Genomic DNA, 68125 nt, shown 5'->3' on the forward strand with positions numbered 1-68125 from the left:
AAAAGTAGACATGACTCTGCTATCACAGCGCTTTCATTCTTTGGAAGACCAAAGTTTAAGCAATTCACATATTTTCTTATAAATGTTATGGTAAGGCAGTTGGTGGCTGCAAATTAGAAACATCTAGAAGGTTGATCAAAACCTCCATGCCCAGACTATACCCAGAGAGCCGTGATAGGAAGAGGTCTGCAATGATATTTAGGATTCAGAACATTTGTAAATGTTCTCAAATGATTGCACGCTGAGGCCAAGTTTGAGAACCATTTAGTGTGGAGTGAAAGCAGCCATTACTATAACCCACAGGTTCAGGGGAAGCTTCCAAAGGAAAGTTACATTTAAGCTGAGACTTGAATGGTAAAGGTCAGAGAATGCAGAAAAGGGAAGCCGGAGAGGAAGATCCAGGGGCCTGATATAATGAAACTTTCAGGTCACGTTAAGGAGTTTTGATCAGGTTCCTCTTAGGAGTTACAGGCTAGCGTGAAGCTCTACTATGCTGGATTTTATTTCTTCCAGTGGGACCTGGTATGTGGATCTCTGTCACTGAATTCTGTGGCTAGATTCCTAGTCATGGCTGGAATGGTTGTGGGAAGCATCACACATGGCCATTTATCAGACAGGTGAGTGTCTCTGTTTCACAGTTCTCTTTAGAAGCAGGTATTTCTTTCAGCTTATGGATCTTTTATTCATTAAAGAAATATTTATTATAACTCACACTGTCCTGGAGCTACCTTGGGCCTCAGGAATATCTAGAAACACAAACAGAAAATGACAGTCTGTGTGGCAAGGGTTAGTTTGTCGGCACTGAGTGCTGTGTACAAGACACAGAAATGATGTCTCCATTAGACCTGGGGGCAATTCAGGCCAGGGTTTGAAAATGTGGTGCCATAACATGTGTTTTAGAAATATGAAAATAGTTACTGTCTCCTTTTTCTGCTGCTATAACAAAATGTCACAGACTGGGTAATTTTCTAGGAAAAGAGGTCTTCACAATTACAAAGATGTGGAAACAACTCAATTCAGTCTGTTCACACTGTTTGTGTGAAGACACCTAACACTTGAATGTCTATTGCAGCACAAGTCACAATTGCAAAGATGTGGAATCAACCCAAGTGCCCATCAATTCATGAGTGGTTTAACAAAATATGGTATATGCATATCCTGGAGTACTACTCGGCTATGAAAAAGGATGAATTAATGTCTTTTGCAGCAATTTGGAAGGAAATGGAGACCATTATCATAAGCCAAGTATCTCAAGAATGGAAAAACAAATACCACATGTACTCTCTAATAAATTTAAACTAACCACTGGGCACACATGTGCACAGAGGGAAGTAAAAGTCTTTGGAGGAGCTCTAAAAATGGCTGATTAGTGGTGACCTCCTGGCTCTCTGCTCCCAGAGTAGGAGGTGAAGAGCTCGGACAGCTACACATGAGTGTATTGCTCCCCCACAAGAACAGCATTGTGACTCTGCAGAGAAGCAGCATGGGACAAGCAGCACAGAAAAAAAAAAAAAGAGGCGAATGGGAGATACAATCACAAAGACTGGAGAGTGAGAGATACACAATAGGGAATAGAGCATGGGACGGCTGTGCCTGCCCAGCCATCCAGGGCAGTGTGATCTGGCCCATAGGAGGACCTTGGCTGACCAGCAGCTCTGGCCTGCCTATGTGGAACCTGGGCTGCAACTGGGCATCAGCAGTCTCCATACTGGTGGAACAGCCCCCATACAGGTGGCTCTGCCCCCAAAATCCCCAGAGCAAGCTCTGAAGCTCTTGCTGTGCCCTAGTTTGAAGCTCTACCCCTGTAGCTAAAGGGCCCCTTCCATGCCTGTGACTCCACCCTTGAGACACCAGAGTTGTGCCCGGACCACAATACCCCACTACTGAATCCCCACCACTATCACGGTGGTGCCAGAACCTCCCTGAGGCCCAACACTTCACTCAGGACCAGCCAGCCCTGAGCAACTGTCACTCATGGACTTGGTTCAAGAGAGTCCCCAACGAAGGAGAACAGGTGCTCTGCATTCCTATTAACCCAGAGCCAAGAGAAGAGGAGCCAGATGAGAAGAAACCAGCAAAAGAACCCTGGCAACATGAGAAAACAAATTAGTTTGACACCTGCAAGTGAACACAATGGAGATACAATAGTGGGCACCACCCACAAAGAAATTGCTGAAATGACAGAAATAGAATTCCGAATATGGATGGCAAATAAGATGCCTGGAATTGAAGATAATGTTGAAAACCAACAAAAACAAGCTAAAAATTTTTTCAGGAAATCAATGAAAAAAGTCACTAGAGAGCTAGACCACATAAGAAAAGATATAATAGAACGCAAAGAAATGAAAGAATCATTCAGGGAATTTCAAAATGCAGTTGAAAACTGTAACAACAGGCTAAGTCAAGGAGAAGAAAGAACCTCAGAGCATGAAACCAAGGCTCTCAAGATAACCCAGTCATTCAAAGAGGCAGAGAAGAGTATAAAAAGGTCCGAGCAAGCACTGAGAGAGATATGGGACTATGTGAAGCAAACTAACATTTGAATTATAGGTATCCCTGAGGGTGAAGAAGAAAAGAGCTAAAAGCCTAAAAAAAACCTATCTGAGGAAATTATTAAGAAAAACTTCCCACGCATTGCCAGAAATTCAGACATACAGATACAAGAAGGACATCGAACACCAGGAAGACTCAGCAAATAGGTCATCTCCAAGACACATAGTAATCAACCTGGCCAAAGTCAAAATGAAGGAGAAAATTCTGCAAACAGCAAGACAGAAGCATCAAATAACCTACAAAGGAGAATATATCAGGCTAACTGCAGACTTCTCAGTGGAAACCTTACAAGCCAGAGGGATTAGGGACCCATCATCAACCGATTTAAACTGAACAACTGCCAGTCTAAAATTTTGTATCCTGCAAAACTAAGTCTCACAATAGACAGAGAAAATAAATCCTTTCCAGTCAAGCAAACACTGAGGGAATTTGCCATGACCAGACCTGCTCTGCATGAAATACTCAGAACAATGCTATACACAGATCAGCACAACAGATACCCACCAGAATAAATTCACCTTAAAAAAAACCCCAAAATTCACAACTCCTGTAAAACAACACAATAAGAGGTAAAACAAAACAATAAGGCACTACCCAACAGGATAAATAGATCAACATCGCACATATCAATGCTATCAAACAGTGTGAACAGACTGAATGCTCCTCTGAAAAGACATAAGATGGCTAAATAGATGAAAAAACACAACCCAAGTATCTGCTGTCTCCAGGAAACACATCTAAATCATAAGGACACACACAGACTCAATGTGAAAGTTAGAATGACATTTATTTAAAAGTCCAAAAACAATAGATGCTAGGGCATGGATGTGAAAGAAAAAGGAATGCTTATGACTGTTGGTGGGACTGCAAACTAGTACAACCTCTATGGAAAACAATGTGAAGCGTAAACCAGAGTTGCCAACAGACAAGAAGTCACTCGGAATCAAGATTCTTATCAAGCTACCAAAAAAGCCCCTTCCCCCTCAAAATGTTTTTTCCCAAGGAGAGGAGAATAAAGTGTATAGCCACAGAACAAAAAAAAAAAAAAGAAAAAAGAAAACAGTATGGAGACTCCTCAAAGAACTAAAAGTAGAACTACCATTCAATCCAGCAATTTCACTACTGGGCATCTACCCAAAGGAAAAGAAGACTTCATCAAAAAGACACTAGCACTCAAATGTTTATTGCAGCACAATTCACAATTGCAAAAATGTGGAATCAACCCATGTGCCCATCAATTCATGAATGGATTAATAAAATGTGATATATGTATAACATGGAGTACCACTCAGCCATAAAAAAGATGAATTAGTACCATTTGCAACAATCTAGATGGAACTAGAGACCATTCTTCTAAGTGAAGTATCTCAAGAATGGAAAAACAAACACCACATGCACTCACTGTTAAATTGGAACTAACTTATGAGCGCACATGTTCACAGAGGGAAGTAAAACTCAGTAGAAAGCAACCAGGGGGTAGGAGAGAGGAAGGGAGGGGAGTAAACCAACCTATTGGGTACTATGAACACTATTTGGATGATGGGCACACAGATAGCCAGGACTAAAGCATTACAAAAATGATCCATGTAACCTAAAATATTTGTACTCCCTTAATATTTTGAAAAAAAAAAAAAAGGCGGGATAACAGATGCTGGCAAGGATGTGGAGAAAGGGGAACCCTCATACACTGTTGGTGGGAATGCAAATTATTACAGCCACTATGGAAAACTATATAGATGTCCCTCAAAAAACTAAAAATAGAACTACCACATGATCCAGCAATGCTGGGTACTTATCCAAAAGAAATAAAATCAGTATATGAAAGAAATATCTACACTTCCATGTTTTTTGCAGCACTATTCACAATATCAAAGATAGGGAATCTACCCAAGTGTCCATCAATGGATTACTGGATAAGGAAAAGGTAGCACATATGCCCAATGGAATATTATTCAGCCATAAAAAATAAAATCCTATCATTTGCAATAACATGTATGGAAATGGGGAACATTACGTTACATGAAATAAGCCAGATACAGAAAGACAGATATCACATGTTCTCACTCATATATGGGAGGTAAAAAAGATTTGAATTCATGGATATAGAGAGTAGAATGATGGTCACCAGAGTCTGATAAGGGTAGTGGAGATAGGGGGGGAAAAAGGGGATGTTTAATGGGTACAGAAATAGTTAGAATGAATAAGATCTAGTATTTGGTCGCATAATAGAGTGACTGTAGTTAGCAGTAACTTATTGCATTAATACCTTTTAAAATAACTAAAGCAGTGGAATTGGAGTGTTCCTAATACAAAGAAATTATAAATGCTTAAAGTGATGGATACCCCAATTACCCTAATTTGATCATTGCACATTGCATGCCTGTATCAAAACATCAATGTACTCCCATAAATACCTACTCTATGTACCCATAATAATTAAAATAAAATTTAAAAAAAATTTTTAAAAAGGAATCATAATTTTTTATTGGGACATCTTCCTTGGCTTCTTTTGATTGTATATATGCCTGGTACTCTTGTTGGTGGCCTATCTATTTTGCCTAAAGTACTGCTGTGTTTTATTAGCTATTGCCATAGGTTTCTTTGGGTCAGTCTCAGAACCATCATTTGTAAGCATATAAGAGACACCGGACTGGACAGAGGTAGAAGTCAAACAGTGATGCAGTTTGTGGTTTTGAAAAGAAGTATATCTTCCCATAGTTTGACAATCCTCCCTTTAAAAATTATAGCATGATTTTCCTCCACTTGAGTGTGGGCTAGACTTAGAAACTCGCTTCTGTGTAACTGCACAAACTAGAAATGAGGGTGTGTGGATTTGGAGACTAAGTCATAAGAAGGTATTGTGGCTCTGTCTCTTGGCTCATTTACTCCTGAGCAAGTAAGATGCCATGTCATGAGAACATTCCCTGAGGAGAGGACCCTTGTGGCAAGGAACAGAAGCCTCGTTCCAACAACAGCCAGAGAGTGAGCCAACGTGAATTAGATCCTCCAGCACCAGTAAATTCTTTAGGTAACTTCAACCCCTGCTAACACCTTCACCGCAACATTGCAAAAGACCTTGAGCTAGAGGTATCCAGCTAAGTTGCTTCAGGATTTTTGACCCTCAGAAACTGTGTGAGGTAAACATTTATTGTATAAGCTTCTAGGTTTGGGGGTGATTTATTTTGCAGCAACAGATAATTCATATATATTTTGATACTGGGAGCAGAGTGCTGTCCTAAGAAATATCTGCACATGTGAAAGTGGTTTTTGAAGTAGGCAGTGGTCTGAAACTAAAAACATTTTGATGAGAAAGTTATATAAAGCTTGAACGGTCTTGAAGAAACTATTTTTAGAAGCATTATGTGATTTTTAGGCAGCTGCGGGTGAAGCTTAAAGTGATGTGAAAAACATGCTGCGGGGAACAGGAAGAAAAGGCTTCTTGTTTAGTGACACTCTTCCATACAGTATGTGGAAACCAGAAAATATGCCTAACAAACTGGATGTTGCTGATAAAGAGATTTCTGGGTAAAATGCTGAAAATGCAGCCTGGTTTCATTTTGCTGCTTAGAGTAAAATGTAAGAATAGAGAGATGAACTAAAAAAAGAAGTGTTAAACATGAAGAATCTGGAAGTTGCATGTTAAAAAAAATTCTTTGTTAAAATGTAATAGCAGAACAGTGATGCCCAGATTATTACTCAGTCCAACAAAAGGCTCTCTAAATATTTTAATGGTATGATTCTCAGATCTTTTCAATTAAAAAAAAATAGTACTTTTAAGAAGCTTAAGGGAATTGTTTCTTGACAGAAGCATAATGAAGAGATGGGCTTATTTGAGAAGATTTTAAAATATTTTTTAAATATCTTTTGTTTAATGAGCGGACCTCCAATAAGATTCCCAGGAGACCCAGAAAATTTTTAATAGAATTGTATAAGGAGAAACCCTGTCACTTTAGACAGAAACTGACAGCGACATGAAAATGGACCATTCACAGGAAACAAAAATAGACCATTGGACCCCCAAATATTACTAACAAGAATCAGGCCAAGAAAACTATCTTTAGTCATATGTTCATTTTCATGAAAAATGGAAGAATAACTTATAAGGCAGAATGAAGAGCCTAAAGGATGCAGCCAGGAGCTATATAGAACAACTTCTAGGGAAGATATGGATGAGTCTTAATCATAGAACCTGCAACATTTGCCCAGCTTGATTTTAGAAGTGCTATGGATCAGAGTCTTCTCTGTGCTTTGCATTTCCTCTCTTTGAATGGAGATGTCTATGCCCATCACTTCACTGAATAATGTGTAGAGGATAGAAAGCTAATTTGTTTAGGTTGCAGGTCTACAGATAGAAAGGAACTGTGCTTGAGAGCTATGTTTAAGCAAGTGCATGAGAGCAGTCTCATCCCCACCTGGACCTGCTATTTGCTAAACAAATACCAACACCAAATCCCACCGTGCATCACTTCCAGCAGGAATTTTGTCAGTTGACAGCCCTTCAGCTTAGATGCTCCCCTGCACAAAAGTGAGGCAGCAGCCAAGTAAAGATGGCTGGAAAAGGCATGACTACAGACCCAAGCTTCTAAGGGCTCACATAGGCCAAGAGAACCACAAAAGCTAAGAACTAATGACTTGAGTTTCAAGATCTCGAGGAGGGTGCACCCTAGTGGAACATGGTATGAACTGCATCTTTGGGAAAAGCCCAAAACCACAGGTACCTCAGCAAGATGGCAGACAGACCAACAGTCACAGACCGTGAGAGGACATTGCGACAGATGCAAGCATAGGATAGAGGGTAGTGTTAGGCTGGACTCTACCTCCCTCCTGTGTCACTTAGATACCATCCTTGGAGGAAAAAAAGAGAAGACAATACTTTGAAATGGCTAAATTTAAACCTGAAATGACTGAGTTTACCAATGCCATCTGCCATCACAATTGGGACTTGAAATAGAGGTGATGTTATATTTTTCTAAGTTATATTTTTGCACAGCCTAGTTACTTGGCATTCTGTCTGCTACATTTACATTGGTGAGTAAAATCCAAAACCCCCAAAAGGGAAATTGTTTTCATATTTGCCTATAGGATTGCATTGATAATATAAGTGAAGGACAGTCAATATTGTGGTTTTCTCTTGTGTGTGTGTCTCCTCCAGACTCTAAATTTCTCAAGGAGTCTCTTTTTTTATCGTTAAATCCCCAGATCTAACACAGTGCTCAGAAAATGGTAGGGGTAGTGGATACTGTTGTATGCTGCCCACAGATGTGGCAAGCTGCCTGCTCCCCACTGCCTTCAGTACTGAAGGATGAGTTCTTCCAGCTGCCAGAAGAGTTGATGGCTGACAGCTCTCAACTGAGGACCTCTCTAGGAGGCTCAGCTCCTCCGTCCTTGGCAGCCTGCATCCACAGACTAGTAAATGGAGAGGTGTGAAAGACTGGCCCTCTTGCCTCAGTTTAGGACAACTCTGTAAGGCCATCTTGGCTCCAGAGCTCTCCAGGGGCCTTTGCTGTGACTGCATCACAGTTCAGCTTCTTCCTCTGCCCAATCCTGTTCCTTCACTTCCCCTGGTAAACTTCGTGCCCACAAACCTCAGCCTCAGAGTTTGTTTCCCAGGGATTCTGATATGCGATGGTTGATTCTCTATAATGCTGGACTGAAGTGAAACCACAGAAACTGCAAACCCCAAGCACGTATTTCCTATGGAGTGAGGGAAAAATCTGTTAACATGTACTACGCATATGTCTTACTAACTATGAAGCTTCTCTAAGGAATCCCAGCCATGAGTCTGGACAGAAGGACCAGCTTTTGTGTATCAGAGCACATTCCAGGTCCTGCTGCAAGAAGACCAAGGAACTAAGATCCTGAGGTGTACTGTGGGCATGTGCTGTTTCCATCCTCACAACTCCTTCACCTCCTTCTCCACAATAATCACACGCTCCTGGAGAACCGGCCCATCACATTGTTTTGAAGCTGATGCCATGAATCCCTGAATCAGCTGTACTGTTTTCTAGGATTTGACAGTCACTTAAACCAGGAAGTTCCTCACTTTGATTAAGCTATTGTCTTGAGTTTTCTGTCCCTTGCAACTAAAAGAGTCCTAACACAGGTCTACTTGTGGCTCTGGGAATGCCTAAAGAACTGAGACTAATGAAGTCCCTAACAGATTTTTTTTCTCATATTTGGATATTGACAGATCAATAATGCTATAAACTCCTTTTCTTTCTACACTTTTAATACCATATATCTGCCAGGCTGCTCATGTTTGCAGTCTGGGTATATGTTCCTGATGGACAAGCTTCAGTGAGCCTCCCCCATCTCCCTTCCTGAGCCCAGCCTTACAGAGTATTAGTCATGAGTGTGAGCTCCAAAAGGGCTGTTTCATCAATGATCAAGAAGCAGTTATTAAAGCACTGTTTTTCTATTCCCTTGTGTGTTAGGTCCGGAGCCGAGAGACACACAAGCTTTATGTGTAGCAAAATGATATTTATTTTGAGCATCTGGGCGCAGATGGGTGGAAGCCAAAAAAGGCATCCATGTGAGAAAAGGGGAGAGCTTTGGGTTCTGTAGAGGGTTTTTCTGGGGGAAGTAAATAAATTCTTTTTAAACAACCAGGAGGGATAAGGAAAATAAGTTTCCCTCTTGCATTCCATTCCTTTATCTCCCTAGGGAGGGATAAGTGTAGTCCTTATCAGGAGGGATAAGGAAAGTAAGTTCTCCTCTTGCATTCCATTGCTTTACCTCCCTAGGGAGGGATAAGTCCTTATCAGGAGGGATAAGGAAAGTAAGTTCTCCTCTTGCATTCCATTGCTTTGTCTCCCTAGGGAACAACCTGGAGGGATAAGCATCCTCCTTATCAGGAGGGATAAGGAAAGTAAGTTCCCATTCTGCATTTCATTGCCTTATCTCCCTAGGGGTCTGGCAAAGGCTACCTGCCTAATACACCCCTAGGAAGGGGAGAGTGGTGGGTTTTATAGGAGGTTTGGATGGAAGATTGGGGAAGGTGAATACTTTAAACCTAACACTGTGAAATCCCAGGGCTTTGGAGGAGCTGCTCAGGGCTGCCCTGGGTACCCACCCACAGGGTGTAGAGGTATGGAAAACAGAACCCTCAGCATCTGCATTTGAGCAAGACCTCAATGGAAAGTCCTTGCTATATTCCCCTGAGCTGAGATGGTGGTGAAGCCTGCTCCTGCTACAGTTATGCCAGACTGGTCTCCTTGAAGCACCAAAGCTGCCCTCCTGATAGATTTCACCATCCAGGCAAGCTCTGCCATAGCCACGAGGTTGTTGGTCTCTGTGATGCATCAATCCCGAAAGACTGATTAGAACTGAAGAGGTACTGATGTTCCATGGCTCCAGAGTTTCTCCCTGGACTGAGTTCTCACCCCACCCCCCATAAAGAGGACACAGCTCTTGTGAGCAGATGCTGGATGTGGGGAATCCCAAACTTGGTGTCTGTACCCTTCAGAGACCTTGCATCCCAGAGATGCCAAAGATCAGTTTTGAAAGTTTATACTACTCACTAATGTATACTCACCTAAGAGCCAAGGCCTCATAGTGGGATTATATGCAGTTGGCTCTACCCCTGCTGGTGAGCCCCGTGCATGGCACAGCCCTTTGCCTCTACCCAAATTGTCTCTATTGTGATGCATCTTGGCCTTAACAACCCTCTTCCCCTATTTATCTCTTGTCTCCTTGTAAATCAACTCTTTGTTTTGATTTTCTTATTTTGCCAAGTGGAGATATTACTGCTATAAACGTTTACTCAGTTAAAGCACCAGACAAAGCTGGCCAAGTGGGGCTGTCTGTTCAGGAGCTACAAAGTCTGTAATGGAAATAACGGAGATGAACACATAGCGACGGGTTAAAGGAAGGTCCTTATAGAGATGTTTCTAAAGTGTGCAAAACAGTGCCCAGAACAGTGTGAGCACTCAATGAATGTCACTGTTGTTGCTGTCATTATTACCTTAGTCCCATTAACAGTTGGCAGACCATGTCAACGAGGGCTTGCAGTCTCACAGATGCCGCTCTGGCTTTCTGCGTGAAGCTGTGTGTCCTGTTTTGGCCAGGGCTGCTCCATTTTTTTTTAACATTGGGCAGCTCCGTGATATTATGCCTGAAGAGAGGGTTCTGCTGAAAAGTGTGGAAGCCACTGCTCTGGAAAATCTACCAAGGCCATGGGTTCCTCATCTTTCAGACTCAGAACTCACAGCCAACCCTGACCACTGCTCATGGGTTCAGGCAAAGGTGGGGGTAGCCACGTTTCATAAAGACAAAAAGACAACAAACCTGTGGCCTCCACTGATTCTTTTCAAAAGCCCTTTTCCGAAGAGCAACTGGAAGTACCAAAAATTAATCATTTATAAAGCATCTCCACATTGTTATAAACTCATTTCACCCAGCAAACTAAATAATATGAGTCACCAAGAGTTTTTTCAAACAAAATAAATGCCACCATAACCCAGCAAAAAAAAAAAAAAAAAAAAACACTGGCCAAGCACCAACATGGGGTTCATAAATAGCTGGCTTCCCATTAAAGATGCTCTCCAGCTGAAAGTTGGCTTCAAAAGCAGTAGGAACAGAAACTTTGCAAGAAAAGAACTTTTAGTGGCTCAAATAGCCTTCTTAGAGTTTGTATAACCATTAATTGTTCTGCTAAGGTGATAAAAAAGTATTTCAATAAGAAGTGTGGGGATCAAAATGGTCTATGATCACCAGAATGCTGTGTATCCAACTTCTACTGCCCTGGTGCTGTGCATGTCCACCGGTGATATAAGCACCCAAATCCTACAGATTCAGGAATCATCCTCATTAAAGTCTTACTTTTTTGACCAACCTCCCCTCCTGCAGGACTGCAGGAAATCCGGTTCTCTGCCAAAGTATTCCAGAGAACACCAAAAAATGCTTCCATTTTAAACTAGCATGGAACCTCTCTGGTCTGCTTGTTTCCTGTGGGCCACGTCTGGTGGCCCCTCACCTCTTCTCTCCAAGCTGCAGCATTCCTGGGCGCAAGGAACCATGGACACTGACTCCTCCCTTGATTCCCCAAGCACAGCTGACAACAAAGCTTGACGATAACAAAAGGTGATTCTAAGACAAAGACTTAAAACTAGGAACTGGAGAGCAGCTTATCTCTACTCCTGCTGTCCCAGGAGGCTCCTCTGTGGCCCTTTCTCCAGCAGCCTCTGGCCTGCCACCCCAGCAGTGGGGACCATTCCCTTTTTGTCAGTTGGCACCCCTGACTGACATGTTCCCCACTCTTTATGCCCCAGTCCTAGCCAGCAAAACCAGATCCCTTTATGGCCATATGATGATTTCTGCAGAGGTGTTTGTTTCTCAAAGTCAGCCTTTCCGTCATTAGCAAAACATCTGGACTGCTAGCTCCTATGTCACTGACACCGGACCTCCTTACCATGCAGAACACAGCACTTTCAAGTTCTCTGACTCGCCGTGTGACATGGCAGTGAACCAATCCCACACTGCCTCACTCACAGGGGAAAAATAAGCACACAAAGAAGTGACCAATGCTTATCCAATCTCAGAAACATTTGCATTCAGATTACTTTCCCTTAGGATTTCCTCCTCCTCACCCCCCTCCAACGGTGGGCATGTGCCTTCTATCTACAAGACTAAAAAGGCTCACCCAAGTGGTCCCACTCAAAGTAGAGATTTTAATTTCTACCTTAAAATGAAGAAACTGTCACAGGTTTGTTTTGTTGTTTGTTTGTTTTGCTTTAAAAAAAATAAACACTTTAAGAAACCCTCCCCTCTCATCTTCAAAGTGTAGGGTGTGCATTCCAGAGCTCTCATCCTGACCGACAGCTTGGAAGTGGAAGGGATGGATGTCCAGCAGGTGGTCTTTGCCCCATGTCCCATTGTGCCTTTAGTCCTCCCATCCAACTCAGAACTTCTCATGGCCAACCCTGACCACTGCCCATAGGCTCAGGCAAATGTGAGGGTAGGCAGAGCTTGGCACTTGCGAGACACTCAAAAATGGTTTTTGAATGAGTGAACCTGATATGCTCCAGAGAGTCTCTGTCCCACTGGGTTCAAACAGGAAAGAAGCCAGAGAAGTGTCTTTCTGTCCCGAATATATGCAAGAGATGGATGAGTCCTTTGCTTAGAAGTTACTAAATACTCTTTGGTAAGGGGGAGATGGTTGTTAATCAAACATCCAGTTTGTTTGATTAAACATTAATATTAATATGGCCCGTGTGAATTCAAAAGTCAGCTTCACATTAAAAGTTTCACTGAAACATGGCTGAGTTAGTTTATAGCTAAAACGAATATACTTTTATACAATATAAATTTCTGGTACTTGGGTTCTGCTTCAAAGGAAGTCTAAACCTAGACCATATGATGGGTAGAGATTGAAAGGAGAGGTACAGGGAACCCAACTAATTTTCAGGGCTTAGGGGAAGGATGAGGTTTCGGGAAGAGGAACTGGAGGCACTGGCTTCATCCTAGTCATGACTCACAGAAGTGAGGGCAGAGGGAGACAAAGGCATGCACCCAGACTCCAGCATCTAGGAAATAGGATGAGGCAGTGAGTTCGGATTGCCAAAGAAAGGATGGAGGGCAAAAAGTTGAACAGTTTCATTAGAGTCTATTTTCTCCTAACAAGAGAAAGGCTTGTGGGAGAACCCAACACATCTTAGCTGAAACACCTTGAGGGTTCAATCTTGCCCCCTTCCACATTCTTCATATTTTCTAGGCATCCCCAGAGCCATAAGAGAACCCTTCTCTAGCTTTCCTGGGTGGCCTCAGCTCTCAACTGCCACTACAATCCTAACCATAATTTCAGAACTGTCACCATGTCAACATTCTTCAAAACATAAAAACCACTCCTTGCTCTCATTCGTATGGAAAAGGCCAATTGATTAAATTAGTTTAAATATGCATCTAAAATCAGTGAGAATAGAAACCTTAAATATTTTGGTAATTATAAGGTAGGAAAGCAAGATGAATAGTTTTATTAATGATACTTTCAATCAAGGACTTTTAAACAATAAAGAATAAATTTGATGTATAATTTTAAAAAGAAAATATTTCTTGGTAAATGTGTTTCTATATTAAGGTATTGTGGGCCCCTGAATTGTGACTCAACAGTTTTTCTTAAAGTCCTCCCCCCAAACCCAAACCACACTGTGGGTCGAAAAGGGCAGAATTAAGATAAATGGAAAGAAACTAGAGGTATTTTAGTTCAATGAAAAGAATTCTGGAAAGAGTTCTTCATTACTGGAAATGTTTGAGCAGAGGTTTCCAGGGTGTTTCTGATGGCATTCAAGCATCAAAGACCAAGGTCAGCCTAAGAAACAAGCAAGGCTCCTTCCTACAAAGAGAGTAAAATTAGATAAGTATATGAAATGCCTAGCACAGTGCCTGGCACATAATAGATACACAATAGATATTAATTCTCCCCATCATCAGAGTCCTTGAGTCTATGGCCACATACAGTGGATGTATTTCTGGAGGGGTAATTGGATACATTCTAGATTCTTCCAGAAGCTCACAATTTTTTTAACCAGGGCCACTGACAGAAGAAAGCAAGGGGAGGGAAGGAGGCACATTCTCTTTGTGGTGTCAGTAGCTCTTCCTCTACTTGGAGTTGTCAGCCCCTTCAAGCAGTTAGTGCTTTGGGCGTTATGCTATCCACGACAGCTGAAATAACCACTCCTGCAGCCTTCGCTCCTTCCATCAGGGCATGTTCTACCTGCAAAGCACAGGAGTTCCAGGACAGTCAGTACCAGTCCCCGGCTTGCACCCTCCGTACCTCCACTCCACCATTGCCATTCAGGAACTAGCCTGTTTGGAGTCTTTTCCTAAAAGAAGAAGCAGCCTGAGGTATCCTATGTTTCCAAAAATCCCAGAGCTGCAAGAGACCACGGGAAGCCAGGACTATATCCTCTTCCCCCCTCAGAGCCATTTGGCCCAGGGTCTGCCTGAAGCGTGGGGCTCAGAGGCAAAGGATCTCACAGTGACACAGCCACTGAGGTTCTCATTCTACAGAAGGGGAATCTGAGAGCCAGCAAGGGTGACTCGCTCGGACAGAGCCATACAGTGAATTGGTGTCCAAGCTCAGCTCTGGGCTTGGGTCTCATGACTCCTGGGCCCAGGCTTCTTCAGAGGGCTTCCTGTAATGCCCGCGATCCTTGGGCCATTACATGCACGGATGTTCGTGGGATGGGAGATTCCTCACACCAGAGCCCACCAAGGCCCTGGCCCTGGAGCAAGGCCTCACAAGAATGGAATACAGGCTAGGAGAGGAAGCAGAAAGTAAAGCGGTGGGGGTTGAGGGGTGGGCAGAGGGCACCAGTGCCCGCAGAGAGATGGGATAGCAAGAGTAGAGAGACTAACTTTGGGATTTGAACACAGACTGTTCAGAGAATATAAGAAACATAGAAAAAACATAGAACAATTATGTTCTTCCTTGATTTTTTTTCCATCTATTCAAAAGGGGACAATAAACACTTCCAGTGGTCATCTCATGGGGTTTTAGTAAGGATCGCTTACTAACAAGAGCAGCCCAAACTGTTGCAGATACTTAGGCTTTCAAAGCTCTTTCACGTGTACTGTGCCACATTTAATTTACCACTGCCCTGTGTGGTGGGGGGTCGCAGAGCCACAGTGCGGCCCCACAGAGTGTCGGAGAACAGGAACGACAGCCCAGGGGCCTCATCAATCGGCTTTTCGAGAAAAGCTGAGAATCCATGAGAATCCAGATCTTTTATGTAAAATTTCTCTATTTTTAAATGTTGACAAGTAATTCAAATAAAAAATGATATAAATCCAAGATATGGCCCATAGGCTAGTAGTTTGCAATCTTAGTATCCACCTCTGCCTATCCCTGTAAAGGAAGAAACTTTAAAGGAAGAAACAGTCTCAGAAATTAAGTGACTTGACCAAGGAGACCCCCCCTACTTAATAGCTGAGCTAGGGCTCCAACCAGGTGTTCTTACTATCAGCCCAATTCCTTTTCTGCTCCTCCATGGATTAATAGAGGTGAAAATACCTCCTGAACCCTAAAGTCCTGTAGAAATAGAAGGCCCTACCAGTACAGCAAATAATATGACAACACCACTGATTGCCATTCTGGTCACTGAGATGACAAACTCCAAGAAAGCTCCAGGGGAAGCTGCCATCAGAGCAAATGGGGCCACACCTGCTGGCTCCTGGGCACACCATATCTGAGGCCGTTGACAAAGTGCTCACAGTTCCCTTCGATCAGGCTGTACTGCACGATCTTGTTGACCATGTTTTTCGTACGTTGCATGATCTTGTCCACGGGCAGGGGCAGGTACGTCCCATCGAGCTTGTTGTTGATCTTCCAGGAGCAGCTGTGCAGCACGTCCTCCAGGCGACTGTATTTCACAACAGCACGGTTGCTAAAAGTAGAAGTGATGCTGCCAACCCCAAATGCCTCACCTAGAGACCAAAGAAAAAAGTTGGAAAGTGCAAGGAGTAGCACCAGCTCAAAGACTTTGGGTAAGCCCCTTCCACTTCTGTTGGGGCCTTGTTCTAAGCACCAATAATAAAAGGTTTGGCTGGGGGTGGGGTGGGGAGGAGGGTGCAGGGAGTTGAGTTAAATGAACTAATGAACTGCAGAGAACCAACTTTCCCAAGAAGCCATTTGCCCTTCACTGCACTCCCCACTCTCAACCCTCTAAGGAGTCTCTTTCTTAATAAACTCTAGAAGCACTTTACTGTGTGGCCCCGGGCTGTGTTGGACTGATCTGCCCGATCGCTAGGATTTGAGTCTTGTTTCCTAAGCAGACTTCAGTGCTCTTCACAAGTGTGCAATGATCACCCTCTATGTAAGTGTCAGTTCCGGGGTAAGGGGCTATCACGTACATGATCAGGGTGGTTCCGTGACATGCTCCCTCTGTGGCCACCGCAGGGGCACAGGGGAAGCCAGGCAGACAGGGCTCTGCATGGTACCCGGTACCACCAGCTTCCATCTACAGCCACTTGGTGGTTATCTCTACTCAAAGATAGGGATTCTCGGCCGGGTGCAGTGGCTCACGCCTGTAATCCTAGCACTCTGGGAGGCCGAGGAGGGTGGATCGCTCAAGGTCAGGAGTTCGAGACCAGCCTGAACAAGAGCGAGACCCCCATCTCTACTAAAAAAATAGAAGAAATTATCTGGACAACTAAAATATATATAGCAAAAATTAGCTAGGCATGGTGGCGCATGCCTGTAGTCCCAGCTACCTGGGAGGCTGAGGCAGTAGGATCACTGAAGCCCAGGAGTTTGAGGTTGCTGTGAGCTAGGCTGACGCCATGGCACTCACTCTAGCCCGGGCAACAAAGCGAGACTCTGTCTCAAAAAAAAAAAAAAAAAAAAAAAAGATAGTGATTCTCATCAAGGGTTTCTTTGAAAATAGAGTTCCCCAGATTTCAAATGTTTGAAGGCTGCTATATTATCACCTTTAATCCTTAGAGGATCCCAAGTCACTGTGGTGTCTAAAAGGGGAAAAAAGAAAATAAAAAAAACAAGAAAAAGAAAATAAAAAAGATAGAAAAAAAAATAATCCTTAATCCTTAGAGGAGACACAGACTCTGAGAGGGTCAGGAACCTGCCCAAGGCCACAGGGGTGGTCATTTAAAACCAGGATTCTCTGATTTGGAGGCGGGGGGGGGGGGGGGAGGGGAAGGGGGCAAGGCTCAAGGGCAATATACGTAACCTAAACTTTTGTACCCCCATAATATGCCGAAATAAAAAAAAAAAAGGCTGGGCATGGTGGCTCACGCCTGTAATCCCAGCACTCTGGGAGGCCGAGGCAGGTGGATTGTTTGAGCTCAGGAGTTCGAGACCAGCCTGAGCAAGAGCGAGACCCCGTCTCTACTAAAAGTAGAAAGAAATTATATGGACAACTAAAAAATATATATATATATATATATATAAAAAATTGGCCGGACCTGGTGGCGCATGCCTGTAGTCCCACCTACTCGGGAGGCTCAGGCACAAGGATTGCTTGAGCCCAGGAGTTTGAGGTTGCTGTGAGCTAGGCTGATGCCACGGCACTCTAGCCTGGGCAACAGAGTGAGACTCAAGTCTCAAAAAAAAACCAGGACCGTTTTTTTTCTGCTACTGCTATATGGATATGCAAATGTGTGTACCAAGCCCCCTTGTGAGTTGTCTAAGAACAGGAAATATTCGTTGTTCTTTTCCTATGTATTTGAAGAAAATCTGCTGATTTTATAAAAGCTGGGGGTAGACAATTCATCATTCAGGAGCACAGAGGGCAGAATTCATTCTTAAAGAAAGATCTTTCTCTCTGCATCCATGTCAGCATCTATGGAAAACAGTATGGAGACTCCTCAAAGAACTAAAAGTAGACCTATCATTCAATCCAGCAATCCCATTACTGAGTATCTATCCAAAGGAAAAGAAGACTTTTCATCAAAAAGACACCTGCACTCGAATGTTTATTGCAGCACAATTCACAATTGCAAAGATGTGGAATCAACCCAAGTGCCCATCAATACGCGAGTAGATTAATAAAATGTGGTATATGTATACCACGAAGTACTACTCAGCCATAAAAAAACGATGAATACCTTCTGCAACAATCTAGATGGAACTGGAGACCATTCTTTTAAGTGAAGTATCTCAAGAATGGAAAAACAAACACCACGTGTACTCACTATTAATTTGGAACTAACCAGTGAGCACACATGTGCACAGAGGAAAGTAAAAGTCATTGGATGGCCGGGTGAGGTGGCCCACACCTGTAATCCTAGCACTCTGGGAGGCCAAGGCCAGAGGATCGCTCGAGGTCAGGAGTTCGAGACCAGCCTGATCAAGAGCGAGACACCGTCTCTACTGAAAAATAGAAAGAAATGATCTGGACATCTAAAAAATATATATATAGAAAAAAATTAGCCAGGCATGGTGGCGCATGCCTGTAGTCCCAGGTACTTGGGAGGCTGAGGCAGAAGGATCGCTTGAGCCCAGGAGTTTGAGGTTGCTGTGAGCTAGGCTGATGCCACAGCACTCTAGCCTGGGCAACAGAGCGAGACTCTGTTTCAAAAAAAAAAAAAGAAGTTATTGGAAATCAAGCCGGGGAGGGGGGGGCGGAGGCAAAAGCCTACCTAATGGGTACAATGGACACTATTTGGGTGATGCACACTCCTACAACTGGGACCCAACCATTACAAAAGCAATCCACATAACCTAAAACATTTGTACCCCCTTAATATTTTGAAATTAAAAAAAAAAAATCTGATCTGATGGTGAGGGAAAGATACAACTGTTAATAGTCTCTTTGGTTATACAAGAAGAAAGCTCCTGGACTTCATCGAGAAAGGAGAGGTGAAGATGAATTTTTACATTCTTTGAGTAGACTCCAAGACAGGAAGTGGGAGGGGTGTGAGTGGATGGGACAGAAGAGAGAGGCGGTGAGAAAGGGACTTTTCTCTGTGCGACGGTCCCGGCAAGGTAAGAGACTGGGCCAGAGGAGGACAGGACACAGGGATGACAGCTGTAAACAAGTTGTGACCAAAGGCTTTCGGTACAGTGCCCTTCTTTAATTTAATTTTGAATGGGCAATGCTTGCACAGGACACAGATTCTAAAGGCATCATAGAGTATGCGATGGAGTCTCACTCCCTCCTCATCTCCCAACTGCTCCCCTAGTAGGTCCCATCTCCTGGGGCAACCACTGTGACCAGCGGTTCTGGACATTCAATTGAAAGTTGCTTCCCATGCTATTGTAATCATCCTGTATTATCACCACCTCCTCCCCATCAAATCTCCACCAAAGTTTAATTAACCACGAGTTTAATCTCAGCCTTGTGTTAATGCTGTCTTGAGAAATGAAAGGAGGACTGTCTCCACATTTAGAGTGAAGCAGCCTGGAGGACATTGGAACAGCAGGGAAACAAGGTGAAGATGAAGGTACTGAAGATGATCAGGAAGCTGGAAGCAGCATTTGGGGACAATAGGAAACAACTGACAATCGGAATGTGTAAGCATCTGCACCCTTCCCAGGGAATCCTTGGAAATATGAGGGAGACATACTGAACAGTTGTTAATACAAAATGGAGGCTCAAGTTCTAAAATTTGCATTTTCAAAGAAAGGGTGCTCTAGGAGGTCCGGGAACTTGGGGGACACTGTTTATACTTGTATCACTCTCACGGCTGGACACTCAGTGGATATTGGTGAACAGAGACCAAGATCCATCACACACTAAATAAAGGTCCAGTAATGCTTCAGAGTGTTTCACTGCTAAGGGCACCGGCTGGGGAACACAGTAGTTAACTGTGCTTCTGTTTCCTTTGCTAACTTCAATATCAACAATTCAATCGAGTATCCACTCTTACTTGGGGGAGCCAGATGGACCACGCAGTCATCTTCCACGTAGATGGCCCAGTGCTCATAGCCAATGCGAAAAATCTCAATCAGGTCTCCAGGTCTGGGTCTTGGTTTGCTCTATAATGGAAAAAAAAAATATATATATATATATATACACACACACACACACACACATATACATCATTGATTTTTGTACATTAATCTTGTATCCTGCATCCTGGCTGAACATATTTACGAATTCTAATAATTCTGAAGTATAGGCATACCTTATTTTATTGCACTTTACTTTATTGCACTTCACTTTATTGCACTTCACAGATAATTGCTTTTTTTCTTTTTTTGAGACAGAGTCTTGCTCTGTTGCCCAGGCTAGAGTGCCGTGGCGTCAGCCTAGCTCACAGCAACCTCAAACTCCTGGGCTCAAGCAATCCTCCTGCCTCAGCCTCCCGAGTAGCTGGGACTACAGGCATGCGTCACCATGCCCGGCTAATTTTTTTTTCTATATATTTTTAGCTGTCCAGCTAATTTCTTTCTATTTTCAGTAGAGACGGGGTCTCGCTCTTGCTCAGGCTGGTCTCGAACTCCTGACCTCGAGCGATCCTCCCGCCTCGGCCTCCCAGAGTGCTAGGATTACAGGCGTGAACCACTGCACCCAGCTTTAAGGATATATTTTAAAAAGACAAGTTAAAGACTAAAAGAAAATATTACAAAGTATGTATCTGACGAAGTACTTGCATACAGTACCAAACATACAAACCAATAAAAACAAACTGGGCAAAACATTTGAACACTTCACCAAAGATGATAAATATGGACGGCAAATAAACACATTAAAAGCTATTCGACATCATTAGTCATTAGGGAAATGAAAATACAAACCACGAGATACCCACACACTTACTAAAATAGCTAAAGTTTAGAAGACTGACCATGCCAAATGCCGAGGAGGATGTGGAGGAACCACAACTCTCATATACTACTGGTGAGAATGTAAAACGATATGACCACTTTGGAAAACACTAAGTTAAACATACACCTACCACATGACCTAGCCATTTCACTCCTAGGTATTCACTCAAGAGAGAAAAAACAAACAAACAAACATGTGTGTACAGAGACTTGTACACAAATATTGAAGCATCTTTATTTGTAATAGTCAAAAACTAGAAACAACCCAAATGCTCATCAACAAGTAATTGGATAAACAAATAGTGGTATATCCATGCAACGGAATAGTGCTCAGTAATGAAAAGGAGACAGAGGAAAAACAGCACATACGATTTGATTTCATTTATGTAAATCTCTAGAAAACATAAACTAATCCACAATGACAAAAAGCAGATCAACTGTTGCCTGGGGATAGGGGTGGAGTGGGAAGAGAGAGAGATTACAAAGGGGCATAAAGAAATTTTTATACATGATGAAGATGTTCATTATCTTGATTCTGGCGATGGTTTCATGGGTATATTCATATGCCAAAATGTATCAAATTGTGTACTTTTAATATGTGGAGTTTACTATATGTCAATTATACCTTAATAAAGCTATTTAAAAGAAATAGTGCAACCAACATCCCAAATCAGTATGGATGTTTATTATACACAGCCTAAATAAGGTAAAATGAAATATGTAGAGAAGTCCCCAGAAGGTAAAAGATAAGAATTCTTATAATACTTACCTCAGCTGCTTGGTTTATTAACTTGTCTTCACTCTCAGGCTTGGGTGTTGAATTCAACTCTGCTCTCTTCTGGCTGGGTCTGATCTCCAAGATAACTATAGGCTTCTCCCTAAATGATTTTGCAATCACATAGTTAACAAATAACACTATTTCACAACGAATGGAAAATCTGTATCGGATTCCAAATCACTTCCAGTTCCAAATCACTGCAGATTTGTGATTTTAAGATACCTTTTCAGTTTTAAGACTGTAGGGAACATTTCTCTTTGTGCTTGTTTCTGTGAAGTCATTAGCTTTCATACAAAATAAATTGCTATTTACTGGTTTTCTGGCAATTATTTAAAATGCCAATGATAGCAACGAGTAGCTTTCAGGGTTTGAAAAAAAATTCCAATAATCTTTTTCAAATGTTCAAAGTGATACCTGCACGTAGATTAAAAAAAAAAACAGTATATAAGAGCTTATAATGAAATGCCAAGTGGCCTCTGCCCAGAGCCAAGCCCTTTGAACTGTCAGCTGTGAACTGTCAGCTGTTTCTTCCAATAATTAGCTCCATATTTTGAGAAAGCTTGTACAGCCACAACACTGTAAACTTCAAGTAATATGAATGAAATCAGTATGTTTTTTACCTCTAAACATAATGTTATGTTATGGGAGAGGGCTGAAATGAAAGGCAAGAACGTGCTTCTGAGATAGCATAGCAGAGTGAAACACTTTGGAGCCAGAAAGACCTGGGTTTGAATCCTAGCTGGGCCACTTGCTGTCCAACCCTGAGCTACTACACTAATCTGTCTGACCCTCAGTTTGATTATCTTTAAAATGGCGATATATTTGTCTCATAGGCTTGTCAAGAGGGTGAAAATAGAGGGTATGCGTACAACCTATCTGGTACACCACCAACTCAGAAATGGCTTTTCCTTTACCTTTCCCCGTGCTCTAACTCTTCTCCAAAATTTCAGCCCACAGAATTTTTAAAAGAGGCAACCACCATGTTTCTAATGAAAGTGGATTAAGGAAATTTGCAAGAAGGTCACATCATTCATTGGTTAGTGAGACCAACCATCAATATTTTAAGCCTCCTACTAAAGTGATTCAATTCTCCGTGTGAGAGGGGCGGGCTGGAGAGTGACCATGTGGCTAGAAACTGCTTGCAAGGCAGCCTGTGGCCAGAGGGTCCCCAATTCAGTACAGTGTTTTATCACCCAGGAGCAAGCCAGCCTTCCACTACTGGTTAGTGGTAGGCTGGTTTACACAAAAACCATCTCAGGATTTGTTTTACAGAACTGCCATCCAAGTCAGCTCTTCAAAAGGCTTCTCCCACCCAAAGACCCAGGTCTTAACGTGAAATGAATCTTACCCCTGCTGGACGCTTCCATCTGGTTCTAACGTGCCCTGCTGGGACTGCTTGGGCCGGAGTTGGACCAACGCTTGGGATCCCACGCATTCTTCTAATTCATGAGGGGGAAAGCTATTTAAACTATAGTTGCCTTCTTTGGGGGATAAAGTCTGTGAAAGGCGAGATTAAGCAAGTGAGCACCTTGACGGCTATGCCAAGGTAGGCTCCGAGCTCTAGTTTAGAACCGTGCCTGGCTCCTGGTTAGCCCTCAATAATTTTTTTGGATGAATGAATGGGGTTGTGGGACGAGGTGCTGGAGAGGGCTCAGTTAGTCTGCGAAGGAAAGACTTTGGAACTCCCAGGAACAGAATCTGGGAGAGGATGAGAAGGCCGAGCTGCCTCTGTCATAGATCACAGAAATCTTGGGGCTAAGCCCCAAGGTAGAGGCTTCTGCGGAGCGAGAGCCTTCTTAACTACCTGGGCGAGCTACCATCACTGCCCCACTTCCACCTGGCATACAGTAGGAAGGAGGGAGTCACTGGACGCGCAGCTCGCTTTGATTAAATTAGTGACAAATGGTCGTTCTGAAATATTCACTCATGGTTAACAGGCAGTTAATCAACAATGTCTAAGGGAAGGAGCCTTCGAGGTAACAGCCTGCTGGGTCCCGGAGAACAACCCAGGAGGACTTCCCGGCCGGGGCGCGGCGGCCTCATGGGGAGGGGCCCCATTCCGGGCACACATGAGTGAGGCGCAGTTGAACGTCCGGGAGCCGGCTGATGGTCATCTGGCCGGCTGCTGGCGGTTCTCCCGGCGGGTTTGGGGCGGGACGGGGGGAACCTAGGGAGGCGGGGCTCGCACCCGCCCCCGGCGGCCGGGCTCAGGCCCATCCCGCTGCTGCGGCCTCGCCGGCCCCCAGGCCTCGCAAGAGACAGCGCGCCGGCCAGTTAGCGGTCGGCGCCGCCCGGGGCTGCGGAGCCGCGCGGTCGCGGGCGCTGGGGGCGGCTGGAACAGCCGCGGAGGGAGGACGCACCGACGGGGCGGGCGCGGGCGGCGCGCGACAAACGGCGGGGGCGCGCGGGCGGGGGGCGCCGTGAGCGCTTCCAGGAACAGAGAGGGGCGAGAATGCGGGAGCTCGAAGGCCGGGAATCTGGGGATCCTTCAGAGGAAAGGCAGGGGAAAAGGGCGTCAGAGGTTACTCGCTGGGTAGCAGGTAACGCAAAACAGTCTGCGCAAAGGCTCGGAAGCGCCTAAGGTAGCAGGAGAAGCTGAACGTTTTGGAGCAGAGGCAGCGTATGGAGCGCGAGGTTGAGGCCAGGTTAGGGAGCACACTCGGGAGTTAATCTCGAGGGATTCAGAGTTTTTATTGAAAAAATAACAAATATAAATTTATATAAAATGTAATCTATACATACATAATATGTAATATACATGAAAGAATACATGGAATACATGTAGTTATGAAACATGATAATAAAATTACTACCCCTGAAAACACCATCCTACTTAAGAACTGCAACACACCCAGCACAGATGCTCCTACTTGTGCGTTCCTCCCTATCCCATCTCCCTCTCTCTCTGGCACCAGAGGTCACCCTCTCTTTACTTTTTGTTGTTGTTGTTGAAACAGAGTTTCACTCTGTTGCCCAGGCTAGAGTGAGTGCCATGGTGTCAGCTTAGCTCACAGCAACCTCAAACTCCTGGGCTCAAGCGATCCTCCTGCCTCAGCCTCCCGAGTAGCTGGGACTACAGGCATGTGCCACCATGCCCGGCTATTTTTTCTATATATTTTTAGTTGTCCATATAATTTCTTTCTATTTTTAGTAGAGACGGGGTCTCACTCTTGCTCAGCCTGGTCTCGAACTCCTGAGCTCAAACGATCCACCCGCCTCGGCCTCCCAGAGTGTATCTAATTTTATATGTGGATGAAAAATGTGTGCCTTCACATGGAAATCAAGAATCTCAAAGAGAAGTTTCAGTTACACACTGGCCCGAATTGTGTAACAACCAAGGAGAAAGGGAATATGATGTTTGGGGGTAGAGGCCAGAAATAACTATTGATATGCAATCTCAAAATCATAGCAATATTTCCTGGGAGTCACTGTGACAACCAGCACACTCTGCTTGGCTGTCTGCTCTGGGAGACTCAAGTGGGTTTCCCTGGGACTAGAGGTCATTTGTTCCTGGTAAGTGGGAATGAACAGAATGAGTAAGATGAGGTCTACTGCTATGATGGGAGGTGTCTTCGTCGGCTCAGTCTGCCGTAACGAAGTACTACAGACTGGGTGGCCTGAACAACAGAAATGTCTTTCTCACAGTGTTGCTGCCCAGCCAGGTTCATTTGCCCGCTGTCCAAGAGGAAGCCAATACACTGAGATAGCTGGTGTTACAGCAGAGAAAGAGTTTGATAATTCCGCATAGCACTAAGTGGAGAGATGGGAGAAATTTCTCAAATCCGCCTCCCCGAGAATTTGGGAGACAGGTTTTTTAAAGACAGTTTGGCAGGGTTCAGGGGGTAACCATAGGGTTGTAGAAATTGTCTTCTCTGCTAAGCAGGTTCTTGGGTGGGGGTCACAAGACCAGTTGAGTCAGTTCCTCAGTATGGGGGGCTGGTCTGGGTGGGTCAGCTGCTCCACTGGAATGCGGGACCTGGAAGCTGTCTCAGAAACTACCCCTAGGTTTCAAAAGGTAATATTATCTATGGAAAAAGCTAAGACTCTGTATGACCACCAGCTGTGTGGCTCCAGAGTAGCAATTATAGAGAAGCAAACAGGGGGACAGTGGCTAATTATTGTTGTTATTTTTAGCCAGGCCCTTATCACCGTTCTCACCTTGCACACCTTTTCATTAATTTGTAAGGGCGGTTTCAACAGTTCTGGAGGCTGGGAAATTCAAAATCAAGGGGCCAGCAAGGTAGGTCTTATTTTGAGGCCTTTTCCCTTGGGTTGTAGGCAGCTGCCCTCTTGCTTAGTGCTCATATGATGTCTTCTTTGTGTATGAGCAGAGAGAGACAGAGGGAATGCTCTGGTATCTCTTCTTACAAGGACACTAATCCTATGACCCTTATGACCTCATTTAACCTTAATTCCCCCGTAGAGGCCCCATCTCCACATACAACCACACTGGGGGTTAGACCTTCCACATATGAGTGTGGGGGACACAATTCAGTCCAGAACGGCTGGACAGACATCAGCAGTGTCAGTATCAAAACTGGCCTTGACTAGGGAGTGTCCACCCAAGCCTGCTCCCTGCCACCACAGCCACCACACCCATGACAGAGGCTGCCTGAGCCACTGTGACGTCTGGGTATCAAGGGCTTCATCTGTACAGATGCTCTGGGTGGCCATCCACGTGTGACGACACAAAGATCTCCCCACTTCAGACCTGTTTTTGTGCGTCCCCACACATCCCTCTTCCCCAAACTCCAGTTTTCCAACCCTTCTCCTTCCCGACTCCTGATCAACTGGAGAAACCACTTGCTACTGCCCTGGAGACTGTGTATGTGACCCTCAGGCCAGTTCTCTCGACCCAGAGTGGATGACCAGGGCACCCCCTGAAGCTCCCTGCGTTGGAAGGAGCTCCCCTCGCCACTGTCTTTCAGAGACATCTCGAGTGAGGCTGCCATGCATCAGCGGGCTCTGTCCAGCCCGCACGTCTGTGAACCACTCGGCCTCGCTCCGCTGTGGTCAGCTGGTCATAATGGATGGCCCCACTGTGCGACCAAAGGGCCTCCCTTGGCCAGAGCCTGGGCCAGGCCCTCCCACGGGCCCATGGGCACCAGCCTAGACTCTAGGACCCAATCTCATCTGAGGTTGGGATCCCACCAGGACTCTGACACTCGTGACCCTTTCTATTTAGCAAAGGCCACTGCCCCACAGTCCTTGATTGAATCAGGACATCTGCCGTGTGGTCCAGGCACAATTATATAAGTACCTCATGCTGACCGATTGTGCCACCGGAGCGCCAAGGCTCTCTTACATTACTCTCTCCTTTCCTGAGACAGGTGGGGAGGAGGGGAGGAGTGGGGGGCTTCTGGCCCAAAGCTGCAAAGTGGGAGACTTGGCAGTGGCGGGAAGAAACTGCAGGAGACTCTGACCCCAGCTTCCTTGGGAGCTGCCTTTGCTCAGTCCACAGGGCCCCGTCCTGGGATTGCTTCCTCCTGGTCTGGCAGCTGCAGCCCCTGGGCAGGCAGAGGACACACTCTCTGCCCCTTTCCCTGCTGGCATTGTCACTAACCGCAAGTTCACCCAACCGCACTGGATGGAGTGACATCCAGAGAGGGCAGGGACAGTAGCTGCTTCTGGGGCAAAGGTCATCCACCGACTTTACTCTGAGGCCCACACCCTCTTCCAGGACCTTCGTTGGTCCCCACCCAGGGCCACTTCCACAAGGACCAGAAGCACAGACCCATCTGCCAGCCGGAGGAAAATCTCATGGTGACCCCGGCCCCATAAGCAGCTACATCCCCTTCTTCAGAGATAGGATCAGGACCAAGGACCTCACCATGGCAGTGGGTAAGGCTGTGGATGTGCCTCCATGGATGACTTGAGGCCAAGAACTTGAGACCAGCCCGAGCAGCAGGACCCCATATCTATAAAAAATAGACAATTTTTTTTTAGCGTGATGGCATGCCTGGTGCCTGTATTTCTGGCTACTCGGGAGGCTGAGGCAGGAGGATCACTTGAGCCCAGGAGTTTGAGGTTGCTGTGAGCTACGATCAGGCTACTGCACTCTAGCATGGGCAACAAAGCAAGACTGTCCAAAAAAAAACAAAAAAACAAAAAAAACCACTATGATCGTGGGTTTGTCCAATTGTACTTATAATTCTGTCAAATTTTAAATCATATAGGTTGTTTTTAGGTGCACTGAGGTTAGAGATTATTATATTTTTGTGGTTAATTGTTCCTTTTATCACTATGAAATAGTCCTCATACTTAGCAGCAGTGCTTTTGTATTTAATTCCATCTTGTTTAATATTAATGCTGCTGCAACAGCTATTTTGGTTACTATTTGTCTTACATATCTTTTACTTTCCCTCAAATTTCAACCAATCTTGGAAATGGATTGAACAAGCCATTTGGTAGGTACATTTCTTTTAATAGCACATAAGTGAATGTATGAAATCCATTTTGAAAACTTTGTTTTTTAATTGATATCTATCTAGCGCAGCACAGCGCAGGCTCTGGCCTCTGCAGCCCTCACATCTGGGTCTCTCTCCCCCAGCACTTCCCCACACCCACTCCTCCTCTCCTGCCAGACACCCCACGCCTGAGGGGCTGCCCTGACAGCCCCAGCGTGGCTGCAGTTCCCTGTGCCCTGGCTGTGCACTCCGTGCAGGCAGGATGCTGTGTATACTTCCCTCCCTTCCGGCCTCTCCAGGGTCCAGTGAAGGGCCTGGCTGGTAAGCGGGCAGAGGAAACAGACAGGAAGAGGGTTGGGGTCTGAGCACAGCCTGGACGCCTGCCCTGCTGCCGTCTCAGCCCGAGGCAGGGATGTCAGCCAGCGCTTCAGAGGGTCCAGAGACGGTCTCTGCCTGGGGAGAGGGAGAGACTTTTCATTCCATCCCCAAATGTTTAAAGCCATGACCAGGCCACCGTCAATAGAACATTAAACTGATATCTGAGCTTGGGCCTCTACTGGATGAGGAGACAGGCCGGGTGGTCCTGGGGAAGGGCAGTGCCCTTCCAGAGCCAGGCAGGACCACCTCCCTTTTTCCGGATTATGAGACATGCCTTGTTCCTTTGCAGCCTAATACCCTGAGCAGGTGACGGGTTTCAGAGGACCCTAGTCAGAGAAGATGCAGGTGCAGAAGGGGATGGATTTCTAACTGCCAGTCATTGGGAAGAAACTTCTGAGATCAACTGGAAGCCAAAAATACTTACAAGAGTAAAACCATGTTGTGTATTTATTAATCACACACACACACACACACACACACACACACACACACACACACAAAACCAAGCAAATAAAAACCAAAACCAAAACAAAACACACCCTTGTGGTGCTTCTGCAGCTAAGGAAAACTTGTCTGTACCTGGACATCAGAGATCATGCTGTAACCCATCAGAATGTGACCTGTTAATGCCAACTGATCATCATGGATAAAATGTCCATAAATATATAAGTTATAGATGCAGCCATCTCTCTTTAGAATGAGTCCTTATATTTTCATGTATAACGATGTACTAGCTTCATGACTGGAAGATTTCTTCACCAGAGACGCTAGCAGTCCCGAGTTCTGTCACATCCGTGGTAGCAGCATATGAAAGGACTGATCGTGTTAGCAGATGGCTCACTTGCCCCAAAACTCCTCCAAATGCGTGGGACCTTGTGACACGGAAGAAACCCTCACTGTCCTTTAATGCCCCACTCAGATGGTGCCTCCTCAGCCAGGCCTATTCTCCACTGTCCTGGTTCCTTGCCACACCACTGCCAGAATCGGAGGTGTCCTGACCAGCTGCCTCTTGTGTATTCGTCGGACTCGGAAAGTCCCTCCTGGAAAACAGACACACAGGAGGGGTGTTAAGGGGAAAGGAAGGGCGGGCACTGAGGCCCTGAGACCCCTTAGGGCTACTCCCACTCCTGGGCAAGAACCATGAAGACCCCCCAGTCTCCACCCGTTCGGGGCATCTTTCCACCCGCTGAGGAGCTCCAGGACTCACCGGTGATATTCAGTGTCGTCACGGTAGGGATGCGCCCTTGCCCTGCGGTGATATTCAGTGTCGTCACAGTAGGGATGCGCCCTTGCCCTGCATAGAACCAGGGCAGAGAAAACCAGCACCACGACACACACCACTAAGCCAGGGATGATCTGGAAGCAGAGCAGAGGGTTGGGACGCGGGGCCGGGAGCACTGGACCAGGACGTTTTTGTCTGAGCTCAAAGTGTGGCCTGCGAAGGACCATCTCTGACTTCGGGGGGTTAGGGTCCCCTGTCCTGTCTCAGCCTCAGGGGAGAATATCCCACCGGTGTCTGTGAGGGTCACGTGTGGGGGTGAGAGCGTGGGGATTTCAACACTCCCTGCCAGCGCTCCCCTGAGGGAAAGGGTCATCGTGTTCGGGGAAACACCTTGACAGGGGGCTGCAGGTGCGGGGAGGCCTGAGGTGTGGTCTGGAGTCACACAGGGAAAGCGGAGCTGTTCTGTGGAGGACGGGAATAGGGATTTGAGGGTTCAGACAGGCCGCAGAGCACAGGGGACAGATGGTCCTGAGCGCCATGGCGGGAGGTGCAGCCTGCCCGAGATCCAAACCTCGCTAAGCAGGGCTGGCGACACTCTAGGGATCGGTGGTTTGTGGGGCTCTGATGTAAACTTCTGCCCTCCCTCTGACCCTCTGGAGAGAGTCAGTCATTGAGAGGAACTTCTGGGCTTGTGACAGTGACATTTTGTGGAGGGGAGGAATGGGGACTGTCCCTTTGGCTTGGGAAAAAGAGTCAGTGAAATGATCCCCAAATTGGACTAACTGAGCAGCAGAAGGGACCCAGGAGCAATGCAGCCTCTGCTTGTTGTCCCCCCAGAACACCCACGGGTACAGGGTCTCCCAGAGCAGCTGGGAGGAGAGTTTGAGGGGAATCCATTTGACCCCTGAGGGGTCAAGGGAAGACCCTAAGTGCCATTTGGGTTCCAATTATGTCAGATGATAAACATGACAGTATTAATCATATCAATATTAATACGGTACATGGCACCTGGTAGGTAACAAAGAAAAGTTTCTCAGGCCGGGCACGGTGGCTCACGCCTGTAATCCTAGCACTCTGGGAGGCCGAGGCGGGTGGATCGTTTGAGCTCAGGAGTTCGAGACCAGCCTGAGCAAGAGCGAGACCCCGTCTCTACTAAAAATAGAAAGAAATTATATGGACAACTAAAAATACAGAAAAAATTAGCCAGGCATGGTGGCACATGCCTGTAGTCCCAGCCCCTCAGGAGGCTGAGGCAGGAGGATCGCTTGAGCCTAGGAGTTTGAGGTTGCTGTGAGCTAGGCTGATGCCACGGCACTCTAGCCCAGGCAACAGAGTGAGACTCTGTCTCAAAAAAAAAAAAAAAAAGAAAAGAAAAGTTTCTCAATTACCATTTTTAAAAATGGTCTTGGGGAGAGCCAGCTGCTCAGGGACTTGTCCCTTTTGGAGAGGCATCTCCTTAGTGTTAGGTTTAGGTGGGAACTCAAAAAGTATGTATAGGATGGAATGCGGTCAATAGCCGCAGCAGTCTGAGAGTCCTCAGAGGTTGTGAAATCTGACAGACAGTTGCAGACCTTGGCGATGCTGGCATTGCTATCCCCCTGATAAGGACAGAACTACCCCCAGGATGAAACAGACACAGGGGTCCCAGAAATTGGTTGTTTAGAAAATTGTATTGCAGCAGCCGTTCTGGCCCTGGTACTCACCCCCTGCCCCAAAGAAACCCTCTATAAAACCCAAGACTTTCCGCTCCCCCTCAGGATGGGTGCTTTTTTGGCCTCCACATATTTGCACCCAGATGCTCAAATAAACGGCATTTTGCTACACCTGAGGCTTTGTGTGTCTCCCTCTCTGCTCTGGACCTAACATTTGGTGCTGAAACCAGGGAGGGCACACCGGGTAGACATGACCTCTGGGACTCTAGCAGGCAAGGCTTGCAACTCAGGAACTCCCAAATCCTTCCTTCCTCTGAGTGCCTGGGTCACCAGTAAGGTTTCCATGGATCTTGGACTAAACTGAGAGAGGCCAGTCTCCCTGGTAGATCAAGAGTCCCTCGGAGCCACGAACCTCCCTTGTCTCTGATGATTGGCTGGGAGAAGTCCTGAGCCATGCAGGGGCCTCTCTCTAACTTGTCTCTGATCCTGGAGTGTAGGCAGAGTGCTCTAGCTCGGCCGAGTAAGGCATTGTCCACCGCAACCCTCTTGAACCAAGTTGAGAGAGAGACACAGGACTGGGACTCGGATCTTCCTTACTGACCTCCACAATCTACACCCTGAGATAGCCTGTTCCTGGTGAGTGGGAGCTCACAAGCTCATTCTCGTTTCCCGATCCCTCTTGTTCTCATTCAGCCAGAGGCTGTTCCCCGACCTCTCTCACTCTCACTCTTGTTTCTCGATTCATCTTGACTCGAAAGTCCTGCTGGTAAGCTGGAGGACCCTCAGCCCCCGGGGCCGCCACTGGACACAGGGACGCCTGTTCCGACTCATCGCCTGCAGGTCATTCCCGTGCCATTCCCTCGTTCTAGGGATGCCTAGAACTGAGTAGAATCGGCCTCGTGTGACCCCCTACTCTTTCCAGGAACATGGGACACTCTCAGCCTACTTCTCCTAAAACTACCCCTTTGGGGTACCTTCTCCAAAGCCTCAAAACACTAGGTCTCACTGATGAAATGTGGCCAAAATGACTTACCTTTTACTGTAATACAGCTTGGCCACAATGTAAGTTAGAGAATAACTCTCGGGCCTGAAAATGGAACTTTTCACTTTAACATACTACAGGATCTGGATAATTTTTGTCATCGCAACAGCAAATGGCCCGAAATCCCTTATGTCCAACCCTTCTTCACTCTCCACTCACGACCCTCTCTCTGGCAGAATTGCAATCTGGCACAAATCTTTCTACTGCACACTAACCCCCTTTCCCAGCTTCTTCCTTCAGCCAGAACCACCAGAAACTCCAGATCCTGATCCCTCAGATCTCAGCCCTCCCACATAGAGAACTCCTCCACGGCTACCTGAACCCACTCCACATCCCCTCCCTAGCCACCCCCCCCCCACTGTGCACTCTTGCTCTGCCCACCCAAATCTCGGGACCTGCAGATTCTACCGTGCTCGGCTTATACCCACGCTGGGAAGTGGCTGGGGCGGAAGGCCTTGTGCGGGTACATGTTCCCTTCTCCCTTTCTGATCTCTACCAGGTAGAGAAAAGACTAGGTTCCTTCTCAACGGATCCTCATGCTTTTAGCAAAGAATCTGAATATCTAACTATATCGTATGATCTTACCTGGCATGACCTCTACATAATTCCTTTCTCTACTTATCTCCTGAGGAGGAGAGGGTTTGGCTCAATGCCCAAGCACATGGCGATGAAATCTGTAGACACACCCCTGCCCAATCAGTGAGGACGACTGCCGTTCCCAGAACAGACCCGTTATGGGATTATCAAACAGGAACCCAAGAGGGGACAGAAGGATGGGCTAAGAGAGATCATATGATCACATGCCTGTTAGCTAGCGGGCCTGAAAAAGGCTGCCCACAAGGTGGTCAATTATGAAAAACTAAAAGAAATCACACAGGGACAGGATGAAAATCTGACTCTCTTCCTGTCCAGGCTCACAGAAATATACAACCCTAGACCCTTCTACCCCCGAGGGAATTTTACTTCTCAATATGCATTTTATGTCCCAAGCTGCACCTGACATTAGACGCAAACTTAAAAAAATTAAAGGATGGTCCTCAAACCCCACATGAGATCTGTTACAAACTGCCTTTAAGGTATTTAATAATAGGGATGAGGAGCAACAACTTCAAAAACAAAAGAGGGACCAGGCCAAATATCAGATGTTGGCAGCCGTCATCAACTTGTCCCCTCTTTGGAGTGAGGGACCACTGGGAGGTGGACTGCAGCTTAGCCCCTGGAGGCAGAGCCACACCCCTTCCTCCCACCAATTTGGACAATCCCGATCTTGCACTACCGAACCCCTTAGGCTTGGCCGCAGAAGACCGACAGTGCAGGGGACCAATAGCCCCCAAGCCAATCACCACATCGAATCCCCAGGTAGCTCTGTGGGTGGCAGGTAAGCCGATTTCCTTTCTCATCAACAGGGGGCCAACATTCTCAGCCCTGCCAGAATTCCACGGACCTACACCACTCTCCTCACTCTCTATTGTGGGAGTTGACGGCCTTGTCACCCACCCTCTAATAAACCTCCCTTTGACCTGCCATCTAGGCTCAGACATCTTCACTCGTTGATTTCTAGTTCTCCCTAGGTGCCCAACCCCACTATTAGGAAGAGATATCCTCTCAAAATTACATGTTACTATTTACCTACATGTTGATCACGAGCCACAGGCAAATACTGCCCTTCTTCTCCTCACAGACTCCCCTCCGTCTCCTATGCCTTTTTCTGAATCTGAAGTCAACCCCAAAGCCTCAGATATTTCAACCCCCTCAATAGCCACTCACCACTCCCCCATCCAAATACATTTAAAAGATCCTTCTCAATTTCCTCTCAAGCCCAATACCCAATTCCTTTACAAAGTCTTCAGAGATTGAAACCTATCATTGCTTTTCTTTCCTCCCAAGGCTTACTTTGGCCCACTAACTCTCCATATAACACCCCTATTCTGCCAGTAAAAAAGCCAGATGGATCGTACCGCCTTGCCCAAGATCTAAGACTCATTAACCAGGTGGTGAGACCCATCCACCCAGTAGTCCCTAACCCTTATACATCCTATCTCTTATCCCGCCCTCCACCACTCACTACACAGTACTAGATTTAAAAGATACCTTTTTCATGATCCCACTACATCCTAACTCCCAAGACATCTTCACTTTCACGTGCACAGACCCAGACTCCAGTCACAACAACTTACTTGGACAGTCCTTCCCCAGGCATTTAGGGACAGCCCCCCTTTGGACAGACACTAGCCTCTGACCTAACCCAACCAAATCTTTCCCTGTCTGTCCTCTTACAATACATAGATGATTTACTGTTATATAGTTCCTCTGAGACTATTTCTCGCCGACATACTATACAACTCCTCAATTTCTTGGCGGAGAAAGGCTATAGGGTGTCTCCCAAAAAGGCACAAATTTCCTTACCTCCAGTAACCTATCTAGGATTGGCTCTCTCCCCCAGAAAGAGAGAAATGACAGTAGACAGGAAAAAATCTCATTACTTCCCTACCTCTTCCCACCGATAAGAGAGATCTCCTCTCTTTTCTGGGATTGGCTGGATATTTCCGTATTTGGGTCCCTAATTTCAGCGTCCTAGCTTGACCTTTATATCAAGCAAATAAAGGGGATCTCAATGAGCCATTAGATCCTACTATAAATATTCAGCCCTCTCTTGAAGCCCTAAAAAATGCCCTGACCTCTGCTCCAACACTCACACTTCCCAACCTTACCCAACCTTTCCAGCTATATACTGATGAAAGGCAGAGTGTAGCAGAGTGTAGCACTGGGAATTTTAACAGAAAATAATGGCCCAGACACACAGACGATAGCATACTTGTCCAAACAGCTGGATTTAACTGTTGGGGCCTGAGAGCCTTAGCGGCAGCTACTGCTCCTATCACAAGGAGAGTCAGAAACTCACTTTGGACACCCCGTCACTGTCTACACCTCTCACTCCCTTGCCGATCTCTCACACCGGGCCCTACAAACTCTGACGTCTTCTCGTGTTCAACAGTTTCATCTGCTTTTCGTAGAAACTCCACATATATCCCTGGCCAAAAGCCCTCCTTCAAACCCGGCCACTCTCTTACCTATCTCTCACAATCATTCCACGCATTCTTGCGCAGACATGCTGGATTATAAAATTCCCCACTTCCCCAGCATTTCTCAACAGTCCATACCTCATTCCACTTACAACTGGTTCATGTTTCTGCATGAGAAACAGAGGAGAGCCAGGTATACTATGGCATCCCGAGAGAACATTATTGAAAGCCAGCCACTGCCCATAGGGACATCTTCTCAAAAAGCTGAATTGGTGGCACCAATCAGGGCACTAACATTCTCAGAGTATGCAACAAGTAACATTTATACAGACTCCAAATACGCCTTTCACAGCCTACACTCACATGCCTCTATATGGGAGGAGCGAGGCTTTCTCACTACAAAGGGCTCCCCAATAGTCAACTCACCTCTCATTCTTAAACTCTTACAAGTGGCTCGCCTACCAAAGGTGGCAGTGGTAATACATTGCAAAGGACACCAACAGGGCCATTGGCCCCCTTGCAATTGGCAATAACTTAGCAGACCAAGAGGCACAAAGAGCAGCCTTGCGAAATCCTCCCATTCCTGCCAACCAAATGAGAGCTACCTCTCATGATCCCATTAACTATTCCCCTGAAGAAAAACATTCCTCACTAGAAGCTGGAGCCACTCAATTTGGCCCCTGGCTGCTAAACCGAGGAAAATACATCCTCTCATGAGAACAAATATACTCTCTACTGAGAGATATACATAATTCACTACATGTGGGCTTTAAACCTCTACGCCACCTCCTAAAACCTCTCATCCACTGTCCAAACCTATCTTCCCTTCTATAAGACATAACCCGCAAAAGCTCTATTCCTTACTTGGTCTCCCCTCGGGGAGTCGCTAGGCCGCCCTCTCTTCCTGCTCATCAGACACAGGGTTGTGTTCCTGGCCCAGACTGGCAAATCGACTGTACTCACATGCCTCCTGTCAAAAGAACCAAGTATCTTCTCACCATAGTCAGCACCTTTCCTAGATGGGTAGAGGCATTCCCCGCAACCTCCGAAAAGGCCTCAGAGGTCTCACGTGTGCTTTTGGAACATATTATTCCCCGATTTGGACTCCCCACTTCAATTCAGTCAGACAGTGGGCCGGCCTTTATCTCCCCAGTCACACAACAGGTCATACAAACCCTAGGCATACGCGGGGTCCTTCACATCCCATATGGACCCGTCCTCGGGAAAGGTAGACAAAATGAATTCCAGCCTCAAGGCTCACTTCACTAAACTCACCTCAGAAGCGAAGGAGCCATGGACTTCCCTGTTACCAGTAACCCTCATGCGAATCGGGGCAGCGCCAAGGGCCCCACTTCCCTCAGCCCCTTGGAACTCATGTACGGCCTCCCCTTTAAGTTAACTCTGCTCCCACACTCAGAACCCCTGCCCTTAGCAACTACACACCTACCCTGGGGTTGGGGAGACAGCTACTTAGAGACTTTGCTAATGAGACTTTACCACAATCACAGAGCTCTGTTTCACAGGATCCGACCGGACAGCCTGGAGATCGGGTTTTATTAAGGACCCCACATCTCAAACCACCCCAACCAAAATGGGAGACTGCATCTTGTTCTGTTGACTACACCAGCAGCAGCAAAACTCCAAGGTCCCTCAACCTGGATCCACAGTTCCCATCTTAAACCCTAAAATGTGGGAGTTACTACCTCTACCCCCTCTTCCACAGGTCTACTGTAACAGGACCCGCAGCCATCCGGCTCACCCGCGTACCAGAGGAACCGGTCTCAAATCTCCAAGTAGATGAGTAATTTGCTCCAAAACAGTCTTTACCTTCATTCCACCCCAACCCCTTCAAACATCGTCTCCTTCAATTTCTCTGGGACACATACTTACAGGGGGATTTTGACTTCCCTTGGGAGGAGATACATCATGCTCAGGACCCTGATCAACCAATTAGTCTCCCCTTAGATTACACTCAACCCTACTACTTCTCTCCCCACCAAGCATAAGACGGCTGTCTTAACTTCTATGACACTTCACTTATTCCTCTTTAATCTCCCCCACCAAAACCATGTGGTCCAATAACACATTCTTTCTCACCTCCTAACACTTAGCCCTTTCCTTCTCCTCCCCCTGTGAACTAAAATAAAATCTTAAGGCTCCCCCTGCCCACTGACTGACTGCATAGACCCCCTCTTGGCCAAGGGTATGTCCTAAAACTACATTGCCTGCCATGAGGAGGGAGGTCAGACATGCCTCATTGCGCCCCCTCCCTTCTTGGAGACATCCTTTGTAACCCATTAACAGGGCTAAGGGTATACAAGACAAACCTGCAGGTCCTCAATTTATACAACAAATCTATGTTAATCAGAGACAAGCCTTTAGACAAAGCTTCATGTCTTTAACCAATTACAAGCCAAAAATCTTTAAACCCGCCTATAACCTGTAAGGCCCCCACTTCGGGATGGCCCACCTTTTCAGGCCAAACCAATGTACGCCTCCCACGTATTGATTTGTGACTTTACCTGTAACCCCTGTCTCCCTGAAATGTATAAAACCAAACTGTAACTCAGCCACAGCGAGTCCACTTGCTCAAGACTTCTTGGGCGTGGCTCCAGGTCATGGTCCTCAAATTTGGCTCAGAATAAATCTCTTTAAAATTATTTTACAGAGCTCGGCTTCTTTTCCATTGACACCCCTCAATTTAGCAGCAGTTGTCACACATCCATTCAGTACAAGTGGCTGAGAGCGGCACCCTGACAGGCACAAGCTGGGAGGGGACAGGTGCAGACCAGATCAGTGTCACTCACAGCAGAGGGGCAAGAGCTGTAAAAGAGCAAAAAGAGTGTCCCAGGCCCCTGAGGGGAGAGGGGTTTGCTTCTTCCCAGGGGCTTCAGAGAGGGTAGGGTAGGAGCGGCCTCCCGGGCAAAGGGTGGGCAGGATGAAGGTGTTGGAGTCAATGAGTCCCAGGAGCTTAGAGTAGAAGCTAGTCCTCTACAGTAGAGTATGCTGGTCCTTTTCCATTGTTTTTTTACAGAAAATTTTTTTTATACATAGAACTTTTCAAGGAAAAAGGGTCCCTCAAGCAGCTGAGATTGTTTCTATTTGATGGGAAATAATTGCAGCTGTCAGACCCTGGAGCCCCTGCATTCCGGGGTCATCGTGTGCAAAGCTATGACACAGTGTGGCCCTCCAGGGTCACTTGAGGTGGCTGAGGCCAGAAGGTGGGGTGTCAGTGGGCATGGGGGGAAGTCTCCCCAGAGATCAGACCTTGGCAGACTGAGATTACAAGCTGAGTTTCCTGACTGTGGCTCTGTCTGCTGCAGGGCATTGGCTGTGCTGCTGGAGTTAGTCTTCCCTGAAGCTGCCCCATCTTCCTGTCCCTTATTGACCTTCCTATTTTTTTTTTTTTTTTTTTTTGAGGCAGAGTCCTGTTTTGTTGCCCGGGCTAGAGTGAGTGCCGTGGCATCAGCCTAGCTCACAGCAACCTCAAATTCCCAGGCTCAAGTGATCCTCCTGCCTCAGCCTGCCGAGTAGCTGGGACTACAGGCATGCGCCACCATGTCCAGCTAATATTTTCTATATATATTTTTAGCTGTCCATATAATTTCTTTCTATTTTTAGTAGAGACGGAGTCTCGCTCTTGCTCAGACTGGTCGCGAACTCCTCGGCTTAAATGATCCACCCACCTCGGCCTCCCAGAGTGCTAGGATTACAGGCATGAGCCACCGCGCCCAGCTGACCTTCCTATTTTTTATTTTTTTCATGGCTTCTAGCTTTTTTTTAAAATTTTATTTTATTTTATTTCATTTTTTAATTTCAGAATATTATGGGGGTACAAACATTTTGGTTACATATATTGCCTTTGCACTGCCCAAGCCAGAGCTACAAGCATGCCCATCCCCCAGACAGTGTGCTCTGCACCCATTAGTTGTGAATTTACCCATCCCCTCCAACCCTTCCCACCTGCCCGGCACCTGATGAATATTACTTCCATGTGTGCACGGAAGTGAAGAACTTATGAAGAAGATCCCCAAAGCAATCACAGCAGCAACAAAAATAAATAAATGGGACCTGATCAAATTAAAAAGCTTCTGCACTGCCAAGGAAGCTATCATTAGAGCAAATAGACAACCTACAGAATGGGAGAAAATATTTTCATGCTGCACATCCGATAAAGGGTTGACCTTCCTCTTGACTCACGGTGCAGAACACACCCTGCAGGCAGCTACAGGACCTTTCCAACCTGCCTCCCTCACCCTCCTCCTCCTCCCTGGACTCTGTCCCTCAGGCCAACTGAGCGACTTCCCCCTTCTGCCCCCCAGCACTGGCTCTGGCCTCTGCAGCCCTCACATCCGGGTCTCTCTGCTCCAGCACTTCCCCACACCCACTCCTCCTCTCCCCTCAGACACCCCACGCCTGAGGGGCTGCCCTGACAGCCCCAGCCTAGCTCAGCAGCCTCTCCCTGCTCCTCCCCACATCACTGCCTGCACTTCCCCTCGCTCCACGCCAGACCCAGGACAGCCCTCTGGGCACAGAAAGGACATAGCCACTCCGCCACGAACTCATAATCTCCCATGGAAAACAGATTTTTGGATAATAAAAGAATTTTTATACAAGCTTCCAAATAGAAGCTGGCACTCACACTTCCCCAGAGTAGGAAACCGTACTGAGTCCTTCCCATGGGGGGTTGACCCCCTGTGGATTTTCCCTGATAAATCGGGGGGCACTTACTGAAGGCATTGCTGGAGGCACCCTGAGGCTAAAGCCCACAGCGACGGGCCAGTGCTGATCCCCTGCCGGGAGAGTGGTCTCTGAAATTCTGGGAATTTCACTTTCGATTTCATGCCCCACGTGATTGCTCACAGCCAATCATTTTCTAACCTAACGTTGAACAGCAACAAAACCTGACAAGGGATCACAGCGTGTAATCAGTTGGCCTCTCACACCCAGAAACAGGAAGGGCAATAGTGCCCCCTGCGTAGCCAGCGACATACTGGACAGTCTTCCCTGACCCGGGGAAGGGCTGCTCTGAAGCCAGCTCAATGTCTCCTGATTGTCACCCTGATTATTGAGTCAGCTTTTGCTCTGGAAACAAGTAAACCCAATATCTCGACGGCTCAGGACAGATATTTCTTTCTCACTCACCTAGCATGAGGGCTGGGGGTCAGTGGAGAGGCTTCCGGGCTCAGTAGTGTTTGGGTTCAGGCAGGGGGTGAAAGCCAGGTCCCCACCTCCTGGGTTACACTCTGGGCGCAGGTGAAAGGAGTAGCCCCGACCAGGGACAGCTTCTCCTGGCAAAGTGCACAGGAACCCAAGGAGCTGACACCAACCGTGCAAGTCCCTCTGTGAACTCCTGCTCAGGTGTGCTCAGAGACAGTGTGCTCACTCCCTTCCACTGGCCACAGCAGATCACACGACCAAGCCACAGGCAATGAGGAACACTGGTAAGTCCCCAGATAATGGCAAGGACACATCATCTGTCACCTTGAGTGGGCACAGCAGCAGGGGGTGGGGGAGCGGGAACTAGTCTAAAGCCAGAAACACTTCCCACAGCCATTCGGAACTGAAGCCCCAGAAAATACTGGGCTAGAAGGGATGAGGGACAGCCGGCTGGTGGGGACACTGCATCCGTGTGTGTCCACAGGAATAGGCACAGCAGGTGCATGTCTAGGTGAGGCTCTTGTGGTGTCAAAGGATGCACTGCCTTCACGGGAACACCTGGGCTGCAGGTCACAGCACTGGATTAGTTGGGGTTCTCCAGGGAAGCAGAACTGTTAGGAGATATGGATATATATGGAGATTTATTGTGAAGATTGACTCAGGAGGCTGAGAAGTCCCAGCGTCTCATTCTGATGCACAGGTGTTTCGAGAATCTCTGGAGTATTCTGAGGATGTGGTGATATATACAGAATGCACTCTAGGAGAAAAGAACTTCATGTTGTTTCTTCCCTCAGCAAGACCCTGTCTCTACAAAAAATTAAAAAATTAGCCCCACACAGTGGCACACGCCTGTAGTCCCAGTTACTCAGGAGGCTGAGGCAGGAGCATCACTTGAGCCCAGGAGTTTGAGGTTGCTGTGAGCTATGATTGCGCCATTGCACTCCAGCCTGGGCAACAGAGTGAGATCCTATCTCTGAAAAAATAAAAATAAAAGAACCTGTTGGTGGTGGTGGTTGTGGTGGCTAGTCCTGTAATCCCAGCTATTCAGGAGGCCAAGGCTGGAGGATGTCTTAAGGCCAGGAGTTCCAGACCAGCCTGGGAAACAGCAAAATCCCCATCTCAAAAAAAACAAAGAAAGAAAGAATCTGTTGTTTTTCAGTATGTTATCAAAGAAACATAAACAAAAACCTCTTCAGCATCACATGCCATGTCATCAATATATCAAGTTATTGTTCTGTCTGAGAGTAGAACTTTCTCTTTTGTAGTGCATCTTGCATTAGCATTTTACTCACTGTCATTTTACACCCTGGCTAACTATTAGGTTCTCACCACGTGTATAACTTTTCTTTTTCTGGATAATAGGTTCTGCTACCAAATAACTTGCTTTTTGAGCCATGGGACCTTTAAAATAAAAGCCTTAATCTTTTTGTTTTGAGATACCAATAGATGTTTTAAAAATATCTCATTTACTTGTCAAATGGCTGTGATTTGTAGGGAGGTTCTTTTCAATTTTGTTGGAGCCATTGCTACATGTGTGAGTTGTAATTCTTTGTCACTAGCCAACCTTGCCAGATTTTCCCACGGTCCTAGTCCTAGAATCCTCTTTCATTTCATACCTCATATTAAAAAATCACTACAATGGACCGTGAGACCCATCTGTGAAAGACAAATGCTAATAATAAGAGATAAAATAAAAGGGCAGGACAGATGACTAAACAAAAAAACTTGCAAAAAAATATGAAATCTTCACAATGAAATTCACTACTGACCTGCAGAATTCATGATTTAGAGTGTTTACATCAACAGCAAAGTAGCAGGAAGGCAGCTGAGTCACAGGATATAAAAATTATTTCTTTAGAAGGAAAACTTCCTCTGATTTTCTTCCATGCCAGTAGTCTGTTCGTTCCCATAAGTCAAGTGTTGGTGCATACGGGGAGGTCGGGAAGGGAACTCAGAAGGTCAAGGATAATATGATCAGCCTCGACCTCCTTCTCTCCAGGCTATACGTGTTCACAAATTATCAACAGACTTCCTGATCTCACGTTTAAAACTGAGAAAGGACTCGACCACATGAACGCAGTCCCACTGTTCGCTGCCATGCGGCTGCTCGATTACATCTGTCACTGTAAGTACTGGCATTATGTGGCACATGACATTCAAAACCGACGCTTTTTTTTTTTCAATCACAATACAGAATTCCTGGGCCCCAGTTACTGAGCTAAGGACTCAGCAGCCTCCTCCATACCCAGCCCCGACCCCGCTTTCTCCTGCCACCACCTTCTCTGAGGAAAAGGAATCGTATCCTATATCCGATATCCAGAACCTGCACTCTTTCAGCCCCTTTGCTGGTGCAAATAAGGGTGAGGACCTGCTTCCTGCCAGCACTGAGGATTATATCCATATAAGAATTCAACAGAGAAACGGCAGGAAGACCCTTACTACTGTCCAAGGGATCGCTGATGATTACGATGAAAAGAAATATAGTGAAGACGTTTAAGAAGAAATTTAGGCCGGGCGCAGTGGCTCACACCTGTAATCCTAGCACTCTGGGAGGCCAAGGCGGGAGGATCGCTCGAGGTCAGGAGTTCGAGACCAGCCTGAGCAAGAGCGAGACCCCCATCTTTACTTAAAAAAATAGAAAGAAATTAGCTGGACAACTAAAGATATATAGAAAAAATTAGCCGGGCATGGTGGCACAGGCCTGTAGTCCCAGCAACTCGGGAGGCTGAGGCAGAAGGATCGCTTGAGCCCAGGAGTTTGAGGTTGCTGTGAGCTAGGCTGACGCCACGGCACTCTAGCCCGGGCAACAGAGTGAGATTGTCTCAAAAAAAAAAAAAAAGAAAGAAAGAAAGAAAGAAATTTGCCTGCAATGGTACTGTAATTGAGCATCCAGAATATGGAGAAGTCATTCAGTACAGGGTGACCAGCGCAAGAACATGTGCCAGTTCCTTATAGAGATTGGACTGGCTAAGGACGATCAGCTGAAGGTTCACGGGATTTTTTTTTTTTTTTTTGAGACAATCTCACTCTGTTGCCCGGGCTAGAGTGCCGTGGCGTCAGCCTAGCTCACAGCAACCTCAAACTCCTGGGCTCAAGCGATCCTTCTGAGTAGGACCTCTTGAGCCTCAGCCTCAGCCTGGCCTCAGCCTCCTGAGTAGCTGGGACTACAGGCATGCGCCACCATGCCTGCCTAATTTTTTCCATATATTTTTAGTTGTCCTGCTAATTTCTTTCTATTTTTAGTAGAGATGGGGTCTCACTCTTGCTCAGACTGGTCGCGAACTCCTGGGCTCAAATGATCCACCCGCCTCAGCCTCCCAGAGTGCTAGGATTACAGGCGTGAGCCACCGCGCCCAGCCAGGTCTATGGGTTTAAGTGCTCGCAGCTCACTGAAGCTTAAGTGAGGATTTCCTTGCAGTGAGTAGAATTTCCCCTCTGTCCCTTCTCACAAGTTTGAAAACCTCACAGCTTGTATAATGTAACCATTTGGGGTCTGCTTTTAACTGGGACTAGTGTAACTCCTTCACGCGAGAAACTGAAAAGAGCCAAGAAAAAAAAAATACAGAACCCCTGGTTTAGAAATGTCTCGGCCAGGCACGGTGGCTCACGCCTGTAATCCTAGCACTCTGGGAGGCTGAGGCGGGTGGATCATTTGTGCTCAGGAGTTCGAGACCAACCTGAGCAAGAGCGAGATTCCGTCTCTACTAAAAATAGAAAGAAATTAGCAAGACAACTGAAAATATATATAGAAAAAATTAGCCGGATGTGGTGGCACATGCCTGTATCTAGGTGAGACTAGGGACTGGACCACTTGGCCTCATGAATTTCTTTCCAACAATAGGGTTAAAGCAACTGATGAAGCCATAGCATCACCATGGACTTCTTTGTCCAGCTTTGCCATTGACCTGCTTGGTCACCTTGGGCCAGCCCTTCCCTTTTCTTGACTTCATTTTCCTCATTTTACAGTGAAGGAGTTGGACACAGTAATTCCTAATTCCAAACTACAACCCAGGAGGAGGCATTTGGGAATTAGGCCCAGGCCTATCAGTGACATCATAGAGGGAAGAGTTCCGTGGTCAGGCCTTCCTAGAAGCCCAGTGTTGCAGTTTGTGTTGAGCTTATCTTAGGAGAGAAGGGAAATCCAGGAGGGACCTGTTGGGCCCAGGTCTTGAGCTCTCTTTGTTCCAGGGTTCCCGGCACAGTCATGGATCAAACCTCAATGTCTGAAAAGGCTCAAAATGAGGCAGACACCAATAACTTGGACATGTTCTCTCAGCCTCACTCATCATCCTCACACCACAGGCCAGGCCACAGTGGAGCTCACCGCCTCCATGAGTCCCCTGACTACAGGGTGGCCCATCACCACAGTGAGTCCCACCATCATGGCACACTCCACCATCGTGATGGATCTCACCACTCTCGTGAGTTCCAAGACCTCCAAGACAAACCCTCCTCCTACCATTCCTCCCAATCTCACCACCACGGTGAGGCCCTCCATCATGGCAGAGCCCACAGCCCCACAGCCCTTGGTCCAGCTGCCTCTCATGGCATTGTCTCTTCCCATGATGCCTTTGGGGAGGACTACTTCAATGATGGGCACCACCATAGTAGCAGGATGCATCAAAGTGGGGCCCACCATGTTGGATCCCACCACGGTGAGTCCTCCCTCCATGTTGGTTCCCAACACACTGAGTACTCCCACCATGTTGGATCCCATCACAGTGGGTCTCATCACCATGGCAGACACCACCATTATGGCAGGTCTCACCACCGTGGCAGGCCCCACTATTATGGTGGGCCCAAACCACTTGATGAGAATTTGTACCAGTACTCCTGTGGTGGATCCTCCCACCACGATGGGTCCTACCACCACAGCAAGACTTCCCACCATGCTGGGCTCCACCGTGGCGAGCGTTCCCGCCACAAAGTCCACCACCGTGAAGACCACCACCGCAACAGAGAGCACCACCATGGCTTGCATCGTTATGATGACTCTCACAGTAATCACCAATACAGGGAGTACCCTCAGGTCACTTCCCAACTCTCTATCCCAGGCAAGACCCACAGCCTGGTTCTGAACTCCCTCAGCTCTGCCATTTCTTTTAAGACACCCCACCCACCTGGTGAGGCACAAGCTAGAGGCATGGCCTCCAGCATAACTCAGGCCCTCTCAAGAATTTACTCGCTTGGCTCCCAGCTCTCCAGCAAAGTTCCTCCTAAGGATCCCTCCTCCAAGGATTCAGTAAGCTGGGACACAGAAAATGAACAATTTCAGAAGCGCAAAAGTGAGTCTTTCCCAGGCCCCACACCCCAACTCCCACACCTTGGCCCAGATTCCAAACCTGCCCCAGCCCCCACGCTGACCTTCCACAGATCATGAGGCTTGACCCTCACCTGCATATGTAGTTCACTGGCTATTCACTCTCCTGACTGTTCATCATCCCATCTTTTATTCCTTGAATTATACACCTCTTCAGGCCACGAGATGTTTGTGATTCAGTCACTGCTTTGTTCATTCACACATTCACTTCTCATACACTGACTCTTGATGAATATGGGTACATAGCCTGTCAGGGCTCTGGCAGCACAAGGAAAAATCCAACACTGTTGCTGCCCTCAAAGAGCTCCAAGACTAGGGATGGCCACTTAACCAATCACAAACCATCCAGTGATAGGGTCCTGTCCTCCTCCACCTGAGAACATTCACCACTGTCCACATTTCTCCCACTAAACTGGGAGCTGCATGAGGACAGAGCCTAGGAGCTAGTGCCTGAATGAGACCTTACTGGAGGGCAGGGAGAGACCTTGCCTGTTAACTCACAATCCCCCAAACTTGGTTCCCAGTAGTTCAGTAAACATGGCAACAATCTCACGAACACGCAGAGAGGGTGAGTGTCTTATTGAATGCAGACAGGAAAGGCAGCTGGAAGAGGGAATGTTTCAGCAGGATCTTAAAGGGAGAGGGTGAGTTTACAAAGAGGATAGGGTGTTGAGAAGGGGGATTTTCCATGTGTAAGTTGCCATGTGAGCAAAGAAAGGCATGGAGGTGAGGAGCAGGAGCTCTCAGGATCCACTCAAGCCAACTCCAGCTCCCAAACAGGCTGGCACCTCCCATGGAAGGTGTTGGGCCTGTGGCCCCAATACCAACACAGGCTAGCATAGAGGCACTTAGTGGATGGCAGGCAAGCAAGCAGGAATGATGATGAACTCTGACCCTGTCTGGGAGGGTGCTTGGGCCCCCCATGTCCCCATCTGAACAGACTTGACTTTCTGGCCCTCTTACAGCCGGCGGCCGGTCCCAGAGGGCCCACAGGAGGATGCACACTTGGAGCCGTTGGCTGTGGGAAAAATTAAGCTACTGCATTGAGGAATTCCGGAAAATGATCTGGAACCTGACCCACTCCCTGGTCTTTGAAGTCTTCATCTTCTTTGTCATCTGCCTCAACACTGTCATGCTTGTGGTCCAGACCTTCGCCGAAGTGGAGATCCGGGGTGGTAAGAGCCAGGGAGCTCCGTTGACATGGAGAAGCCCACTGATGTTGTTCCAGGACCTCCTGTGGGCCTGATCAAGTGACCAGCCATTTATATAACTTAGCTCGCTTGATCTTCGCCCAGTGTTAGAGATGAGGCTCAGAAAGATACTGCTGAGGTCAGCAGGCCAGAGATTCCAACATTGACTGAACTAGCGGCTTGCTGTTTGCGGCAACAGCCGACAGGGGGCGCGTCACTCTGAAGATGCTGCTTTAGGCGGGAAGGGTGAGGGGAAGCCAGGATTTGCGGGAAGGGCAGGAGACCCCCAGGAGAAGGCCCCGGGCAGGGGGGTGAGAGTGGAACACCTGGGAAGGCCAGCCCCTAAAACGCCATGGGGCAGGGTGAAGGAGAGGACCCGCCACAGCTCACTGTTTCAGGCTCAATTCTAAGCACTGCGTTAAATGCATTTAATGCTCACCACAGCTCTTATCAAGTGGAGTTTTATTATCCCCATTGTAAAGACAAGAAAATTGAGGCACAGAGTGGTTAAGTCACACAGCCATTTAGGGCAGAGCCAGGGAGAGCCAAGGTATTTGGGCTTGTGTGAGGTCCCAGTGGTGAGGAGAAGCGAAAGGGTGCTGGAGGTGGTCCTGAGTGAGCCCCTGGTATCCCCACAGAGTGGTACTTCACGGCCTTGGATTCCATTTTCTTCTGTATCTACGTACTGGAAGCTCTGCTCAAGATCATCGCCCTGGGCTTCTTGTATTTTCGTGATACGTGGAACAATCTGGGTGGGTGGGGATGGGGCCGGGTGCGGTGCATGTGCGTGGGTGCTTGTATGTTTGGCGGGAGCCACTGAACTGTCTGGGGGAGGCTGAAGATGAAAGGGGGCAGGGACAGGGGTGTTGGCATCAGGAGGGCTGTGGGGCGGGCCAGGGGCCCACAAGAGCCTGCCACACTCAGGCACCTGTGTCCCCTCAGACTTCTTCATCATGATCATCGCTGTGCTGGACTTCATGCTCATGCAGCTTGATTCCTTCTCCATCTACCAGCTAAGCCTCTTCCGGGTCCTCAAGGTCTTCAAGAGCCTTCGGGCCCTTAGGGCCATCCGGGTCCTGCGGAAGCTGAGGTCAGAACAGCCATGGCTGCCCGCCCTGGTATGGGGCCTCCGATGGAAGGGGGACAGAGGCCTAGGCCCCCCAGGGATCCACTGTGACCACCCCAGGGATGGAGGTCAGGAGGTTGCAGACCCAAGCCTGCTTCTGATAAGCCTCCCGCACTCCAGTGGGATCAATCTCTTCATTTTCCGGAGAGGGGCCAGGACTCACCCAAGTCACCCACAAATCAGGGGCCTCCTGCCTTCAGTGCCAGCTCTGGCTGCTGGGCACAGATCGTCACCCTCACTGACTTGGCCCCCCTCTCCACTTCTGCCCACAGCGTCCTGACCAGCCTCCATGAAGTGACAGAGACCCTGGCTCGGTCCTTGCCGTCCATCACAGCCATCCTCATCCTCATGTTTACCTGCCTCTGTATCCTGTGCTGGGGGGCTAGGGGCATGAGGCTGGGGGCTGTAGTGGAAGGGGTGGGGGGAGCAGGGACTGGGGGGGCGGGGCCCTGGGGTAGGGATAGGACCTAGGAGCCTGGTTTGGCCCTGAACAGCCAGTCCTCTTCTCCGTGGTACTCCGGGCACTGTTCCGCAAATCTGACCCCAAGCGCTTCCAGAGCATCTTCACCACCATCTTCACCCTCTTTACCATGCTCACCCTGGACGACTGGTCCCTCATCTACATAGACAGCCGGGCCCAGGGTGGGGCAGGCCCCTGGCTGCGGGGAGGGCAGGGAACTGCTTGGGTGGGCAGACCCTGAAGACTCAGCCACCCCATCTGCTGGCAGGGGTGTGATGTGGCCGGGCGAGCACAGCCGAATGGACCCCCTCTCTCCCACTCTCCCCCAGGCGCCTGGTACATCATTCCCATTCTCATGATTTACATCATCATCCAATACTTCATCTTCCTCAAGTGAGGACCCACCCCTGCTCTGCTTCCCAGCTTCCCTCCCCTTCCCCCACCTCTCCCGGGCACCTCCACCCCAGCCCTCTCCCCTTGGCCAAACCACACAGAACCCAGGGAAGGTGCAGGGCCTCTCCTATGGCCTCCTCCTTGAGAGCATCCCTCTGTGCCCTCCCCAGCCTGGTGATTGCTGTCCTGGTGGATAACTTCCAGATGGCACTGCTCAAAGGCCTAGGGAAAGTGAAGCAGGAGGTACCAAGCAGGGTTGGGCAGATGGACCAGATCAGGAAACACGAGAGGGAGGCTCAGGGTGCTACAGGGACAGGCGGGCATGGGACTCTGGCAGGACCGTGGCTCTTCTTCCCAGAGGGCCACCCAAGTCCAGGAGAAGCTGCTGGAGGACTTGCTGACAGAGCTCAAACAAGCAGGTACTCACCTTGCCCGCCCCGGCCCTGCCTGCAGGCTGGGCCCATCTCCCCAGGCCTTCAGCCTCCTTCCACAGTCAGGCACAGAATGCCTGGCTCAGTTCAGAGTTTTAGAATCTGAGCCTCAGGAGGACTTTCAGAGTTTAGGGCTCTAGGACAATCTGCCCAATGCTGATTAAACTGATGGTCAATTCTTGAAAGACCCACTTGGGAAAAGACTAATTGGCCAACTTATAATTCACTAAACCCCCATTTCTGTTAATAACTTATAAAGTTCATAGCAATTGGCCTTCCATGGGATGGTTTCAACTGCCGTTGTGGGTTTTGTCAAGGTTATACACCCTTGCCTGGAGTCACTCAACATGGATTGAAAGTCTACAAAAATGAAGTTTTCTGTACATGTTTGTTTTCACACCCCTGATTTTCTGGGTGAATTGATTTTGAGCCAGTTGGTTTGCTTCCTGCTTAAGGATTCTCAGAACTTCAGAATCTGAGCTCCAGATCCCACTCTTAGGATCATCAACACCAGAGAACTAAAGGTCCTGTGAGATCACCTGGTCCCTCACCTGCACTCTCCATCAGCAACAGACACTCAGTGCAAAATAACTTAATGAAAAAGAGAAATTAGGCCAGGCACGGTGGCTCACGCCTGTAATCCTAGCACTCTGGGAGTTCGAGACCAGCCTCAGCAAGAGCGAGACTCCGTCTCTACTAAAAATAGAAAGAAATTATCTGGCCAACTAAAATATATATATGTAGAAAAAATTAGCCGGGCATGGTGGCGCATGCCTATAGTCCCAGCTACTCGGGAGGTTGAGGCAGTAGGATCACTTAAGCCCAGGAGTTTGAGGTTGCTGTGAGCTAGGCTGACACCGTGGCACTCACTCTAGCCTGGGGAACAGAGTGAGACTCTGTCTCAAAAAAAAAAAAAAAGAGAAATTAATTGGCTCAAATTACTTAGCAAGTTGAGGGTACATGGGCTTTCAGGAATGGCTGGATCCAGGACTCAAATCATGATCAGAATTTGGTCTCCTTTAAATCTCTGTGCTCTGCAGCCCTCTGTGTGGTTTTATTCTAAGGGCAGCTCTTCCCTTGTGGTGGCAAATGGTCGCCTGCAACACTAGTACTGAATGCTCACAGTTTAGCCATCCCTAGCCCTCCTAGCAGAAAAAGAACTCCTCTTCTCCTAGCAGTCCCAACGAAGTCCCAGAAATGACCCCCCTTGTGCATAATTCTGAACCAGTCACTGCAGCCAAAAGGATAGGCTGTTCTGATTGGCCAGGCTTAAGTCACATGTCCTTGGAGTGGGGTGAGAGGTGGGACCAACCCCAGCTAGACAGCGTGGTTTGAAAAGGGATGGAAGTGGTCCTTCAGGAAAATTGGGACACTTTTACCAGAAGAAGAAGGAATGGTTAATAGATGAGCAAACAAACAAAACTGCCACACACGTCCTGCCTGGAGAAGCAGCCTCTTTGGAGGCATCCCGGGCAGAAGCTCCTTTGGCCTCTGTCTCCATGACATATGGGGTCTCTCCCACCCCGTCTCCGAATCCAGGCAATTTCTTGACCTCCCCCTTCTCTACACCCAGAGTCTGAAGGGGAGCTGAGTGAAGGCACCATGCAGAAGCAGCTCCTGAAGAAAAAGTTTGGGGCCATGACCGAGAAGTGAGAGACACCGGCAGAGGGGAGGCCTTGGGTCTGAGGGAGAGGGCTGGGAGCCTGGCCACGGGCTGGGAGGGAAGGGACTTTGCCCGCCCCTCTGATACACTAAGCCTGTGTATTGGCCTGGGGGAGGGACGTGGAGACCATGAGTGGCTCCTGCACACCCAGAGGTTCCTGTACCGCCCACCAGCAGGGATTCCGCGCATGCCGTTACTCAAGAAACATCCTCGACCTCTGTCAGGGGCAGCCCTGTGAGGGCTCCAGGGACCCAAAGAGGACGCAGACTCAGTCCCTGCCCATGAGGGCCCCACCGCTAAAGGCCTGTGCTGGGCCCCAGAGGATCGGTGGACTTCAGCCACGTGGAGGGATGATGAGGCGGGTGGGGGGAACAGCGTGGGTAAAGGCCTGGGGGCCAGGTGGGCGACCTCCATTCCTGTCCACTTGAGCAACCAGTTGGGCCAGGACAGCTGGGGACTCACGGCTGGGGACTCCTGCTCATGACTGGGGTCCTTAGTACAGGCCCCCGCTTCCTGGCTCTCAGGCCTGGCCCCCCAGAAATCCTTCACTCTGAGAGCTGGGCCCTGCCCTACCCTGTCCAAACTGGTTCCCATCCAGCTCCCAGGGCAGGCCTGACTGCTGGCATCCTCTGGGCTCTCCTCGCACGCAAAGCGAGCCCAGGCGCTGTGGCCCGGCATTCAGGGCCCTCGGGTCAGGGCTGAGCTAACCTCCCTCGCATTGGTGCAGGCGCAGCCACTCCTGGCACATGTCTGCTTCACCCACACCGTTTCCTAAGCACAGCTCACACTTCTCTACCTCTAGGCCTTTGCCTATGCTGTTCTCTCTGCCTGGAATGTTCTCTGGCTGCCGATGCCAGGCTCAGGTGACCAAGAGTTGGGAGAGCCAAGGTCCAATCCTGGCTGCTTCACCTCCTGGGTCACTCTCCTGTCTGTCCTCCTTGTTGCAGCTCCTTGGCCACCATGCTGGTCTGGGCCCTTGGCACCTCTGGGTTTGCTGGCCTCCAAACCTCCCCACTGGTCCACCTCCACCGGGAGGGGTCTTTGTTAAGTGCCATTTTGCCTTCTCCCTCCTCCCCCGAGTTTAAGCTCCTGTCCCCCTTAGGGTAAGGTCCAGGCTCCTTGCTTGGACCCTTCCCAGGTGTCTCCACCTGCAGTTCATCCACTTCCTGAAACAGCCTTCCCAGAAGCTGCCCCGGCCCCCCAGTTATGCTCCTCCTGAACCCACACCTTGGAGCACCAGGGACCCTGCCCAAGCCTGGCAAATCCTCATGTGTCTTTCAAACTCAGCTTCCTCCGGAAGCCTTTCTAGACCCCAGCACTGGTGAAGTTTCCCTCCTCCAGGCCCCTCCACACCCACGTTTGCACCAACCACAGTGTGTCTGGGGTTGTCCGGCTCTGGGGCAGGACTGTTTCTTGTTCATCTCTATGTCCTCAGAGCACGTTGCAGTGTTGGTTGTTTTCCATGTTCTTTGATGGATGGATTGATGAGGTGCGGGAGGCAAATGGGTGAATGGGTGGTGGAGTGCTTGGGTGTATGACTGAGCACACAGCACGGTGGGGTGGAGACACAGGGAAGGGAGGGGGTGGAGGGAGAAGTGAGTAGACAGGTGGGGGTGGAAAGAGTGGGTGAATGTATAGGGAGATAGGTGGATGGCGGGTGGGTGCGTGGAGAGGTGTGGGCAGGTGACGAATGGGCAGGTGGAGGCATAGGTGGTTGAGAGGATAAATGGTGAATAGCCAGAAGCCCCCATGGCACAGGCAGACATGGGGCTTTTCTGTCTGTGGAAAAGGAGACATAGGGGAATAGAGGTCTAGGGTGATGTAAGTTTCGGGGGGAGTGGAGAGACGGCCAGAAGAGCCATCCGGGTGGCTCTGGGGGCCCGGACGGCCCAGCAGGCAGGGGGCCCAGCGCTTGCCTCCCCTCCCACAGGCAGCAGGAGCTCCTGTTCCACTACCTGCAGCTGGTGGCGGGTGTGGAGAATCAGCAGCAGAAATTCCGTTCCCAGGCATTCATCATTGATGAGATTGTCGACGTCACCTTTGAGGTAGACCAAGCAGGACAGTGGGAGGGGCAAGGGGAGCCTTGGGGTCTTGTGCCCAGAAGTGGCCCCAAGTAACAGTCACATGGATATTGGGGAGGGCAGAGGCCAGCACCAGCTCCTTCACTAACCCTCCATGCCTCCCCGACCCCTGCAGGCTGGAGAAGAGGACTTCAGGAGATGACCCCCAAAGGACACCAGATATAGACTTCAGTCTCTGGCAAGCTGCCCACCTTGGTGGGTTGGGACGAGTCCCCAAATCTGCTGGAATAATTTTCTGGGCCCTGCAGAGCTGGGTTCTCAACAGAGTTTTAAAACCCCAGATGGCCCTGTGTCCTCACTGGCTTGGTCAAGACACAGAGTAAGGGAACCTGTGCACGTGCGTATCCACACGCAAGCGTGTGTGCTAGTGCTGCCTGGGAGAGGGGCCGTTCTCAGATCCCCTCCAGCCGCACCAGGGCCCAGCATCCTAGCTCAGCCCAGCAGTGCATTAGCAGAAACCAGAGGGGTGATGCAGAAAGTGGGCTGGGCCCAGGTGCCAGCTGTGCCAGGAGGGGATGCAGTGGGCAGTGACCCTGCTTTGGGGAGGAAGGCCTACCTGGCCCAGGAGTCAGGAGAAAAAGAACAAGTTGGAACAGCCCAGGGTTGTCTGGGTCTGGGGGACCAGTGGTCTCCAGGAATGGGGGCTCAGAGCCCAGGAACACCAGCCTGCCAGGACCCTTAACATCCAGTATAAGAGTGCCAACCCGATGGGGATATCATAAACCCAGAGGTCAGAGGTCATTGCCATACCCAGCCCAGCCCGGGATCAGACTCCAGAGCCCTTGTGAGGGGAAGTAGGGTGGAGGCTGCTCTAGTCCTTCTGGCCCCAGGTTGGGGGCCCGGCAGGGATGTGGAGTGGATGGCCCTGATGCTGGAGATGGAAGCAGGGGATGAGGTTTATGACTGCTCCCCACGCTGCCTGGTCCTGGGCTGAGATGAGTTCCCCTACTTACAATCTGGGCCTGGGCTGGATGTCCACAGCCCCAGTCCCCACGGCTGAGGGTGGCAGGGGTGGGCACTGGCCTGTGCTGGGTGCTGGAGACCTAACACTGAGTCAAGTTCAAGCCCAGTCCTGGCCCAGGGGGTTCTCCAGCCAAGGAGGGATTTTCCACCATCTACAACAGCTGTCTCAGGTCTAGCAGAGGCGAGTCCAGGGTGCAGGGCAGGCTGGAGGGAGTCAGGAATGGGTGCTGAGGGGTGGGGGATAGTTCTGCCAACCACCCCCATCTCTGAGCTGGACCAGAGCCTCCAGAGCCTCAGGACAGAAGCAGCACCTCCCTCCCTTGCCTGGCTGAAGGCACTGGATGGCCCAGGGCCCAGGAATAGACCATGCAGATGAAAGGTCATCTGGGATTTGGGCACAGATTCCAGGGGGAGAGGCCACCTGGCAGGCATCTCTGGGCCTTTCCTCCCCCTACCTCACACATTCATTCAACAAACATTTCCTGCCACCTATCCTGTGCCAGTCCCATGCTGGGCCTCCTACTTGCTGGCACATGGGAGCCCTTCCAAGCAGCAGGCCCCCCACATACCCTGGGCTGGATGAGCTGTCACATCTGACAGACTTGAGCAGAAGCAGGGCTGGATGTTGTCCCCTGTGTCCCTGACTCCTGTCAAATGCAACCCCTCCACTTTTCAGACTCCCCGGTGGGATTCAGCATCTATTTCCTTCCTCCCCATGCCGACCCTCAAATGGCCTCTGAGGGCAGAGGGCAGGGTCTGGGAGCCGGGCTGCTGCTCACAAGTGGGTGTGAGGCCCTGTCACAAAGGAAGGGCTGCCTGCCTGGGCCTGATGGTGCAACACCTCGTGCCCCCAAGGCCGTTGGCCCAGGTTTGGGTGTGTGCTTGTGTGTCTGAGGAACACCTCTGCATGTGACATGCGGGTCTTTGGCTTGTGTGTCTGGGGCCTGTGTGTACCTCTCCAGGTTATTTCTCTGGGGTGTGCTGCTTCCGTGCATTTCTGCTTGGGCTTTGGAGTTGTAGGCTATGTTTGTGTTTTGGGGGGGGTGTATGGTGTCTGGCAGCATCTCAGCGTGTGTTGTGTTTCTGTGTGTATATATCTGGTGTGTTGTGTTTTGGGTGTGGAGGTGTGTATATAATGAGTATGAATTGCAGCCACAAATTCAAGTGTGCAAAAAAGGTTGCAATTGCTTTCTTTAAATGACATTGAATTGAATATATTCCCTCATCCCTTTTGTGGGCAGTAGATTTGAGCTTTGTCCCTCTGGGCTCCCTGTCCTGCCCCTTCCAGGGGACTTTGCAGAGGCAAGGCTTTGGAGTCCCTCTGGTGTGTGGCTCACAGTGTGGACTTGAGAGGCACTGTCCCAGCCCTCATGGTCTCTTGGCCTGCAGGGGCTCTGCCATCATTGGGCCACATGCAAGCATAGCAATCACAGGCTGGGAGCTCAGCCTCCTGGGGCCTGCCTGGCTGAAGCCACCACGTGCCACCCCTGAGCTCCTCCAGGGTGCTGAGAGGGCACAGAGCACAGGCTCCTCCTCAAGGAACTCACGGATACCCTACCAGCCCTGTTCTAGTCTTGGGGCACCATCCCTCTTCTGCGACTTTGCCTCTAAGACTTACCTCTAAGACCACTGGGAGTCTCTGGCTGTGTCTGGGGGCTCTGGAGATTTGTCCCTCTCTACCTTCAATGCTGGGGTATTCGGGGGACTCCAGATTTGGGAGCTGAACCCTGCACCCTCAGCACTATCTAGGCTGGGACAGCACAAGCTCAGCTGGGGATGGTGTGGGTGGCCCATCAGCACAGGGTGGGGTGTCACGAGGAAGGGGGAAGCACTCAGAAGAAACCAACAAAAGAAGCAGTGCTGGCAATTTATTGCGACAGATGTCCATGGACCTGAAATGCCCTCCACCGAGGCCGCCCGCCCCCTGCCCCACTCCTGCTGGGGACTATTACATCTGCACGCAGTTGTGCTTTAGCAGCTGGGAGGAGTTCTGCCAGGGAACTAATAGGATCTCAAAGTCACAGCGAAGCTTCTGTGGAGAGATACGGGGGAGAAGGAAGGTGAGCCCACCCCTGGCCCACTCACTGCCAATAGCCAGCCCTCTGCCTGCCAGTGCCACTCTGGGGCGAGAGAGGGGCAGTCACTGGCCCAAAGGGCATCAAGTTAGATAGCTGGGGCTAGATCCCAGATCTCTGTAGCCAACTCCCCCACTCCCCAGGGAAGCCACAGCTTCCCTGCTACTCCCCATCCTGGCCTGGAGGCTGTCAGGTCCAGCCAGACCAGTTCAGGCTGGATGACCTGAGGGTCTGAGGCCCTGCAGAGGGCTGGGGCCAGGGGTGCTCGGCTGTTACCTCCTGCTGCGTTCCTGCGGCCAGGGGGCAGGTGGTGAGGTCGATGTGGTCTCCAGCAATCCTGTTCTTCTGGCAGGCTGTGCTCTCCATGTCTACCGTCAGGTAGTACTTGACGCCAGCCACCAGCTGCAGACGGAGGGTGGGGGCAGGTCAGGGTTGCCTGGAGACAACCCTTGGTCCTGACCTCTCACCTCCCTCCACATTGTCCCATGCTCCCAGGACACATTCAGCACTCTGGCCTGGGGTTTGGCCCTGGGGTGAGGATCCCCAGGAGAGGACTAAACTGTGCCGGAGGCTGAGACCCACTTGCACACAGCTTCCCGAAGCCTGGGCAGACTTGTCATCGGAGCTGCCCACTGTCCCCAAGTGCCTCCCCTCCCCCCCAATGCACCCTGTCAGGGCAGGGACTATGGGAGGCAAGTGAGGTGAGTTGTGCAACACAGGAGTGAGTCTTGTGTTCCTTTGAAATGTAGATATTTTGTCCACTATGGATTTTTGGAATTAATTTGGTTTTTTGAGTTGCGGGTTTTTTTTGTTTTGTTTTGTTTTAGACAGGGTCTTGCTCTGTTGCCAGGGCTGGAGTGCAGTGGCATCATCATAGCTCACTACAACCTCAAACTCCCAGGCTCAAGTGATCCTCCTGCCTGAGCCATCCCAGTAGCTGGGACTACAGGTGGGGACCACCACACCCGGCTGATTTTTCTATTTTTTGTAGAGATGGGGGTCTCACTATGTTGCGCAGGCTGATCTCTAACTCCTGGCCTCGAGCAATACTCCGGCTTCCGCCTCCTAAAGTGCTGGGATTACAGGCGTGAGTTACCAGGCCCGGTCCATTAATTCGGTTTTTTAATACAGGGTGTCCCAAAAGTCACCCTACATAGGAAAATGGGAAATTATAGCTCCTGTTGTATTGGGAAATCGTAGCTACAATTGGCCATTTTCCCTATGTATGATGACTTTGGGGGCACCCCGTATTGTAGGAAAATGTTATTTTGACTGTTTGTGTGGCACCCCCTTCACCTTGCACCCCGGCAGCGCCCCTGGCCTCCCACCCCTGCCCTGGTTCTGCCCTGGCTGTGCCCCTGCCCCGCTTACCTGCCGCTCCGCCTTAACGATGTGCGTGTCACGAAAGTAGTAGAGGCTGTTGCTGCCCATGTTGTAGCTGGCCACGGCCGCCTGTGTCGCCTTCTGCACCTGCGGGTCGCTGGGCGACAGGTCCTGGCGTTCTCCCAGCCAGTGCCCCTGCGGCCGGGTCCAGGCGTCGCAGGACAGCGCCAGGAGGCAGATCGCGAGCAGGGCCAGGCCCATCGACAGCTGGAGGTTCGGACGCGCCATGGTCGTCAGTGCCCAGCCCGGGGCCCGCGCCGCTTTTACCGGCTCGGCGGCCCTGTCGGCCCCGCCTCACGCCCGCCGTGCGCCCCCGCGGCCCGGAGCTGGGGCGGGGCCTGGAGGCCACCGAGCGCCCGGCCAGCCCGCGCCGCCCGCGCTTTCCCTGCGCCCCAGCTCCTGCGAGGCTCGGGGAGATCCCTCGCGAGGCTGAGGGGGCAGCACACAGGCCCCTGTGTACCCCGAGGCTCCCTTGCCATCCAGGACACACCCAGTCCGGGAAGGAGAGGATGGGGACAGTCCCCAGCAACAAGTGCCACTATAGGGACAGTTCACAGCAGCGCTGTCCAGCATGAACCACAAACAGCAGCTATTATCCAGCTCTTACTATCGCCACATTTCCTAGTCGTGTGACCTTGGAGAAGTTATTTAACCTCTCACTGCCTCAGTTTTCTCTTCTGTAAAAAGCGTGTTGTGCGGGATCCATGAACTGATACAGGAAAAGTGCTCAGAAGAGGCCTGGTGCTATATGGACAGCAGGTAAGTAGGAGACATTACTGCACTGAGCCCGCACTGTCCGACTCCCACAGCCAGCGTGAAGTAGCAATGACTAATGTCCCTGCTTTACAGAGGGGGAAACAGCACAGAAGGGAGAAGTGGTTTGCCCATGGACACCAGCTGGTAAATAGTAAATGGTGACACTGGCTTTTGAGCCCTGGCAGTCTAAGTCAACTCTGTGCTCTTAAACCAGACTGAACCCAAAGGATAAGAACATGTTAGAAGGAGGGGGCTGTCACACCAGCTCTGCCATTTTACTGACTGGGTGACTTTAACTAAGTCCCTCGACCTTCCAGAGCCTCAGCATTCTCATCTGAAAAACAGTGACAATTCTTATCTCCTAAGGTCCTCCTGACATTGATGGCTCAAGACTGGGTTACCTGTAGATACAATGAGTATGTGCTGGAGGTACCAGCAAAATAGGGGGCCCATAAGGTTTTTGAAACAATCCAATGATTAATATATAAACAGCAGCACTGACGCAGTCAGCATGGGAAAAGTTTGGATTTTGTTGGAATTCCTTATCTGTGTATCAGAGTGCAGCATGGCTCACACTTTTATCCACATGCAGCTGGGGGACAGGTGTGGTGCGTATTATCCTTGGGGCACTAAGATCTTGTCAGTGCTTAAAGCCTCCAACTTAACTGGGGCTTGGAAGAGGTACTAGTTATAGTACCTGACAAACAATTGGTGCTTAGTAAGTGGTAGTGACGTTGTGATGAATAGTGTAAGTAGGCATCAAGCATATCACATGTACCTCTCCAATGCTGGGCCTCTCAGAATCCAGGGCCACGAAAGGAAGTGATTTCTCACATAGAGACCTGGGCCAGTGCTGGTCACTGCCCAGTCCAGCTGCTGGTCTGCTACCCCACCCCCCTCAGCCCAGCTGTGAAAAACAAGCCCTGCCACCTCCCTGGCATTCCAAGGAACAGTCACAGGCTTCTTAGGGCTCAGGTGTCTGCCTTAAAGGGACAGACTCCAGTTTGTGGGAAAGGCCCAGCAGGGGTCCTGAACTGAGGGATCCTGTAGAGGAAGAGGCCCAGCATGACACAGGGGCGATGTGGGAGAGGCAGTCCCAAGGGGCTCCCCCAGGTCTGCTCTCCTGTCACTTGGAGCTTAGCCATGGCCACACATATCTCCAACAGCTCCCTGGAAAACTAGCCAAGGCCCAGTCCCTGACTCACCAAGAGCCAATGGTGCCCAGCTGACTGGCACTGTCCCTACCTGTCACTGCTTCATGCTGATGCCAAAGGGTCTCTTGCACCATAACCTAAAAGTTTCCAAGGACTTTTCACCCACTGGCTAACTCTCACAAGCACCCTGGGGTAGTAAGCATTATCTTCATTTTGAAGATCAAAAATGTTAATCAGAGAGGTCAGGACACTTGTCTAAGGTCACATGGCTAGAAGTGGTGCAGGTTAGAATAGAGAGACGGGGAAGAGAAATTAACAATTACTAGGCTCTGTTCCAGAACTTGTGCCAGGGCCTTGACATAGGTTCTCTCACTCTCATAACAGTTCTGCAGAAGCAGTGATTCCTTCTTTCTGCAAGGAGGAAATGGCTCAGTAACAGGGCCTGCTGTGGCATCCATATGCCAGTGACATCCTGGTGTGTGAGTCCCGGGTTACTCTACAGGGATATGAGGTCTGCTGTGCCAGGGTGGAAGGGCAGGGGGGTTCCCTGGGGGGTGGGGCATCCCTGGGAGGACTTTCCCAGAGCCTGGACTCTATCCTGTTTGGACCACTCTGGCTTCCAGAAGGAGGCTTGGGCCAAGCACGAGCTTGAGGTTGGCCACAGTTTTGCTGTGGCCCAGACATCCCAACCCAGGTTGCCCACAGCACCCCTCTCTTGCCCCTGGCCTGATGGGTCTTCATGACCAGGGTAGGGCCCTGGGATCAGGTCCTCCTCGGCCTTTTTGCTGCCCCGAAAACCTCATTCTTTGAACCTTCAGCTGAGAAGAGGATATTTCCTCCTCTGGGGCTCTGCTCCCCTTTCCCTGTCACACCACATCCTAGAAAGGAGACCTTATGGCAAGATCTGTGATCCAACAGTGACTAAAGTTCCCCTCTGTGGAGGAGCTCTCCTAAGTGCCAGGGGCTTTGCGTTGATGAGCTGGTTGAATCTTCACAACCTGCCCTGGCTGACAGAAGAGGAGACTGCAGCTCAGGGTGGTGAAGCAACTTGCTCCATATCACACAGGGAGGAAAGGCCCAGAACCAAGCCTAGCTAGCTCTTCAAGGCTGCCATCAGTCAAGGCTGGGAGTGACAGTAGAGAGCCGCAATCCCTGAAGAGAAGGGGGCAACTTGGAAGGGGACTGACCATCATGAGCACCTTCCCAGAGCCTTCCACACCATCTGGGCTGCCCCTGGGCTGGGTAGAGAAGATGTCTTGGGCTTGTGTTGGTCCAGGTCACCTCCCCCCTACTTCTTTTCCAGAAGCAGCAGGATCCCTTCAGGGACCCAGAGTGCATGGGTTGGGTCCACCCCAAGCTCTCAGCTGGCTCTGAGCACTCATAACTAGACTGGCTGAGGGGGGCAGGCTCTGACTGGGTAGGACAGATGGTGGAGTGGGTGGTGGGGTTGGGGGACACTAGGTCAATATTTGCTGACTTCCAGGCCCACTCATGCCCCAGGCTAGTGGGTGGCCAGGTACATCCCGTTGGGCACTGTGGGCTGACACTTACATAATCTGACTCCTACCCTTCACCACTCAGCTCTGCTTTCTGCTCCAGCATTTTAGGCCTTGGTCCCTTTGTCCTGCCAGATGAGTCAGGGATGGATCTCCGAGAGGTCACACTGTCAGAAGGTACATTCTAGATGTCCTTGTCACCTGCTGTCCCAGGACTGATCCAGGAACTCATTTGGGTTGCAATATGAGCCCAGATAAAGGGTCCGTGGCCTGCCAACCTGTCACAGGCACTGCCTGAGCCCCAAGGAAGACGTGAGGAAGGAGGTTCCAGCCCCTCCAGAGACAAAGCCTTTGGGTGAGCCAGGGAAAGGCAAATGACGAGGAAACAAAGCAAACACACAACTTCTAGGGTTCCACCAAGGTCCCAGTGCCAGAGCCAGAGGAGGCAAAACCAGGCAACCAGTGTGGGCAGGAGCCACGGGCAGGGCTTCGTGGAGGGGGAGGGGGTCTCCATTACCTCACAGAGCACCAGCAACGAAGCAGCAGCATCACAGCTGAGGCGTGGGGAGGCCATGACCCTGCCACGTCCCCACCTAAGCACACCAGGCTCATGTGACAGCATCACAGCACAAGGGTTGAGGCTGAAGGCACTCTGAGTGACCCTGGACCCATCCAGGAAAACATCAGAAACACAGTAGTCTGCAACTCCAGGGAGACCCCTGGTTACCCCCAGTCTGGACTTCAGACTAGCACCCTCCCAGGAAGTAGCCTGTAGCACAAGCTGGGCCCTGCTGTGGCCACCTGGTGTCCCTTCCGGGGTGGGCCACTCACACTTCACAGACCCAGCCTTGCACTGAAGCCTCATCCCCACTAATAATATAGTTTCTGACTTGTCACATAGTTGTTCTAGGTCTTTCGTTTTCCTTTTATCCTTCTATTATGAGATGTAACTAATACACAGAAAAGGGCCCAGAACATTCTTGTTCAATTTCACAAATAATTACAGAGTAGGTATTACCAACTCACAGGTCAAGAAATAGAAACTGCCACTCCCACCCCAAGCCTTTCACACTTCACGCCCTCCTCCCTCCCTCCCCCAGAGATCATCACTATTAACTTTTGTAATATGCATTTACTTCCTTTTCCTTCTAGTTTTACCACCTAAGTAGGGATTCCCTAAGCAAGAATTTACATTTTAATTACCTAAATGAAATCACACTATTTTGTTTTGCTTCATCTGCTCAGCACTGAGATTATTCTGTTGTACAGAGCTGCCATTTGTTCATTTTCACTGCCATGTAGTGTCCCAAGCAAGGCATGAATGTGTAATTACTTATCTATTCCAGTATTGATAGCCATTACAGCTGTTCTCTGTTGGGAGCTATTATTATAAACCAAGCAGCTGTGAACACTCCCATAGGTCCTGATGCAGGTGTTTGGGAGAGTCTTCCAGACATGGTCCTGAGAGTGGAACTGCTGGGTCACAGGGGTGTGTCAGGTTTACTAAGTAACACCCAACTGTTTTCCCAGAGCATTCATGGCCATGTACCCTCCTACCAGCTGAGTATCAGTTCCTATTGTTGTTGTTTTGTTTTTTTTTTTTTTTTGAGACAGAGTCTCACTCTGTTGCCCAGGCTAGAGTGGCATGATGTCAGCCTAGCTCACAGCAACCTCAAACTCCTGGGCTCAAGCAATCCTACTGCCTCAGCCTCCCGAGTAGCTGGGACTATAGGCATGCACCACCATGCCCGGCTAATTTTTTCTATATATTTTTAGTTGGCCAGATAATTTGTTTGTATTTTTAGTAGAGACGGGTCTCGCTCTTGCTCAGGCTGGTCTCGAACTCCTGACCTTGATCGATCCACCCGCCTCGGCCTCCCAGAGTGCTAGGATTACAGGCGTGAGCCACCGCGCCTGGCCTATCTGCCTTTTTCTTGATTGCAATTCTGTATGTGCTCTAGATATAGTCCTTTGGATTTTCTCTCTTAAGCTTTTTTTTTTTTTTTGGAAACAGGACCTCACAGAGGCCGGGGCTAGAGTACAGTAGCATCATCGTAGCTCGCTGCAACTTCAAACTCCTGGGCTTGTGCTCACTTCAGCAACACATATACTAAAATTGAAACCCCTGGGCTCAAGCAACCCTCCTGCCTCAGCCTCTTGAGTAACTGGGACTACAGGTGTGTGCCACACCTGGCTAATTTGTTTTAAATATTTTGTAGACATGGTCTTATTACGTTGCTCAGGCTGGAGAAGTTTCTAATATTAACGGAACTGAATTTATCAACTTAATTTTTCTGTACCCTGAGATCATGAAAACCTATTTTCCTAATTTCTGTATTTGTGTCTTAGCATCTGTCACTCTCATGTCACCAAACAGTAAACTTTATGAGGAAAATTGTTTTGTTTATACTGTAAGAGTCATTCTTCAACGATGCTCTGATGAAGGAATAAATGCCAAGCAAGGAGGGGTAGTATACAGCCAGTGTTCCAAGGGGTCCCCACAATAACCTCATTTTCCAAGTGCGGAAATTGAGGCTCAGACAGGCTGAATGACACAACCAAGAAAATTGGGGCTCCCAGGTACATGAGTTTCCAAGCTACAGTTTCAACCAGCCTGGCTACTTCCCAGCAGCAAGTCCATGGGCAAATTACTTAGCCTCTCTGAGTCCCAAGTTTCCTCACCTATAAAAAAGAATGATTATCATGGAAGAAAAAAATGTCTGCAAAGATCTTAGCTTCAAGCCTGGTTCAAACTACCAGTTCAAGAAAGAACAGGACTAAAATAAATGGAATAAAAGTGTTAACTCCCTCATACTCTCCCAGCTGTGATGCCCATGCTCTCCCCCCTCCCTCCAAGAGCAGGGCAGACAGCAAGTGCCCTGCCCAAGCCTCCCAGACGCCAGGTGAACTCTTACCCACATTTGGTCCAACCTCTTCCTGGTACCTATGACTCCCACTGACTTTTCCACCAGGTGCTGCCTAGCCCAGCTGTTGCTTGTGTGATTTCTGGAACACCACAGTCCATCTGGCTCCCAGGAAGATATCAACCCACACCATCTCCCACATTACTCAGGGACTGAGACATTCCAAGGCACCTGCCTGAGGCCCACATGGCTAGGGTGGCTGCCCTCTGGGAGTGGGAAGGGAAGCTGCCGGTTTCGGTCTACACTGATAAGGAGTGAGGAAGACAGGATCAGTCCCTGGGGAAGAGGCAACTCCCAGCACACTTGCTTTTCAATGCACAAAGCCCAGTCATGAAGGCCACTGACTTTATTGATCTAAAAAACTTTACAAGGACAGTGACTGTTCTGCCAAAAAAGGAGCCAAATGGCATCAAACAGACCGGAGATTAAAGGTGGGGGTGAGGGAAGGGACCAGGAATCCACTCAGGAAAGCTGGTAACTGCTAAAATGGAACTGGCAGGGGAAGGAGAAGGGAGATGCATGCAAGAGCAAGAATTCCAAAAAAGTTGAAATGGTGAGGGGAGAAAACTCCCAAAAGACCCTGGAGTACATCGGAGGTGACTATGACAACAGCAATCTTTTCCTTTGTAGAGAACAGAGAAGGAGTCCCCACTCAGCTGCAAATTCTGGAGACTCAATGCTGGGACTAGGGATTGTGGGATTCCCAGAGAGCATCACAAGAAGGCGTCGCACCACTCTCGAAGGCAGCCAAAGCAGTCCCGTGACTGCTTGGCATTGGCGCCACATGTGTCCTTCAGCCATTCCCGGAAGAGGTCTTCATCTTTCTTTAGCACCAGAAACTGGCCAAGGACCACATAAGCCTGTGAAACAGACAAAGTAAAGGGCAGACTAAGTGTTCAGTGGGGGCTAACAGTAAGAAGGCTACTTTGTGGCATTCAAAGCATGTAAGCCTTGGAGACAGGGCAGGTTTTGCCCCTATCTCTTCTTCACCAGGCGGTCAGGCTCTGGCAGTCTCATAAGATTATACACTCACCTTTTCTCACTCTCAACCAGCTAGAAAAAAAAAACTTTCTTAACAAAACCAACCTGGTATTGACTTATCTGCCAGAAAAGACTGTAGTCTCCCACTCCCGCCCCTCCCCAGTACATGCACCCACCACACACCTTGTCAAAGCCCCTTTCCTCCAGCTTCTTGCCCAGGACTTCACCAATCCCAGCGAGGCTCCCCACTGGCTTTTCCCCCATAGGCTCTGCCACGAAATCTCGGTGCTTTTGGGAGGTTGTCATCTTGATCGGGTTTAGTCTGGGAATGCCAAAAAAAGGCAGGTTAGGGCCGAAAATCAGAAACTCACAAGGGCCCTTCAGCAAACTCATATTAAGAAGTAACTAGGCCGGCCATTATGGTGGCTTACTGGATTCCTCTCATTTCAGATGAGAAAACTGAAGTGCAGAGAGACACTTTTCCCCACTGTTCAGAAGAAAAATACCTTTTACTTCCTTCGGGACCTGGGTTTTGATATTGCCCCAGAAGACATACTATCCTGCTCTAACAGGTGGCAGGGCAGTGGGAAGTAGCCAGGGCCCGCCCTGAAGCTGTCACTCCGTGACCTTGGCCAAGCAAAGAAGGCAACGACCCTGCCCGGAACAGCCACCTCGTGTGAAAAGCAAACGAAGAGTCTCTCCGCTCCACTCGCCCATTCAGAGAAGCAAGGAGCGGACCCACAGCCCAGCACACCGGCCCCCGCAGCCGGGCGGGGTTCGCGCCGCGTTCCGTGCCGTCGGCCCCGCCCCCTCCGCTCCCACGCGCCGCGCCCCGCCTCCTCCCGCAGCGCGGCCGGGCCTCTCCGAGAGCCTCTGCCACAGCGCTTGCAGCTCCTTTTCTCCCCTCCTTCCCGCGCCCCCTCTGGCCTCCAGTCGGGCTCCTTCTCCACGGCTCACGCTCACCAGCACCTCCAGCTCCCGTAACGGCTCCTCGCGCCACCCGGCCGCTCCCGCTGATACCTCAATCCACTAGAACTTTCTCCAACTTCCGCTTCCGGGTCGCCTCAAGAGCCGCCTTTAAAAAAAAAACAAAAATCCCAATTGGGCACTTCTAGCTACGTAGCGAGCCATAGAGTTGAAGCGCCTCGGACGTCGCCAGCGTCCTTAGTAGGTGCTGCTTTCCGGTCCTTTGCGGGAAACCCAGGTGCCTTTTATGGTCTCGCTACTCCAGCAGTTCCTCCGGTCTGAAGGAGAGGGGCCTCCAGGGAGAATACTTCTTTTCTCTGCTGCCCGGCACCCGGAACTCAAGGACTTAACTTAACCGACCTGGTGGTGGGAAGAGTTAGAGGGACGGACAATGCAGGGATAGGGTGGCCGGAAGGTTTCCGAGAAAGCGCCGGAAGTACAGTTTTCAGAAGGGTCCGACCTAGATTCGCGTCACCCTTCTAGCTGTTGGGCTAGTAGGACCTGTGATCACTGGAGGCCTGAAATCAAGCTGACGCCACTGTCGCGACCGCCGAGAAGTTCTTTTTCTGTGCTTTCATTACCTCAGCCTTGAGGTTAGTAGTGGAGCAGCCGCTTTCAACCTGGAAAACGGGGTTGCTCGGATATCGCCCCTGGCAGCCCAGGGCCAGAGAGTAAGTGTAGGTGTTTCTTTCTCTAAGGGTCTTTCCTCCGGGTTGGGGGGAGGAGGGTAAGGAGTGACAACTTGAGATGTCATGTCGGAGTTTCCTTTGGAAACCATCGGTCTTGGTGGTACCGGCCGTCGTCTTCTAAGTACCGAAGTCAGAAGTCTGGCAAATGCCGCTCACCAAGCCTGCTCACCTGACCTTTGATTAACTCAGTCCTGGCTTGGACCATCGTGGTGGCCATCTAATTAGTCTCTGATTGTAGTGTGTTTCAAGATTGAGCAGCCATACTTTATGGCTGTACTAGACTTAGGGTGTACAAACATGTTGAGGAAAATACAGTTTATCTCAAACTCCTTCCAGAGAGGTTACCAGAGTGATTTGTTTGGAACATGTGTATAGTTTTATGATCACACCAATATTTAAGGCAATAGGAGTTATTTGAATATGACATACACTGTGCTGTCTTTACTGTCTTATTTTAAAATAATGCTGAGTTAGCAATTATTTTCTGTGTGGCTTACAGAAGTTGAACAGTTAAGCAATAGCCAAAGTAGTATTTGAATCCAGGCAATAAGACTTCAAAGCCCATGTTCTTAACCAGGACACTGTGTCATTCCTTAGTAAAAGGCCCCTCCCCATCTTCAAAACAGTCCTGGGTTCTGAGCCTGCCATCCAAGGAACTCAGGAGGAGGAGTTGACAGTCTCTGCATCCCTAACCACCCTGGAACAGGACCCAGCATGTCTCAGGCCACCAAGAGGAAGCATGTGGTGAAGGAGGTGCTGGGAGAGCACATGGTGCCCTCCGACCAGCAGCAGATCGTGAGGGTGAGTGGCACTGGGCACAAGTGCTCTGCCCCCCTCCAACCTCTCCACTCTTGTAGGGCCCCTGGGGTGGGGGTAGGGTACAGTGTGGCTCGGAGGGTGTTTGGTCTGACTAATGAGACTGATTCTTGGTCTCTCCTGAACCAGGTACTCAGGACCCCAGGGAACAATCTACATGAGGTAGAGACAGCCCAAGGGCAGCGCTTCCTGGTGAGCATGCCCTCCAAGTACCGCAAGAACATCTGGATCAAGAGAGGTGAGAGAGGCAGCCCCATTGGAGAGAGAACCATTTCCTGTGGCCTTGGCTTTCCCCACTGCAAGCAAGACTGACTTTGCCTATTCTCTTCTTACCTACAGGGGACTTTCTCATTGTTGACCCCATTGAAGAGGGAGAAAAGGTGAAGGCTGAGATCTCTTTTGTGCTCTGCAAGGACCATGTGCGCTCTCTGCAGAAAGAGGGGTTCTGGTAGGGTGATCTCCTTCGTCACTGGCTCTCTGGCTTCTGAGGGGATTGAATTCCTAGCTAGGGATTTGGGAGAGGAAAGAACATGGCATTTCAGGCAGGGACAACTGGAAATAGATCTTTTACTAAGAGATTTCTGTGTCCTCTTTGACCCTGGCTCTTCTCTTGGCACAGGCCTGAAGCCTTCTCTGAAGTGGCTAAGAAACACAACAACAACAGGAACAGGTGAGGAACAAGATAGGAAGTAGGGATTCACACCTTCATGCCTTGAGGGAAAATAGAGCCTTCCTTTTTCCCTATATAGGCTTACCTGTTGAGAGCTCCTGAATATGTGGTATGATATGTGGGTATGTGAGTATGGCTTAAAGGTTGGAG

At 49.0% G+C, this 68125-nt stretch overlaps 5 protein-coding genes across 13 annotated transcripts in view; 2 read left to right on the top strand and 3 right to left on the bottom strand.

Moving 5' to 3' along the window:
- Positions 1–14057: 14057 nt before the first annotated feature.
- PLAAT5 (phospholipase A and acyltransferase 5) lies at positions 14058–23771 on the bottom strand. Of its 2 annotated transcripts, none has more exons than XM_045555955.1 (6): positions 23624–23771; positions 22903–23032; positions 21546–21654; positions 19876–19984; positions 15763–15975; positions 14058–14263 (listed from the first exon to the last, which is right to left on the bottom strand). In XM_045555955.1, the coding sequence occupies exons 1-6, from the start codon at positions 23769–23771 to the stop codon at positions 14199–14201; spliced, it is 774 nt and encodes a 257-aa protein (XP_045411911.1). In that variant the 3' UTR covers positions 14058–14198. The 2 variants fall into 2 exon arrangements, with proteins under 2 accessions (XP_045411911.1, XP_045411910.1); XM_045555954.1 differs by having other exon boundaries at positions 15713–15975.
- A 20871-nt stretch (positions 23772–44642) lies between these two features.
- CATSPER1 (cation channel sperm associated 1) lies at positions 44643–53382 on the top strand. The gene is made up of 12 exons (XM_045557067.1): positions 44643–45723; positions 46724–46933; positions 47587–47700; positions 47891–48038; positions 48347–48438; positions 48573–48716; positions 48864–48927; positions 49098–49170; positions 49286–49346; positions 50932–51007; positions 52952–53066; positions 53218–53382. Exons 1-12 carry the CDS (start codon positions 44643–44645, stop codon positions 53242–53244), a joined length of 2205 nt encoding a protein of 734 aa, XP_045413023.1. The 3' UTR covers positions 53245–53382.
- Positions 53383–55918: 2536 nt separating this feature from the next.
- On the bottom strand, positions 55919–57827 carry CST6 (cystatin E/M). Its single transcript, XM_045555981.1, has 3 exons — positions 57512–57827; positions 56417–56542; positions 55919–56097 (listed from the first exon to the last, which is right to left on the bottom strand). The coding sequence occupies exons 1-3, from the start codon at positions 57749–57751 to the stop codon at positions 56014–56016; spliced, it is 450 nt and encodes a 149-aa protein (XP_045411937.1). The 5' UTR covers positions 57752–57827; the 3' UTR covers positions 55919–56013.
- Positions 57828–64184: 6357 nt separating this feature from the next.
- On the bottom strand, positions 64185–66123 carry BANF1 (BAF nuclear assembly factor 1). The gene is made up of 3 exons (XM_045555985.1): positions 65798–66123; positions 65018–65156; positions 64185–64713 (listed from the first exon to the last, which is right to left on the bottom strand). The coding sequence occupies exons 2-3, from the start codon at positions 65138–65140 to the stop codon at positions 64567–64569; spliced, it is 270 nt and encodes an 89-aa protein (XP_045411941.1). The 5' UTR covers positions 65141–65156; positions 65798–66123; the 3' UTR covers positions 64185–64566.
- EIF1AD (eukaryotic translation initiation factor 1A domain containing) overlaps positions 65947–68125 on the top strand; it is a 3321-nt gene continuing 1142 nt past the window's right edge. The window contains exons 1-5 of one of the 8 annotated variants that reach the window (XM_045555975.1): positions 65947–66477; positions 67087–67290; positions 67435–67543; positions 67645–67753; positions 67925–67975. In XM_045555975.1, coding sequence (XP_045411931.1) covers positions 67204–67290; positions 67435–67543; positions 67645–67753; positions 67925–67975 — 356 coding nt within the window. In that variant the 5' untranslated portion in view covers positions 65947–66477; positions 67087–67203. The remainder of the gene's footprint in view (positions 66478–67086; positions 67291–67434; positions 67544–67644; positions 67754–67924; positions 67976–68125) is intronic. The other 7 variants (XM_045555974.1, XM_045555979.1, XM_045555972.1 and 4 more) reach the window with 7 other exon arrangements.

This window comes from Lemur catta, chromosome 7 (genome assembly GCF_020740605.2).
Source record: "Lemur catta isolate mLemCat1 chromosome 7, mLemCat1.pri, whole genome shotgun sequence".
NCBI lineage: Eukaryota > Metazoa > Chordata > Mammalia > Primates > Lemuridae > Lemur > Lemur catta.

What these genes read in the sequence shown, in the direction of transcription:
- PLAAT5 (XM_045555954.1), bottom strand. Translation starts at nt 23,771, where the DNA reads ATGGGCCTGAGCCCGGCCGCCGGGGGCGGGTGCGAGCCCCGCCTCCCT. An exon ending in TTCAACTGCGCCTCACTCAT is followed by an intron (nt 23,033 to 23,623) that starts GTGTGCCCGGAA and finishes CCCCCAAAGAAG; the next exon opens with GCAACTATAGTTTAAATAGC. An exon ending in TAATAAACCAAGCAGCTGAG is followed by an intron (nt 19,985 to 21,545) that starts GTAAGTATTATA and finishes TTTCCATTATAG; the next exon opens with AGCAAACCAAGACCCAGACC.
- CATSPER1 (XM_045557067.1), top strand. Translation starts at nt 44,643, where the DNA reads ATGGATCAAACCTCAATGTCTGAAAAGGCTCAAAATGAGGCAGACACC. An exon ending in CGAAGTGGAGATCCGGGGTG is followed by an intron (nt 46,934 to 47,586) that starts GTAAGAGCCAGG and finishes GTATCCCCACAG; the next exon opens with AGTGGTACTTCACGGCCTTG. An exon ending in CATAGACAGCCGGGCCCAGG is followed by an intron (nt 48,717 to 48,863) that starts GTGGGGCAGGCC and finishes ACTCTCCCCCAG; the next exon opens with GCGCCTGGTACATCATTCCC.
- CST6 (XM_045555981.1), bottom strand. Translation starts at nt 57,751, where the DNA reads ATGGCGCGTCCGAACCTCCAGCTGTCGATGGGCCTGGCCCTGCTCGCG. An exon ending in TCGTTAAGGCGGAGCGGCAG is followed by an intron (nt 56,543 to 57,511) that starts GTAAGCGGGGCA and finishes CTCCGTCTGCAG; the next exon opens with CTGGTGGCTGGCGTCAAGTA. An exon ending in CCGCAGGAACGCAGCAGGAG is followed by an intron (nt 56,098 to 56,416) that starts GTAACAGCCGAG and finishes ATCTCTCCACAG; the next exon opens with AAGCTTCGCTGTGACTTTGA.
- BANF1 (XM_045555985.1), bottom strand. Translation starts at nt 65,140, where the DNA reads ATGACAACCTCCCAAAAGCACCGAGATTTCGTGGCAGAGCCTATGGGG. An exon ending in AGGAAAGGGGCTTTGACAAG is followed by an intron (nt 64,714 to 65,017) that starts GTGTGTGGTGGG and finishes TCTGTTTCACAG; the next exon opens with GCTTATGTGGTCCTTGGCCA.